Source organism: Spermophilus citellus (genome assembly GCF_964194105.1).
Source record: "Spermophilus citellus genome assembly, chromosome: 1".
Lineage (NCBI taxonomy): Eukaryota > Metazoa > Chordata > Mammalia > Rodentia > Sciuridae > Spermophilus > Spermophilus citellus.
The window spans coordinates 83,957,149-84,029,237 of record NC_138182.1 but is presented as its reverse complement, the minus strand read 5'-3'; the positions used below and the strand labels follow the sequence as shown (position 1 = coordinate 84,029,237).

Here is a 72,089-nt window from a genome sequence, read left to right as displayed (position 1 = left end):
TACTGTATTAAAGTTAACTTTGCCTACAATTCTGAGTGTAACAAATTAATCAATGTGTATTTATGCTGGAGATTTATTTGAGTCCCTTATTATAATGACCCACATAGAAAGTCATAATAGTACTAACAATACTTTCTTTGACTTTATACCGTGGGCACATTCATCTAAGAATAGAGGTTGTTTTATGAGATTTTCTATTGAATGATTGCCTCAAATTTTTAAAGACAAATTAAATTTGTTTTTAACTATGAAAATTTCTAGACATAGCTCCATCATACATATCTGGTAAATTTTTAGCTTTCTTAATAGCAATTAGAAAGGAGTGGTACTGTGAGAGAATAATTCATTGCTTTTATTCTAAAAATATCTAAACCTTAATTAGACTATTTAATAATGCCTTGCAAGTCACGCTCAAATGATTTTTGTCTTCAAGGATCAACCAGTCCAATTTTCCCAAAAGTCTCTAATGTGATAGACAAAAATCTTCTAGAAAGGTAAAACAGAGATTTGTTTTTGATGGATATAGATTTTTTTATGGGTTCAAATAGGAATTTTGCATCTATAATCTATGGTGCTGTGGGGATAAAATGCTTATGTTTGGGAGTCAAAGAAATTTGGCTTAAAACTCTGCTCTAATAAAGGGACCTGGCTTGGACATCCACATAACCTCTGTGAGGTCCACATCTTATTTGAGCTTTGGGAGAACTACACAGTGCAGCCCTTGGCATGTTGTAAACTGGTCAATATCTGCCACATCCACAATTCTTTATGTCTTCATATACTAATGGTTTTTAAGGGGCTTTTCAAATGGATGAGAGATGATGAGGGTAACTGGAATTCCCACCTGACAGGTGGCTTCCATTTCCTTAATGAAGTGGGAGCTTACCCAAGAATAGCTCATGGATTGAGCATGAAATGAAGGTTTACAACAGTGGTTGTGCCCCTGACCTCATGAGCTTGGTATCTTTATTATAAGAATATTGATATTCTAGCTTCTTTTGTTTAAATGCAAGACTAAGAAAACCACAGGCAAATAGTTGGTGAGATGAAATTAATAAAAGGAGAAGTCAGAGTAGAAAATATACTTTCTTTATGATTTATATTCTCACAAACACTTTTGGGAGAGATCACTGTACTGTTTTTCATTGTCTTCACATATTCATATTTTGCAAATATTTGTGGAGCATCTATCTTGGGATATTAATGTAAATAAGATAGTGCTTATACATGTAAAAATTAACAAATAATTTATCACTTGAGTTTTATAATTTTGTTTATTTTTAACATATGGAGGAGGAGAGACAGGAAAAGAAGAAGGGACAGAATTATGCAGTCTATGATATTTCATGGTATGCAGTCACGCTGATGTGTCTCTTAGATTTGTCTTCAAGATAAGACTGATGACAAAGATGGAATTTAGATGACAGCATCCAGTTGCAACAAATTCAGGATGTGTTACAGCATTTCAGCTGACCCTTCATCCTTAGTGGACAGCCCTCAACAAAGACTGAACACAGCAAGGGAGGTAGGGCCAGACCACTGCCCAGCGCTGAGCTCTTCTATGGCAGTCTGTGATGGAACACTGTTGGGCTGGCTGGGATTTGGCACTGCAGTTTAAGAGTCTGTGTACTCAGTCTTCCTTCCTTCACACTCTCTCCTCTTTCAGGCTTTAGACCTGCATCACAGTCTACAGCCCCTCCCCATTTCTCCTGCTCCTCTTGCCCTCTATCTTCTAGAGACTTGTTCTATAGTAAATCTTCCACTTCAATTCAGGCTTGGAACTTAACTGACACACAGGGTTCTAATGATAACATGGAAACCAAGCAAGAATATCTCACTCTGTTTGGGGAAGTTAAAAAAAATGACTGAAATAATTTTTGAAGTCCTGAAAGCAAGGTAAGAGCCATGTGGCAGACAAAGAGGAGATGGCAGTCCAGAGTTGGTTCAGCAAGGTAAAGGGCCAGATGCAGAGCATAGCATCCATTGGTAACTGCAGGTACTTCAGGGTATCAGGAAATGAGAGTGCCTTTGAAAGAGAGAGAGGGGAGAGTCAAAAGTTCACCAGATATATTTGATTGCATTATGTTTAGAAAGCAGCTGCTGATGAAGCCAAAAGGAAGCAGAAACTGGATTTGAAGAACTTTGTTAGCCGCAGAATTAGAACCTATTCTACCATGTGACAGAAGTCTTTCTGAGAAGACTTTTAAAATGCTTAATCCTTGACTACTCCTAGACATATGTTGTTTTCAATTTTTCACCATTTTTAATCCTGATGTACAGACCAATTTATGCATACTTTACATTATACTTTTCAAAATAAAATATTATTTAATTGTGGGAACTTTGTACAATACAGAGAAAAATAAAAATTATTTTTATCTCAGTAATATTATTAAATATTGGTCTATTTATCTTCACTTTAACATATTTTTATCCATGTCCTTTAAATTTATTTTTCTTTATTAATTTTCAAGAGTAATATACATATTATATTAATATGTAATATACATATATATCTATATACACACACACACATATATATATTTACTTATATATATATAGTGAATAGTATGAGAGAATGAGTCTGTTTTACATATTCCTCTAGTTTGCTTTTGCCTTTTACTTTTGTTTTTGTTTGGGCTACCCAAAATCTAAACTATTACTCAATCAAATCTTTCAATATTTTATTTTTAAAATTTAAACTTTAATTTTTATACTTAATTAACCCTTTCATAAATGTAACTATTCACTGACAAATCATTAATTTTTTCATTTTCTCCTGTTTGTAGCTTATTATACATCTTTCTAACTGCATCTGAGATTAATTTTGGTGACTTACATAAGTGAAGATGTAACTTAATTTTATGGCATTTTCATCCCTAAATATAGTCTTTCTTTCTTCTGAAAACAATTCATTGCATAATCTTGTTGAACCAAATTTTAAGGAAAATCAAGTGTGAGTTAGAAGAAATCTGGTAAAACAAAAGCAAGAAAGAGACAGACTAGAAGTGCAGAGGTTCTCTTCCCAGAAAAGAGACTGTTATGGTGTAGATATTAGGTATGCCCTAAAAGTTCATGTCTATGAGCCAGGAAGCCAGCCCTCACCAGATATTGAATCTGGCAGTGTCTTGATCTTAGCCTTTCCAGACTTGAAAATTGTGAGAAATAAATTTCTGTTGTTTCTATGTCACCCAGTTTATAGTATTTTGTTATAGCAGTCCAAATAAATGAAGATAGGAGCTGTAACTTATAGAATTTCTTGTCATGTGAAGAAATATCAACTGTATTAAGAGAAAAATGAAGCCAACAAGTAGACAAATGTAGAGAGAATTCAGGTGACTGAGTCTCATTGTTTCTAAGTCTTGGCTGTACCCCAAACCTTCTCACACTTTGGTGGTTCATTGCTTCCTTGGGTTGGAGTAAATCAATTCCTCTTTTGTGTAAGGCAAGTCAAGTTGAGTTTTCTTTCACTTGTAACTCAAATGATCTGATCACAACTAGATGCTTGTAGTTTTCTAATAAATGAAAGACAGATAGGGTGAAGAGCGTGTTTTATTTAAAAGGGAAAGGATTTCAGCATGTTTATGCTAAGAGGGAAAGCCAGTTGAGAGTTGAAATCCAGTTAGGGATAGAGTAGAATAATGTATGCAGGTGATGGGGAGGAGCCACTGAAGGCAAGAAGAGTAAAAATCTGAAATATAATAGATCTTTTGGAAAGAAGGAGAGACCCCTCTTCCATGCAGACAGACGTAATTTATGGAACAGGGAGTTAGGGAATAGGAACAAATGCTAATGACGTTTACAGGTGATGAGAAAGGAAGTTGATGGAGGTCTTACCTATTGATCTTCACTTTCTCAGGTGACACTGCTTCATGAGTGTAAAGATATGTGGTATAATTAGAAAACCTCAAAAGAATTCAAAATTTGGCATAGTTGGGGAGAGGAAAGTGAAGAGGAGGTGATCAGGGGTGTGTAGACACACTGGGTGCATAGTGGATATGAGATGGTAAGTGTCTAGAGGCTCTGTGGATGTGACAGCCCTCAGCTGCATTGATTTAGATTTGTTATATTTAATTAAAAATTTTTAAATTAATCAACTTGTATTTTTTTAGAGCAGTTTTAGGTTCAGAGAAAAATTGAGTAGAAAGTGCAGAACCTACCCATATGTCATCATATTCTACCTCTCTTTCCCAGGCTCCCTCACCACCAATGTTCCCCAATTGAGTGGAATGTCTGTAACAACTTATGAACTACATTGATATACATTATTGCCCCAAGTCCCTTAGTTCATCTTAGAGTTCACTCTTGATGTTACATTCTATGGGTTTGACATGTATCTGTAAGAGGCTGCTGCCATCAGCAGCAACTCCATCTTGCTTTATTCCTGTCCTCCTTCTCATTCTATAGATACTGCCTTTACTCTACATTCTGGGGCATCATGTTTTCAAGAATCAGCTGTCACTAAGAGATTATTATCTGTGGTCAAAATACCAGACTGCCTGACTTCAGCTCTTGGGAAATGCTGTTTTCTGCACGTATCCCCTAACTTCATCTCATATGAATATTTCCCTATCTTCCCAAAATCTGGAAGGAGTATACCTCCCTCCAGGTTTCTAGCATCCTCCATAAAGCCTACTTCCTTTTCCTCAACACTCATCTCTTGGGTTAACTTCTGAACCTGGATTTGATAACATGTCTACTATTGTACGATCACATAAGAGTAACTGCACTGTCCCCAAAGTCTTCTGTGCTTTGTCTGTTCATCCCTCTTTCTTTCTAAACCCCTGGCAACCATTAATCTTTTTACTGTCTCTGTAGTCTACATAGTTTTTTTGCCTTTTCCTGAAAGTCATATAGTATTTGGCCTTTGCAGATGATTGGCTTCTTTTAGTTAGGAATATGTATTTAAGGTTCCTTCATGTCTTTTCATGGCTTGATAGTTCATTTCTTTTTATCATAATATAGTATCCTTTGCGCCACAGTTTGTTTATCCATTTAGGAGATCTTTTAGTAATTATGAATAAAGTTGCTGTAAACATCCTTGTGTAGATTTTTGTGCCGATGCAAGTTTTCAACTCATTTGGGTAAATACCAAGAAGCAGGATACTTGTACTGTATGATTGGACATACAGTAAGATTATGCTTAATTTTGCAAGAAACCACCAAACTGTTTTCCAATATGGTTAAACCAATTTTGCATTCCCACCAGCAATGAATGAGAATTCCTGTTACTCTCTGTTCATGTCAGCAAGAGTTGATATTTGAGAAAGGTGTTGAGGGTAAGAGAGTATTTGAGGGGTGCCTCTGTAGATCACTGCTGGCAATGAAACCAGGAGAGAGTTTGTTGGAAGAAATGGGGCATTTGGTATTTGGATAAGGTGGAAAAGCAACTGAAAGAAAACACTGAGAACAAGCTTGTTGGGCACATGTCAAAGACTAAATTCTAGAAAAATCAGCATGAATGGGTGGACTGAGAAAGGAGTTTGAAGTAAAAAAGGTAAGAGGGGTACAAGAAGAGTAGTGTCAATGTTCTAATGTTCTCCCAAAAAGAATGGCTGAGAAATATTTACTAAATTGCTTTTAGAAGTCATTCTAGGGCTACATAAAGGTTTTCAAAGTATCCTACTCACAAAGATTCCAAAGTTTTTTTTCACAAATTTTGCTAGTTCTTTGTCTATTTTGGTAGCAGGCTCTCAAGAAAAAAGAAAAGGTGATAAAGCTCATATACAGAAAGCTAATTTAACTCAATAGAAATTAAGATACTGTAATGTTTAGGGGTTTTAGAATAAAATTATCTGGATGAAGAAAAAATTAATGGAGCTAGAGACTATAAGATAATGCAAGTGTGTTTTGAAAGTAGAAATCCAACTTTACCCTAAATCTTATAATGCTCTTGTCCTGAGGTGCTGTTTATCCTATCAAGGGGCCCTTGTATTGCTGTGTAGATTGATATTGTGCACCCTGCTACATCCAGATTTTCATGGATGTGCTATAGAGGCCTTGGCCCCAGGCAAGCTGCATTCCTTTGGGGTTGATACAAGCAGGCTTTATGGAAAGCATTGTACATGGGACAAAGGGCCCGAGTAAATGCTTACGGAGTCAGCCTGCTCGCCAGTTTTCAGGCAGCCTCATCCTCTGCAGGCATAGGCAACTCAAAAGAAAGAAGAACAACCATCTTATGTTTTTCAAAATCTTTTTCATTTGTTTGTCTTTACAGATACTTTGAAATAACCAAAAATTAAGCTCCTTGATACCCCTTAGCAACACTTCAAAGTGTAGAAGTTATTGAATTTGGTTTATATTTAATGCCAAGAACTAATTTTGAGAGAGCAAAGCAATTTATTATGTCCTTTCATTTAAATATTTAAATCACGAGCTTCTGAGTAATTGATCCTATTAAATTCGTCCAATGAAGTAAATACCACAGGCCTATTAAGATGAAAGACATGCATTATGATGCTGTATTTTTAAGATTTAGATATATAAACATAAAAATATATATACATATAAATGCAAATACATTTATTTTTTATCATTCTTTAATTTCAGTATCAACAAACAAACATTCAGGGAAATAAATCAATCTTATGTGCCTGTTGAAATAAAGATTAGTGTGGTGGTGGTAAAGGCATAGATTTTGAATGATGTTGAAGTGAGAGGCATTAGGTGGGACTTGATTGCAGGAATCTAGGGACCAAGTAATAGAGAATTGTATTTGAATGACTGTAAAAGGGAAGAGGGAAAGGAGGAGACAGACACAAAAATCAATTTGTAGGAAAAAAATTAGTTCTTTCCAAGTATCCTTTAAATTGGCATCAAGTCAAAAAGAAAAATATGGTATATTTCCTAACTTGCAGTGTGTGTGTGTGTGTGTGTGTAGTACTGGGGATTGAACTCAGTGCCTTGCACATGCTAGGCAAACAATCCGCCACTGAACCGCATTCCAAGCCCAACTGTAGTATATTTTAGACTTATTTTATGGGGAATTCCATAAATATACAAAAGAAGATTGACTACTACAATGAATCCAATATAGCCATTACTATAGTCAGTGTTGCCCATATCTGTAGCTATATCTAGTTCCTCATTATTTTAATATATCATTTATCACTCCAATATTGTGACTCTTTGTTTTATTTTATGATAACAAACTTAACATGGGATCTATCCTATTAAAAAATTTAAGAACATAACACTTTATTGTGAAACTATAGACACTAACTTGCACAACAGATCTCTGAAACTTATTCATCTTGTATAATTGTACCTTTATACACATTGAACAACAACTCCCCATGTCCATCTTCTCCCATTTCCTGCTAACCACCATTCTGTTATCTATTTCTATATCTTGACTATTTTAGATGCAATGTAAGAGGACTCCTGTAGTGTTTGACTTTCTATGACTGACATATTTCACTTAGAAGAATGTCTTCCAGATCTGTCCATGTTTTCACAATTGGTAGGATTTCCTTCTTTTTTAAAGATTGAAGAATATTCCATTGCACGAGTATACTCCATTTTTTTTTTTTCTATCCTTTTATCTACTGGGGACAGTTGGGCTATTTCTACATCTTGGTTATTATTTACGCTGGAATGAACATGGGAGAATAGATGTCTCTTCGAGATCCTGGCCTTCTTTCCTTTTCTTTTCTTTTCTTTTTTATCGACACCCAGCGGTGTAATTGCTAGGTCATATAGTAGTTCTAATTTTGATTTTTTGAGGAATCTCTGTACAGTTTTCCACAGTGACTGCACCATTTTACACGCCTACCCACATTGGACAAAGATTCTAATTTTCCACATCCTTGCCAATGCTTGTTATCTTCTGTTTTCTTGATAATATCCATGCTAACAGGAATAAGATGATATCTCATTGTGGTTTCAATTTGCATTTCTGGGATGATTAGTGAGGTTGAGCACTTTTTCATACACCTGTTGGCCTTTGCAAATATTTGGAGAAACATTAATTCAGTTTCTTTGCCCATTTTTAAGGTTGGTTCTTTTTTTTTTTTGGCTATTGAATTTTAGGAGATCTTTATATATTTTGGACATTGAACCCTTTAGACGATATAGGATATACAGGTATTTTCTCCCATTCTTTTTTGCTTTTTTATTTTGCCGATTGTTTCCCTTTGCTTTATGAGAGTTTTTAAAATTTAATGTAATCCCCACTTGTCTATTTGGCTTTTTTTTGCCTATTCTTTTGGTGTCATATTGACTATTTTTGTTTTGTCCTAGAAGTCAATGCCATGTACAAATGTATAAGTTCTTGTAGGCATGAAAATTCTATGAAGCCAGCAAGCAATACCATCACATAAACTTCCTAACCTTATTTTCCCTGTCTGTTATTTAGTGATGATAATAGTATCTATTCTGGAAGTTAGGTATGAGAGTTAAATTTTTAATGCACATGAAATTCTCAGAAAATATACAATGTTTGTTCAATAAATTTGAGTTGTTGTTTTCATTTGCTAGTGAATAATCCTGGTTGAAATGCCATGGATATAATATCATGGGTTTTGTGGTTGTTCTTTCATGCTTTTTTATATATTTGATGGGAGAAAACATATATTTTAGCAGCTTACATTAATTTAAGTAATTTTGAAGGCCTCAGATCACAATCTGGAATATCTGCTTAATAACAAGTAGAATGTTGGTCCTACAAAAAAGAAATCCTGTAGGAATATTATAAATCAATTCACACCAAGGTCACCATTTTGTTTTTCTGTGTTGTTAGGGCCTGTGACAAATTCTTTTATGAATTTTGAGGAGCAGACTCAATATTGGAAAAAAGTTAAGAGCCATGTGCCAGACATTCCATTGACTAGAGCAGTGACTGACATTTTGGACCAATGATAAAGTGTGAATGTGGAGTAATGGAGTCTTAACCCCTTACCATATATTAGAATCAGCTGAGACGTTTTGGAGACCACAATTGTGTAGGGTACCTATATGCCAGGGATGCATACTACAGTTGTTTGGGAGTAGAGATCAATATGTGTCTTTAAAAATACAGCTGATACTGATGGATAACACAGAGTGGGAACCACTGCTTTGTTAGTACGGTGAACTTGGAATCCTCAGACTGAAATATTGGCATCAGTAATTTTTAAAATCTCCCCAGGTTGTTTCAATATGCAGCCCACACTGAGAACTTTTGCTTTATGTTAATGAGACCAAAGCAGATCTGAAGAAGTCCTACAAAGGTTTTAGGAAACGAGCCAGCCTGAGGTGACTGCTGTGAGGGGAGAATGTCAAAATGAAGGTTCACATTCAAGTGCGTTTGCTAAGATACTACATCATCTTGCTTCTACTGCATCAGATCTGGGCTATTTGAGTTGGATGCTATATAGAATGTGGGTTTACAAGACTATTGAAAATTGCCTGGCCAATACATCATTCCCATGGTGGCATGGTATTTGGAGAGAAGGTGATAGTGGAGGGGAGGAAGGAGAGCACAATCTTCCACAGGTAGCTTGGATTACTGAGGTCATGGAGGGTTCAAAAAGAGTGTGCATAATAAAACTCCTATTCTTGGTGTCATTCTTTTCTGTCATCCTAATTAGGATCCCAGTGAGGGAGAAAGATGAGCATTTGATGTGACAGTACAGTTTGTGTCATTCTTTTCTGTCATCCTCATCACAGTTGGAAATAATACAGATTGTGCCTGGTGTTTTCCTAAATTTTGGTTCCTGGACTTGTTCTCATGAGTAGTAGAAGATAAAGGACTAAAATCAGACAGAAAAAAATAAGCACAAGAGAGAATTTAAAACTTGATGAGAAATAATCAAGTGCCACTACTTCTGATTAAATAATTCATAACCTTCTCTTGCCTTGTCTTAGACTTCTCTGAGAATTCAATGAGTGCTATTGGCCTTTCTTCAGAGAAACACACAAGTCTACATATACAAAAAAGGTTTGCATACCATTTTTTTTTAACAGATCTTCTGGAGTCATCACTTGACAAGTCAGTATTACACAAACAGAAATAACTGGCTATGTCTTTCCAATGTCACTCTGCTATAGTTGTAGCTGTGTGAAGTGTCAAGAGTCAAGAATATTTCTATTTTTAATTTTTGTGAAATGTAAGCATGATAGATAAGTATGAACATTAGGTTAAAAATACACTTTTTGGGGGGTATTTATTTAAATCAATCATTTCTTGAGGCAATTAGAGATGCCCAAGAATCCTGCCATTTTGGTATAGACAGAGTGATCAGAATTGAGAACAGGAGGAGAAAACAGTGAAATGTGAGAAGAAAGACATGGGAATCATTAAAGAATGGTTGTAACGAAGGGAAGCAAGGATTGGGCAGGAATAGGAAAGACAGTAAAGACAGATTGAATCTGACTTTACTTTCCTATGTACATATACAAATATACCACAGTGACTCTCCACATCATTTACAACCACAAGGGTGGGATCCTAATTAGAATAAGATGTACTCCATGTTTGTATAAAGATGTCAAAATATACTGTCATGTATAACTAAAAACAACAACTAAAAAATGAAAATAAATAAATAAAGAAAGAACTGGTTATAGGCTTAGTAAGTGTAATTCTGTTATTGTCTGGAACTCTCGAGATTCTCTGATCATTTTTGTTCACGTTGGAGGTTCTGGCAATCTAAGTTACATTAGTAAGGTGAATCTGAATTAAAATTTCCCTTCTTAAGCATCTTCTGTCCCTTTAGATCCTTCTGTGAAAAGTAGGAACAATAAAGAATAGTCAAATTTTTTCTTTTAGTTCAACGTTTATGTTCTTGAAAATAATGTGGCTGGAATTAGTAAACATGTAAGAAAAACATGAGGGGGGAAATAGGAGAATTTAAATACTGAAAATATAACAAAAAGAAAAGAAAGAAAGAAAGTAAGAAAGAAAAAGCCCCAACATCTATGGTCAAGCAAGTAATGGTATTTTTTGATTATTATGATTTTTCTACAGATCAGTAATAATCTACCCTTCAGGATATGGGATCATCCACCTTCCCCCAAGAGTCATTACAGTGGCATGTTCCCCTGTTCCCAGCAACACATTTATTACACAAACTGTCCTGTCACATCAAATGCTCATCTTTCTTCCTCACTATGTGTGAACTTCTCTGTGCTTCTCCCAGTGCTCAATAAATGCGTCTATTGAAGGAAATTGAATTTATCTGAACTAGATTTTAGAGGCAAATATGACGAGTTCTAACAAGCATTTCTCAGAATGTTATTATTCATAATGACTAAACTCAAGCAACAGAATGCTAATTTTAAATAAAAACGTGGGAGAAATGTCCAATGGATGTACTTTTGGATACTTTTTCTCATAGTCTCCTAAAAATAAAATTCGGAACTTCTTTTACTCAATTGGTCTTTCTAGATAACCAGGGATCTATCTGGGGTTGTTGTCAGAGTAAAATAATTTTTTTTCTCTCTCATATTTATGTGTTCTCTGAGAAAGTCTAAATGAAATGGTGACATTTGTGCAGTTTACTAGTTAGTAGTCGGCTACATATGTGTTGGAATAGTATTATGTAACCCTAAATAGTTTGAATTCCCAAAAGGACAGCAAGTATTTTTTTGGATGACATATCTTATTATTTAGGACTCTGAGGAAATCTTCTAAATAGTCTATTCACAAACAACTACGACTTAAAAATCTTAGTTTATATTTTATTTTATTTTTCCTTTCCAACAAAGTAATAATTTAAAATTTTAACATCCAAAATACAAAACCACCTAAGTGGAAATCATTCATGACAACATTTGCTGAAGTACCTGTTACTTTAGATAAGGGTCAATTGATGGATAAAAGAAACTAAATCTCTCTGTATAATCTCTTTTAGTGTCATTTTGGAGTCAGACACAATAAAAATATATGCAATCATGATGAAAAGAAATGTGGTAGATACTATAGATTGATTTATCCAAATTCCTCTCCTCAACCCATTTAAAAAAAAATTTTTTTTTATATCTCCTCTACAGAAGCTAAGTAAGTTTTCTTGTCTCTTGGGGCTAGAAGTGCGTGTGTTGGCCTATGAGCTGTAAGCAGAATCCTATGGCAGGTGGTGAACTTTCATTAGCATTATCCCTCTTCTTTCTTTAAACCTTGAATTCTCAAAAGAGGTGACACTTGTCTTATAAAACGCCAAGAGAAACAGCGATTGCCACCTGGACATTTCCAGCCACTACATTTTTGGCTGCCATCAACTGCCAGTAGATTTCTTTCCACAAATATGTTTCCTTATCATTAAAATCCTGCATATTCAATATCTCTGCTTGAATTTCAAATGGCTTCTGTTCCTTTTTTTTTTCAGTGTACGTTTAAAATTCTCTGCTAAAAGCTCATATTTTCTAGTTTTATGGTTTCTCAACCTTGCTTTGCTGTCCTCATTCAGGACATTCTTCCTGGATATTTACTCTTCCTCCGGAGTAATGCAGATGCCCACTTAATATAGCAATCTGTAGCATGTCATCCTTTAAGTGAGATGTTTCTGCCTAAAGGCACCCTCTCCTCTCTGTTTCACCTCTGATGCTTCCTCTCAGCCTCACTTGGGTGGTTCTTTCGGACTTTCCAACAACAAAGACAACCAAATTCATTTGTCATAAAATTGTGTAACCAAAAGAGTATATCATGCACAGCTTAAGTTCATTCCCTAAACTAATGAAGAATTGTGTCTGTACTCAGATAAAAGGTTGCCTGGTAAGTAGTATTATAGTAAATTAATTATTATCCAATGAAAATATAAAAATATAAAATTTTCTTCCATGTATTTACATATATAAATAAATTATTGTTTTTTTAAATGTGAAGATTAAGTTCATACGTTAGAAGCCTGTCTGACAACTCTGTAGGATAAGTTAACATTGAGATTATTTGTCGCTTTGTTAAGAGAAACAGTTGCTATTTTCTCTGGCATTGGAAGGCTTTTATGTTGAATAAATAATAAAAGCTCATCTTAATTCTCTTCTGTACTTACTTCATAAAATACTTAGAATATATGGTCTCATTTGGCATTTAAAAATTAATAAGCAGATGAGATTTCTTGCAACTCATAGTTGAGGGAAATAAGTTTAAACATTCATTCTTTCATTCATTCAACAGACACTTGCTGAATTTTTATTTTATATAAACACTAGGTCCTGGGAGATAGAAAGTTGAAGAAGACAGACACATTTTCTGTCTTTATATAATCTGTGTTTTCATGTGCGTTTAACAAATAAATAAGAAACTTAAATAGGTTTTTTAAAGTTCTGTGCAATAAGTAAAGGGAATACATGCAAGAGGATGAAAGGCATCAGAAAGTTTAAAATAGGCAATCAAGTCACATGGTGAATTAGTCACTGGTAAGTCAGACCATACCCATGTCTTCTGCCTTTTGAACTCATGCAGTGACATATCTCACTGGTCCCTAAAGTAGGAGAGTTTTGTTTCAGCCCTGTGGCCCCAGGATCTCTATCAGTTGTATAACAGCAACCCAATTAGGTCTTCTATGTCATCATCTCTCTTTTTAAAATATTATATCTCATTAAGCATTTTTCATATAACAAGAATATTTTTGAAGTGAGAATAAAAAAGTATTTATTTCAAAGGTTAATTCCATAGCAAGGTCTATGGTGGAACTGTAAAGTTTAAAAGCTAAATTTGCATGCCCAGAATTGCTGTTTGCAAAGTCTATTTTTTTCCCCAACAGATTAGGGAAAGCAGCTGAGCAAAATGAAATTCCAGTATTTCTAGAGGGTTGTTATAATGGCAGGAGTTTGGTACAATAATGTCTATTTACTGGTCCCGACACTTGGTTACCTCCCTGGTGACCCTGTGGAGCCTGAGGAAATGCATTCTGCATGGTAGTTCGGGTCTGAGAAGGTTCTAAGAACTTGCTGACAATTATGCATTGTGTTTCATTATTTATCACACTGGGGTAACGTGAATCTCTCTGATGTCCACTGCAGTCTGATCTGAGGCCCTGTTCACAAGGAAAGTCATGAGGAACCTTTATACTGCTTTCAAAGCCTTCCCCGCCCTCTCTTTTCATTTGATTCAGTAGGGCTAATGTGCTTATGATGGGAAAATTCCATCTTGTTTTCTAGAGCGGGACTCTGTTTTAACCTAGTGCCTTTGCTGTATATAACATAGCTCATGTTATCACAGATTTGGGATATTTGCTCCAGAAAACTAACATCTTCAAAGTGTAACTGAGCAGCCAGAAATGTTTCTACAAGGTCAGCTGCATTCCACCAACACCAGAAGCCTGCACATATCTGGTGGTGTAAATAAATGAGGCACATGACATTTTAAAAAAATGTGTTTTTTCTTGACCTGTGCAAAATTGATTGGAATGTTTCCCTAATATTCCAACTTGCCTTTCCAAACTGTAGATAAATGCGAAATTCCATGACTTTTTAGAAACTCTCGTCTTGATTTCCTAAGTGGTTTGTGTAACTTGTTAAGTTTACTTGATCAGGAGGCTTAAGAAAAAATATTTACTTTATTTATTACATTTCTAAGATCAACACTAGAACAAACTTATATTTATATGCATACTTACAGAGCTTAGGTTCTTTCAACCATAGAGCTTAAATTCTAGATCCACTGAAAAACAATGTTAAATGTAAGAAGTAAGGAAAGATTCTAGAATATTCCAGGGCCCTGGTGGCATTTTCTGGGTAAAAGCGGAGCTATAGAGTGTGTTCCTGTAGGTGGCAGCTGTTGGGTGTGTGGTTGCTCTCTACTAGCAGGAACTGTCTGAGCAGTCCCCTGTTGAGTAGAGGTGATAATAGTCTTTGTCTTCTTGTGATTGAATTTTAGGAGTTCCTTTTGTTTCTGTATATTAACCCTTTATCAGATCTGTGGTTTGCAAATATCTTCTCCTATTCTCTAGGTTTCCTTTTCACTCTGCCGATTGCTTGCTTGCTGTGCAGAAACCTTTCAGTTTGAAAAGTCCCACACTTTCCATTGTTCCTTTTGTTGCCCATGCTTTGGGTGTCATTTCAAAGAAATCATTGCCAAGATTAATGTCAAGAAGCTTTTCCCCTGTGTTTTCTTAGAGGAGTTCCCTGTTTTAGTTCTTCCGTTCACATCTTCATTCATTTTGAGTTAATTTCTGTGTATGGTGAAAGAGAAGATTCCAATTCAATTTTTCTGCATTACAGTATGCAGTTCCCAGCACCCCTGTTGTGTATTCTTGGAGCCCTTGGGGAAGATCAGTTGACTTCATACGTGAGGGTTTACTTCTGGGCTCTTTATTCTGTTCTGTTGGCTTGTCTATCTGTTTTTATGCTGGTTACATACTGTTTGATTACAGTAGTCTTGTAATATGGATTGAAATACGGAGTGACGATGCTCCAGCTTTGTTCTTGTTCAAGATTGCTTTGTCTATTTGGGTTGTCTTATAGCTCCCTATGAATTTTAGAATTGTTTTTCTCTAAAACAATATCTTTGGTATTTTTACAGGAATTAAACTGAACTCTGTACATTGTGCTGGGTGTTAGCAACATTAATCCTTTAAATTTAAAATCCTTTAAAACACAGAATGTCATTCTATTTGTTTCTGCTTTGATTCTTTCATCAGTATTTTATAGCTTTCACTATACCAGTCTTTTACTTCCTTGGTTAGATTTATCCCTAAGTTATTTATTTATTTATTCATTCATTCATTCATTCATTCATTTTGGGGGTGCATAAGTGGGATTTTCCACCCTGTAGTTTTCTTTTCAGGGAGTATATTATTGGTAGTTAAATCACTTTCTGAAATTGTGTTATGTGTGTATTAATGACACTCTTTCATAACTGTTTTCTTCAAATCTGTAGCCCTGGTTCCTAAAACAATACCTAGTACATGGTAGGCTCTTGATAAATGTTTGGTGATTTATTAAGGGAAGAACATCTGCTGAGATAAATGATAAAGAGAAGCAATATGGTAAATTCATTCAGGATGTTTGTAGCAAAGAGAATCATAAGAAATTAGATAAGCAATGAGATGTAGAACAGGAAGAACGGTTCAAGAAGTTAAATTTTGGAACTAAATCAGAATTCATTTTAGACTGGGCTAGAAATAGGAGATCAACAACAAATTGTAGTCCTTGTTGGTCAAGAGTAAGGAGATCCTGTCCGAGACTTGAACAATGCCTGGTCTAGTTGAATTTAATTTTTTTTCTAAAGTCTTTGCAATTTATCTACTTTTCCCACATGAAAATTCATTTGTTGTGTGCATTCTGAGGCAAAAATAAAAGGTGCCTTTTATTTATAATTGTGATAAAATTTGGAAAAGATCATATCTTTGGGTCTTTCTAATTTCTTGTGCAATTGCTTTTCTAAAAGGGGGTGGAGAGGAAAATGGGTTTCACTTTCTTCTAGTTAGTAAGGTAACTTTTAGAGACAGAAACAAGAAGCTGTGCATGCAAGGCTGAGAGAGGATATATGGAAATAAATAAATATATGGAATAAATAAGAATGTAGTAGAGACGTGAATGTGTCCATGACAACAGAAGATCAGTAAAGAGGTAACAAAGAAGCACACAAATTGGCAGCAAATTCTGAGGTCTGAAATGTTTCTTTTGAACAGAGGCCTGATAAAATGGAGTGACATAATAATAGATAAGGAAAAAAGTGACCAATAAGTAAACTTTTACTTACCAAGAATTTTTAAAAATTTTTTTAATTTGTTCTTTTTAGTTACACATGATGGTAGAATGTATTTTGACATATCATACATACATAGAGTATAACTTCCCATTTTTGTGGTTGTACATGATGTGGAGTTACACTGGCCGTTTATTCACATATGAACATAAGAAAGTTATGTCCAATTCATTCTACTGTCTTTCCCATTCCCATTCGCACCCCCCACCAAACTGGTGAACCTCCACTCTCCACTTCTACTATTGTGAGGCAGCATCCGAATTTCAGAGAGAATATTCAGCCTTTGTTTTTTGGGGATTGGCTTATTTCACTCAGCATTATAAGTCTCCAATTTATATACCAGAAAATGCCACAATTTCATTCTTCTTCATGACTGAGTAATAGTTCATTGTGTATATGTACCACATTTTCTTTATCCATTCATCTGTTGAAGGGCACCTAGGTCAGTTCCATAGTTTAGCTATTGTGAATTGAGCTGCTCTATAATATGCTGATTTTAAGTCCTTTGGGTATATGCTGGGGAATGGGATAACTGGGTCAGATGGTGGTTCTATTCCAAGTTTTCTGAGGAATCTCCATACTGCTTTCCAGAGTGTTTGTACCAATTTATAATGCCACCCGAAATGTACCTTTTCCCCCACGTGCTCTCCAACATTTACTGTTACTTGTATTCACTTACAAAGAATTTTAAACTATATTTTTCTTTAATTATATTTTCTTCAAAATGCAATGAAGTTTTTTTTTTTATAAGGTAATGTACATATAGAAATTGGTGAAAATACCAATTGAAACTGTTGAATGAAAATATATTAGAGTCTTTGGAACACTTTGGGGATTTAATTAATTTTAAATGAGTAAATAGAATAACTGTAGACATGAGGGTTCTTCCTTTAGTTTGTGCCACAGTTGGGAAACATGTCTCAGATGACTTTATCATGGGAAAAATTAATTGGTTAGCTCAAAATGAAAATCAGTAGTTGAAAGGATAAACACTTGGGAGATTTAAATGGCAAGTTACAAGTTAAAAGTCAGAAGAGGAAAATCCCATGTATTCTAGGTACTGGCGTATATTAGAAGCCGAGTGCGATTGAGGAACTGGTGTTTAAATAGCTTCTGTGAACTTTTAAAGCTATGAGCTTTGGGACATTCCCGGGATGACTCAGCATGGGAAACTGAAGTCAGTGTAAGCATGCAATGTGTTGTCTCTGAGAAGTTGGCCCACGACTGAGCTTCGTGGAAGAAAACGGGGATCGTGGAAGACACTTAGTGTCTGAACGGGAGGAAATAAGAAGGATATGGAAGAGAATTTCAGAGAAGAAGACCTTATCACAGGGAGCTATTTAGCTATAGGAAAAGTTTTAGATCATCAATGACATACATTGTTGATATCAATTACTGAAGTAGAATGTACACAGGTATCTACGACTACCTAATATGATCAGAATAGAAAACCAATTGTAAAATCAAGAGATTTGGGGGCAGGAAGCGCGAGTTCGAATCCCAGATCTACTTGCTTGTTTTTATTGAGGTATCCCTGCAAAAAGCTACATAAGGGACAGTGCAGTTCAGTGACGTTTCACAAGAGAGATATATACATGTAAGCAGCACTCACTGAAATTAAGAATCAGAATACTAGCACCATCTCAGAAAGTCCCCTTATAATCTTCCTGTTACTGGCCCCCATTCTCCAAATTTCCAACACTTCCAATTCATTTTGCCTGCCTTATTGTTATCTTATATAAGTAGAATCAATCAATATATATACTCTTTGGTATGTGGTTTCTTTTCCTCAAAATTATGTTTGTGTGATTCTTATAAGTTGTTGTGTCTAGCCACAATTTGATGGTTTTCTTTACCTAATTATGTCCATTGGATGAAATACCACGGTTTATACAATCTAAACTTGATGGGCATCTGGCTGTTTCCAAGTTTGGGTTAGTCTCAATAGTGTTACTAGGGAACATTCTTGTAGATTTTTTTTTTTTTTTAAACATCTGAGTATGTCTGCTAGGGAAGCCATAAGAAAATAGCAATGACAGACATGAACTATTCCAGAGTTCTGGAGGATGGAGTGGAGTCCCAGCTTAAGGAATCAGCAGGTTTCTCCAGAGACCTCTCTCCATGGAATGCAGATGGCTGCCTCCTCACGAGGTCCTCAGACATCCTCTGCATTCTGGAGTCTCTTCCTCCTTGTAAAATGACAACAGTCATATTGAATTAGGACTCCATCATTATTATTTCACTTAATCTTAATTACCTCTTTGAAAGCCCTTATCTTCAAATAAATACATTCTTATTGGGCATTAAGATTTCAACATGTGAACTTGGTAGGTACAAAATTCAGCCTGTAATAGCATTTCTGTGGATTCTGAATTTAGGAATAAATGCTAGGCTATTAGATTGGGTATATTCAGCTTTAGCAGACCCTGGCTGGTTTCCAAATTGATTAAACTGATTTGTAATTCCTAATAGCAGATGAGGTTTCTAGTTGCTTTGTGATCGAGTAAATATAGTATTGTCTTTTTCATTTTAGTCATTCTGGTAGCTACAGAAATGGTATATAATTATGTTTTAATTAGCATTTTCCTGATGATTATTGAAATTTAATACCTTTCATCTGTTATTAGTTACTTGGATATCTTCATTTATGAAATATCTGTTCAAGACTTTGGACCATTTTTAAATTTAATTATTTACCATTTTCTTATTGATTTGTAGATGTTCTCATGTGTCCTAGAAGTCAAATATTGTTTTGTTTTTTTTTTAAGTATTTTTGGAGGGCACTAGGGATTGAATCCAGGAGTGCTTAACCACTGAACAACATCCCCAGCCCTTTCTAAAATTTTTTTTTTTTGAGACAGTGTTTAGGGGCCTCACTAAATTGCTGAGGCTGGCTTTGAATTTGCCATCCTCCTGCCCCAGCCTCCAGAGCTGCTGAGATTACAGGCATGAGTCAACATACCTGGCTCAAATATTGTTTGTTGAATAGTGCGTGTATTGCCTTTTTAGTCCTTAATTATGTCTGATTAATATATATTCTTCATTTTAACAGAGGTTAATTTATAAACTTTTTTTTTTTAGATGGATAGTGCATTTTGTACCATCTTCGTTAAAGTCACTTTTGCTTGTCTTAAGATCATGAGGAATTTTTTGTTTTTTAAAAGGTTTTGTTGTTTTACTTTCATATTTAGGTCTCTTAAATGTGATCAAATAGTGCCTTCATTCATTCCTTATGTATTTTTTCATGAGTATTTATTGCATGCTTCTTGTTTGTCCATCAGGGCTAAATAACTTCATGCTCACAAAAACTAGGCAGAGTTTACTCCAGAGCAGCTGACAGTCCTGGGTAAACAAACAGGGTGACAAGCTGCAATAGAGGGAGTTGGGAAGTTCTACAGAAGCACTAAAGAAGTACATCTGCCCTGAATCCAAGAACAATGCTGAAGGATTATCAGGAGAATTGCAGAAACCATACTGGGAAGTCGTAGCAGAAATAGGACAATCATGAGAGGCCATAAAAACAAATTGGGACAGGATAGTGTGAGAGAGAATTTGTTAAAAATATCTTTGAACTTTCAGTTGTAGCAAATAAAAACTCAAAAGCTCCTCACAGAATCCCATCACCCCAAGTTGGTGTTACTTTAAACTCAAGAAGGTCGAGACTGGGAATACTGTGTGCTCTCCTTGGCCATGATTTAAGGAGTTTACAAGGACTAGGAGCCATAAACATGAGTAAACCATTGCTCTCCTGCAGGCTGGGGCCACAGAGGGGCCTGTTTAGGTCACCAACAGGAATTTGTCTGGAAGTACTGGGATAAGACCTGAGACCTAACCAACTCCATTATTTATTTACAAAGCTGCTGTTGGAAGTATGGATTCTTTTGTTTTCCAGAACTATAAACAAACTTCTGCTCTGTTTGTTGGCATAAAAGATAACATTGAATTTTTTTTTGTTTGTTTTTAGTAGACTGTTAGGAGTAAAATACGGTTTGATTTAGGATTTGTGTTCATATCATGCATTTTCTAAGGGGAGTGATGGTGACCATTTACATTGGGACAGTCAGGACATTTAAGCAAATGTTGAAAACTAAAGTAAGAAATCAAAACTACAAGGAATTGAACAGTGAAGAGGTTTATGTCTAATCCAAATGAGAGACAAATGGATATAGTAGAAGAAGTTTTAAGCAATGAGTCAGAATTGGGCTCAGTTCTCACAGGTATTAGCAGCATTATCTTTTAGGCTCTCAGGTTCTGATACAAAGTGTTCTTATATAAAGTATTTTTTTATTTATCTAGCAAATCATATAACCATTGCATTTTTAAAATATGATATAAGTGAATGAATTCATAGGAAATAGTAAGTTTTAGGGGTCTCTTGATAATTTTCTCACTCTATTTATTTTCCTTAAATAAACTTCAACTCTTCTGTGGGATAAATTTTATTACCGCTATTGACTCCCAAATCATAAGTGCATTCCAGATCATGCCTTTGAACTCTAGATATGAATATCTATATTTCCACTAGACATCACCAATTGTATACTCCGCATTTAAATCCGACATGCCTAATCTAAACTGATTGAATTTCTCTCTCTCCTAACTGCTTTTCCTCCTGCCTTCCTACTTGACTTAATGATGTTCAATGACTAACCCACTTACTCCACATCAAGTGGATCCCAGGTTCCTGGAGATGCTGTCTCCTAAAAACCTCTGAGAAGCATTCATTTCTTTCTCTGTCATTATTCCCATAGTCCTTGATTAGGAAGTCTAAAATGGCCTGAACAGCTCTAACAGCCTTTCAAATAGATGTCCCTGACTTCAGAATATTCCCTTTGACTCAATTGCATTGTTTCAGAAAAAAAAAAAAAAAGATCTTTATAAAATCTAACTGAAATCCCACCACTCTCTGCCTAAGATTTCACATTGTCCCAAGTATAACACACAAACCATTTAAGAAGGTTTAACATTTCCTTGAAGCTTTTGTTCTCCTTTCTAGTCTCCTTTCTCCCAGCAATTCTATCCCAAATTCTACCTCCAGCCAGACTGAGCTACTGTCCTTATGCTGCATGCCCTATTTGTCTGACCTTGAACCTGATGTTCTCCTTACCTAAATGATTCCTTTTTCCAAGTAGCACTGAGCTCTGTTGTTCACATCTTTGCTTCTTTGCCTGACAATATCCTAATCACCTACACAGGTTCAACTTAGAAATCATCTATTTGAAGACATCTTTTCTTTCTCCTCTAGGTCCTCTGTATGACTCAGCCACTCCCCATTCTTATTCTCTTGTAGTACATTTCTCCCCGTGCTGTGGTGCCCATTAATTGTCTGATTCCCCCACTAGATCAGAACATTTGGGGAGTACATGAATATCTACCTTCCTCATTCACATTCATTCTGTGTCTATTTGCCTCATTCAGAACCAGATTATTTATTGATAAACACATATAAAATAAAATTATTATGTTATAATATTAAAATGCTACAATAGAACTTTAAATGGAAAGTCATAGAGGCTGAGATGCTATAGAATTTAACTATGACTCTGGGGTGGAGAAAAAGGGACCGACGGGGACACTGAACGAGGGGAGTTCTTGTAAGACTTCAAAACAAAAAAAGCTGTTTTACTTTTGTATGGGATTTCAGGAATGAACCATAGCTCAGCCCTTTCACTACTGCTATGATACATACTCTAGGGACAATGATGAAAGTTGGGACGTGAAAAAGGAGACTTTTGGGAAAAGGTCTTAAAATTTGGTGTATTACACAAGAGGATATGACATATCTCTCCCAGTGAATAAAGTTCTACAAAAAACATCCAAAAAGAGACTGTATCTGCTTTAGCAGTTGAAGAGGTAAGTTTGACTTACCAATATTGGTGTGCATATTTCATTAGTGCTGGTGATAAAGACAGTATTATTTTGGTTTCTACAAGGAGAGAGTGTTCTTATCTTTTTTCTCTTCATTTTTTACTCCTCACAGTGGAAATTTTCCTATAATGCATTAATTCCTTCACTGCCTTTTAGATGATATAAATTTAAAAAATTGTCTTGAGAATCTGGTAATATTTGAAAAATGAGCATGCACTGCTGTAGTATATGGTAGTGAACTTGTATTGCTCTGCAGTTCTGGATCTTTCTGTTTCTGCTTCATGTTGCCTCACATGATTCTCAGTTTTGTGTCTCACCACCTATCTCCATCTGTCTCCTAACACCATTTTTCCAGTTTCCTAGCTAATCTACTTTGGGTAAATAGATTAGATAAAGTTAACACATTATGAGTGATAATATAAATAAGTATTAGCTAATATATCTGTGTGACTACAGGATTTACCAGATTTGGGCAAATTACTTGACCACTCTGCCCCTTATTTTTTTTTTTTTTTTTTACCAATAAAATAGATCTCATAGGAAAGAGTACCATGTCCTGTTGTAAAGAGAATTAAATAAGCCAAAGTAAATAATCTCTCAGAATTGGCCTGGTATACAGTGAATGCTAGGTAAGTGTCAAATTATTACTAATTTGACTCTGAAGCAAGAATTAGCAAAACAAGTGAGAAGTGTTATTGTGATGGGTATGCCAAAGTATTTGGGGTTCTCAGAGGGCTTCCAGAGTTGTTTTTGGGGCTGCATGAGAGGCCTGGGGTTGAGTTGCTGTAGTGTAGTTGCAGGAGAGATGGCTCCTCAGCCCAGAGTACCTCTGGATCTTCCTGTCTTTTGTGATCTTCTATATGAGACTGAGCTCATTAAATCTGAAGTGCTGAGTATGAAACATGTTACCACCACCTCAGGCTGGAATGGGAATTCTGTGCTTTGAGTAGAGGGACTGAGATGACTGCCTTCCTAGGGGATTTAGCAGAGGGAAAAATGGAGAAATCTTGCTATGGGCAGCCATTAGACCCTGGATGTTGGCCACCACAGTTCTTCAGTGTGACCTTAATTTGTTGTCCAGTTTTTATCAGCCTTCAGTTTCTATGCCATTGTGGGCAAACTGGACCCACAGTGACACCTGGTGAGCCAGTGCACTCTGCAGGTCACTGCCAAGGTTGTGGGCTTTATGAGATGCTGCAGGGCACAATACCTAGTCCAGGGTGCTCATGGGAAGAGGCATGCTTGGATCTGATCTGCATAAATACCAGTCAGAAGGCAACCAATCCTCCCACCTCTAATGCTTGGAGCACACGTGCTCACCCCACTTTCATAAAGACATTTATGGCCTTTTTGGGGAGCTTCTAGGGCAAGAGCTAAGGTGGTGGCAATGGTGGAGGCAGTCAACAACCTGGGAGGGAGGGAGTGATCATCTAGCTCTGACATCTCAAAGTCTTGCCAGAGACCCACACAGTAAGAAGTAAGTGTGTTTGTTTGTGCTGGGAGCAGAATCCCCCTTCTCACCCAGAGAAGCCATGAAAAGGAGTAGTTCTCCCTAATGCACTTCAGAAAATGAGATTGTATTACTTCTGAAAGTTTGCAGCATTTTAACTTTAAGCAGGTAAGCTTGAATATTATAAAATGCACTTTGACATTTTAATTAATTTAATTTTATCATGAAAAAAAACACATACCCATAAAGAATGCTTAATGGATTAAAAGACTGTATTTTTAGGGCTGTCTGAAATTAGAATACTATAACTCTGAAATATTATCTAGTTAGAAAATAAAAACTAATGGTTCTGCAGTTGGCCTTTGACTTTATTTTGGTTCTTTATTTTTGCTACATTTGAAAAATTGCCTAAAACATATCCCTTAGCCAGGTGCTGTGATGCACGCTCATAATCTCAGGCAGGAAGATATCAAGTTCAAAGCCAGCCTCAGGAACTTAGAAAGACCCTGTCTCAAAATAAAAAATAAAAATGTCTGGGAATGTGGCTCAGTGGTTAAGCACTGTAGGTCAATCTCTGGTACCAAAACCAGAACAAAACAGAATGAACAAAGCACCCCCCCCCCAAAAAAAAACCCCCAACATATCCCTTGTTTTTTTTTTTTTTTTTTGGTGGGGAGTTGAAGGGGTAATGGGAATTAAACTCTGGGGCACTCAATCATATTAGAGACAGGGTCTCCCTGAGTTGCTTAGTGTCTTGCCATTGCTGAGGCTGGCTTTGAATTCACGATCCTCCTGCCTCAGCCTCCCAAGCCACTGGGATTACAGGCATGCAGCACCTTGCCCTGCCATATCCCTTGATGATTAAATTCACTTGTATGTTATCACCATAGCTCCTGAATAAGAAATTTAATTTTCTCTCCTTAATTCAGTTTGGTGTTTTGACATATCCCTAGGTGGTCCTCTCCAGAGGCAGGCATTATTTGTCTATCTTTCCTATCCAGTGCTTATCACATACTTTTGCTTAATACATGTTTCTTAGTATTTACATATGATCAGATGCCTGGGTAGCATTCTCAAATATTGTTTCTCAATGTTAGTTTGGAGCACTGGGAAAAATAATAGCATTGGGAAAATAAATTTTAAAGTAAAAAATATTTAAAATGCATATAAACATCCCAAAATAAGGTTCTCAAGTACTCCTGCAACAGGATCTTTTTCCATCTCTATGGTTTGACTTTAGAGCCCACAGAAGCTACCACAATTATGCACCCACCCCCCCAGTGCCACACTTTTATTATACTCCTGAGAAGTTAATGAAGAATCTCTTCCTTTTAGAAACAGAAATAAGCATGCTACACGTTTGTATTTTTAAAAGCCAGCAAACTCCAATAATGTGCCATAGGTAGACGTACATGAGAGTAGAATTAGCAGACCTTCCCTCTGTGTCTACTGCAGCCATGCTCCATCTTTGCTCCATTATCACTAGTGTACTACAGCCCCTACCAAGACAGGACAGGGGGAGGTGTGGGCTGACTGGGTGCCAGTTCATCCCCTAGACATGAATGAGAATTTTTTCCCATCAGGAATTGATTGGGTGTGTTTAAGGCCACAGTGGACAGTGGCCTCTACTGTTGTTATGGCTACATGGTGCACACCCCCTCTCCAGTACTCTTCAGGAGACTCAGAACATGAGCAGAACAATTACAACAATGGATGCACACGACTGTGTCAAAACAGGTACATTTGAGGATTTCTCCATTTATTCTCTTTTAAGGTTATTTCATGTGACATGATGTCAAAACTGGCATCAATAGTTTAGAACAAGAGGCATGGAAGAGGGAATGGTGGAATTGAATGTTTTCAAATCTACTAAATGGGATAAATGCCAGAACATTTGTTTTGCAGTTGCTAAATAAAATGACTGCAGATTAGCTTGAAGGAAAAGAAAAACCTCTGAGACACACCTATTTTGCCTGAAAGGCCATTATCTATTTATATACTTGCAAAAGCTATTGTCTGCTAAATTTAAATAGCAAGAATGCCAGGAAAACTAGGTAGCATTCTAGCTATTGAAAATGGGAAATATTCGCAACATGTTCTTACATTCATAACATTAGAGCACAAACATAGTCTCCCACTTCCCTTGTCTTCCTTGACTTCGCAGCCACAGGAAATAATAATAACGTATAATTTTTATTGGAGTATGTGCTAACTTCAATGACATTATGCACAATTTAATGAGTAGAAAGTAACCAAAATACTACTAAAGTCATCTCTATAATCAAGAAATTAAGAAAAAATCCAGTTCTGTCCTGTACTCATCTTCCATGGTGGTCCAACTAGGTACTTGCCCATGGTGATTGTTGACGGAAAGTCCTTTCATTTTTTGGGAAACCACAGTCACTTGCTAATTTTAGCTGTAAGAACTGCTTTTCCACCCCTCATCAGAAAGCTTAGGCAGAGCTCCACAAACTGTATTTTTTCCTGCTTGTCACAGGTTTTTTAATCTACTTAGGGAATAGGAAATATGCAGGAGTCTACTTTGAGGATCAATCAAAAATTCATTTGAAACTCTGATTTGTACAGAATGAGTGCTGTCAGAAGAGAGAAACAAAATGGAAATGACAAGGATTGGGGGTTTTCCTCTCCTTCTTCAGCACAAAGCTTCTGGGCTTACAACCTTCAAAATTCCATTATAAAAGTAAGATGACCACATTATTAAAAAATGAAAATAATGCAAATATTAATTCATGTTCCAAAAAGATCACTCCATTACTTTGCTTTCAGGTTGCAAAATAGCAATTTAAAAAAATCATGTCCAATTGAGAAAAAACATAAGAGTCATAAAATAAGAGGAACACAGGATATGAACTTCACTGAAGCATTTTGAAAAAGAAAATTAACAACCACTGCTTTATAGCAAATATCAGATCTCATCAGCAAGGTAGAAAAGTAGGGAATTATCTTTGAAGAAGTCACAGGCAGACTGGCACAGTTAGTAAGAGCATGGATTTTCTAATCAAATTATCGGTTTTTGAAACCTGACTGTATCACAGAATTCTGATAAAACTGCATAAGATGGCTCTGTTTCCTTATCCATTAAATAGTAATACTCAAGGTACCTATTCCATCCATTATTTTTAGACCTTGATGAGGTAATATTGGGAAGCACTTAGAAAAGATTATAATAGTATTCAATACAATTAATTATTATTACTCTTATCCACTAATATTTTTAAAGAAATTCTAACCACAAAGAATAGTAATTGTATTTCTAGTCTTTGAAAGGCTCATTAAGTAATAATAAATAATACATTCCTTTTTGAAGTGGGAAACCAAATTAAGTAAATCTCTTAGAATCATTGTGAAAAAAATGTGTTTCGGAATTAAAACTCTTTCAAAAAAACAAACCTGTGCTTTTCTATGTTCTACACTATTACTTGAAAGGGGGTCACTGTTGTACCAGGAGTTGAAAACCACAATCACCAGTTGATTTACACTGACTGAAGATGTTATTGGTGAGAGGAAAATCCAAGTATATCTAATTTAACCACTAATAAATTTATGAGTGCTAATGGATCTGCTTTGGGTTTCAGTATAAGGAATGCTCTTAATGCAAAATGTTTTTGCTTAATTTTACAATTTCCAGCTTGAGGGCCATTCCTTATTCTTTGGAATTGATAAGGCAGCCAATTTCCTGCCCTAGAGATTTAGTCTTATTTTATCAAATACAACTCAAGACTCCTTTCAATTTAAGTCATGATGATAATTCTACCTCTGCAAATCATCTGTGATTATTTGTGGTAAAAAGTACAACTTGTTTCTCTGGCAAAATATTCCATTTTAGAATTATTTCCTCTTTCTTCCAGAAGAATATAAATAAACACTTCCTATGTGACTATTTGGTTTTCTTCAAAATATACTAGCATTCATTTGTTACGGCTACAGTCTCTCTTCAAGGAGAGAAGATGCTGTGTATCTCTTAATTTAGGAGCACTTTTTGTTCAGATTTACAGATAAGGCACAATACAGGTTTAAATATAAAGAGAGGAGGCTGTTTCTCACAGAGCATGCTAGTTTTCATAGGATGAGAAACTGGCCCCGTGGTGTTTGATAAAAAAGGAATTCCTAGCATGGAGATATTTTTAGCACATCTGGTGAAACATCAGTTCCATCCACATTTCCTCAGCATGTTGTGCGATGTTCTCCTTCCAACATTCCAGGATTGGTTTGTTACCCAAAGTGACAGGGACAAATCACTTAGGGTTTTTCTCTCATCACAACCCGAAAATGAAAAGCCATTATTATTATTACATTCACATGTGTTTTTCTGTTTTTATAGAAGTCACAACAGTATTTGACCTCTGCTACAAATTATTGCACATACAAAGAGATGAACCCACCCTTCTTGAATTTTTTTGAAATTTGTTTCATGACAGTAACATCTGTATGTTTAAATCACACTTATTTCTGTCTATTTCAGATACGGCTCCTAATTTCTAAAAATCAGAAGCTTGTGTTTGCTTTACTAATTCTATTTCTTTTCCTAACAATAAGTTTTGGAATTTTTTATTCACTGAGATCTTGGTTAAAAGACTATGAATGTTTTCTCTTGTTTGTTTGTTTTTAAATCTGTCAAACAAAATCTTAGTCAAAATATAAACTGCATGCCTACGTATACAAAGTTTTATTATATTATAATTTTTCTCACACATGATTTGTAACATCTCAAGTTCTCCCAAACATTCCATTTTTATTCCATGGCAGGTTGATAATCTCTAGGTCAAAATTAAAATTCTTCTTCATATATAGGGAGATATCAAATTTGTAGGTGAATAATGTAAATTGGATGAAATTATTTTAGGTAATTTTCTTTTGACTAGAACCCTTCTGTCACTGTTCAATTAAGTGCTTAATAAACTCTTGTCAGATTTTATTTCAAAGGCATTATTAATAATAAGACACTTTCAGAAAGAAAATCTGGGTTATAGATATGAGTAGTTGGAATATAAATGTGTATGTTTATACATATGTTTCATGCATGTTTATACATTATATAATAGAACTTGGAGATATGTTTGCCTGTGTGTATATGTATGTGTAATAGCATTTATGGTCACACTATAAAATACCTTTCTAAACTCAGGACTCTAAAAGTTGAATATCATACAAGAATACATCCTTTGAGTTACAAAAGAGTCCTTGAAGTTTGTAGATTTGAGATTTTAAGCTAAAAAATTTCAGTGGCATATTTAGAAAATTTTACAACAATTGCGCATCAGCTTTTAAAAAGGAGTATCATAATATTGCAAAAGTGAAATGACTCAAAACAAAACCTAGACAAAATAGAAATAAATGGAAAAAAATTAAATTTAGGTTTATTTCAAAAGCACATATCTTTTGCATTAAGGAGAAGGTGTAGCCCTAACAACCATCTTTGCCTCTCAAATATTCAGAGTACATTTTTAGGACATTGTGGCAAAACTTAAATGTCAGTGTCTCATTATTTTTGAAAGATCACCTCTTTTAAAGACATGACTGATACTAAAGAACAGATGCTGTTTTTTTCCTAGGGACTCAGACACGAAGTCTGTTTTTGGTTCATAGACTCAGACGAGTAAGATGTATAATGTTCTTCCATTGCTAGGAAGAGTTCAAATGTTCTTTTTGGAATTCTGGGAGGAATAGAAAATCAACTGCTATTTTTTTTCCTGCTTTAAATATTTTTCTTTCCTTTTTTTTTTATAATACACCAGCTCTTTCATTTATCTGAGCATTACTAAGTACTTCTCTTTCTGATTCATGGATCAAGAATTCATTTTGATATTAAAATGAGAACCGTGTTTTGTTCTCAATGAGAGTGAGCCCATCCCAGGCATATATTAACACCTTGTCAGATATGTTAAGCCAAAATGAGACACAGGGAGATAGTGTCCTTCCTTCTGAACAGCACTTTTATGTGTGGGTTCTTGCTGAGGGTCAGGAAACTGCCTTGGCATGTACTTTTGTACCTTGTTGGTTTCCTGAGCTAAGTCAGGGATTAGGATGAGAGGTGTGGTTGGAATCTCTTCCTGAAGTTCATGATTCTGGGCCACAGAGGAATCAAGACTGACGGTTCCCACAGTGTAGCCAGAAAAAAAAAATTAATTAGGCCTGCATCTCTGACATTTAGGCATTCCCTTGGGTATTATATGTTGGGCCTGCTATATTTTATCTTCCTAGTTTAGGCTGTAGCTGTTTAGAGCGTTGAACAAATATTTTGTTCTTACTAAATACATATTTTCTGAAATCTAATGATAGAGATTAGGAAAATAACCACATCATTTTGATCCATAGTCTACTGAGAATGTGCTTCCTCTCTCCTTGCTAGGTAATCTCCAAAGCCACACTTTTATACAATCTACTTTTAAAGAGATTACAAAGTGATAGATTTGTAGATTTTTTTTTTTCAAAATGAGGGTTTGTGCTAATGCTTTATTTAACCAAACCATTTGGGGGGATTTATTTATCATCATGGAAAGGTCAGAAAGAGCTTAAAATCAGGCAGAAGTTTATCTGTTCAATTCCACAAGATAAAGTGGCATCCATGATAAACAAGTCTGGATAGCAGCTGTTAGAAGTTTTAGAAATTTATTCTACTCTCTCATTTCTTCCTATAACTTGAATTTCAATGCATTTCAAAGTTTACAATGCCATACCCTTGAGGGAAATATAATGGGAGTTTTGGAAGCAGATGAATCTGACCTGACTCTACTACTAACAGTTGTACAACCTGAAACCAATATCCAGCCAGAGCCTAGGCATCTGTAAAAGAGTGTGGTCACCAGTGGCCTGCAGCGGGGCTGTGGTGAGAGTTATGGCAACATGCACCGGGCCCAGAAACCCATGTTGCTCCAGCAAGTGATAACTGACCTTATTTTCAAGCATTAAACAAGGCCATACCAATATGTGCCCTTCACAGTAGAAGGATCTCAAATTCTCTGTACAGTTAGAATAGCTAAAGAAGTCATCCTTTCTTGAAAATATAGTTAATACTCTAAGCAGAGCTGAGTGTTGACTAAAATAATCAAGCCTAGTAGTTATAATAGAAATTCTGATTATATCACTTGGTATTCATCATACTCAAGAGCAAGATCAATCCCAGACAGAAGTGAGAACTTACTTCAATCTCCTTTGCCATGTTCTCATCTCCCATTCAGGTGTCTCCAGGACTCACCCTAACTTGCCAGAGCCTCTTTTTCTGCCTTGACATGAGGGGTCTAATTTAGTAGGAAGCAAAGATTCCCTGATACTGTTTAGATCCCTGTCAGCTCATCAGCTTCTCTGCCTTTGAATAAGGGTTTTAAACCCAGCGGTGGTCAAACCCAGAATCACACTGTCTCCTGAGGAAGATGCTCCTCTGTAGCTACCTTCTCCCCTAGAGAGCTCGTCCATTCTTGTGACATTACCTTCCATTTCTTTCCTTATGATTCTTAAAAATATGGATCAAGGCTATAAGTGCTCCTCTCTCCCAGACTCTGGTTCTGCACCTTCTTAGTGGAATTTTCACTTACTCAGCAGGTGCTTGCGAGGCATCCCTTATGGGCCAGGCTAGGATCAATACCTGAAATGTATTTAAAATAGTGCATGTTTCCTGTGCCTGCTGAGAGGTCCTTTTACTCTTCTCCATGATCATTTTGTGCTCTGATTTTTTACTACTGTGATATGGATGTAGTTTGTCCCCCAAAGGTTCATGTGCTGGAAGCTTAGGGCCAGAGTGTTAAGGTGGTAGAACCGCTAAGAGGTTGGACCTAATGGAAGGTAATTAAGTCATGGCGAACTTATTCTCATGAATAGACTGATGCCCTCTGGAGGGACTGGGGACTGGGTCAGTTCTCCTGGGAAATGGGTTGTTCCCAGGCGAATTCGAATATCTCCCCAAGGTCTCTTGCACACTTGCCCAGGTATCTCATATACTTCCCCTTTCTGTACACAGCGGGTTCCCTTTCTATGTCTCTGCCATCTTGTGATGCAGCTGGGGATCCCTCACCAGGATATTTGTGCCATGCTATTTGGACCTTCCAGCCACCAGAATTGTGAGCCAAATAAACCTTTGTTTTATGCATTACTCAGCATCAGATACTCTGTCTTAGCAATGTAAATTGGACTACGGTGGTCACTAAGTCCTATCATTTGTTCCTTTAAATAATGGTCATCATCTTGTATTTGGGAGACACTCTAACTGGCTAACCCAGAAACAAGACTCTTCCAGCTCCAATGTGTTGCAAGCAGCACACACATGCTGATCACCTTCCTCTTCACCTCCTCCCTGGACCATAGGGGCTCTGGGCTTGGCCACTTTACAGCTCTTTGACTTTGAACAACTCATTCACTTTCCTCTTGGTTTATTCACCAGCAAAACACACAATTAACATCTGCTCTACCTTGTGGAATGGTTGTAATAATCAGTTGAAATGGTACCTAGGAAATCATGTTAGATATCATATAATATTTACATTTCACTAATATGAATAGTTTTGTTTTCTTCCTCATTTTGTCTGGAGTCAGATTTGAGTTCAGATCTCAAATACTCTCTTCTTAGTCACATGAACATTAGGCAACTTAACTTCTAAGAACCATCATTTTATCATTTATAAAATGGTAATATGAACCTCCCTACAGCTTAGTATAAGTTTAAATTGACAAAATAGCTGCGAAAGTCCCAAAGAATGTGCTCAGAGTCAACTTTCATGCCTTAATGTCAGCTTTCTTCCTGTTCTTATTGGCTCCATTTTAATTTTTATAAGTCTTTTTTTTTGATTCTCACTATACAATTTTATTTGTTTTTTGGACTAGCCTTCTATTCCATAGGCAGATTGATGAATGTATTTGTTTTCTGTGGCTGCCACACAAATGACTAAAAGCTTAAAGACATAAAACCATGCAAATTTATTTTCTTACAGTTCTAGAGGGCAAAGTCTAAGTTCAGTCTCCTTAGCTCAAGTGAATGTGCCTGTCCCTCCTAGAAGCTCAGGGGCAATCTATTTCCTTGCCTTCTTTGGTTGTCTTTGTATTTTCTTCCAGATAACCTCTTCTATGCATATATAGATTAAACTTTTTCTTAACAATTAATATCATGTTTTATGAGCATTATTGTGCTTGTTGGTTTCACCTTCCCAATTAAAGTCTTTTTAAAAGTCCTCAGTTGGGCTAATAAAATTTTAATGACTAAAAGGTAAACCAATTCATACTATTTGGCATATGAAATGTATTCATAGAAAAATACAGATTATCTCAAGTAGATTTTTAAAGATCATTTTTATTAAGAAGTAGTTTATATGGGATAAAATTTATGTATTTTAAGTGAAAATTTGAGGACTTTTAATTTTGTACCAGGGATTTAAATGTAATTGTTTACCGTTTTCTTTCTTTTTTTTTTTTTTTTACATTTTTTTATTGGTTGTTCACAACATTACAAAGCTCTTGACATATCATATTTCATACATTAGATTGAAGTGGGTTATGAACCCCCAATTTTACCCCAAATGCAGATTGCAGAATCACGTCGGTTACACATCCACAATTTTACATAATGCCCTATTAGTAATTGTTGTATTCTGCTACCTTTCCTATCCCCTACTATCCCCCCTCCCCTCCCCTCCCATCTTCTCTCTCTACCCCATCTACTGTAATTCATTTCTCTCCTTGTTTATTTTCCCATTCCCCTCACAACCTCTTATATGTAATTTTGTATAGCAATGAGGGTCTCCCTTCATTTCCATGCAATTTCCCTTTTCTCTCCCTTTCCCTCCCACTTTATGTCTCTGTTTAATGTTAATCTTTTCTTCCTACTCTTCCTCCCTGCTCTGTTCATAGTTGCTCTCATTATATCAAAGAAGACATTTGGTATTTGTTTTTTAGGGATTGGCTAGCTTCACTAAGCATAATCTGCTCTAGTGCCATCCATTTCCCTGCCAATTCTATGATTTTGTCGTTTTTTATTGCTGCATAGTACTCCATTGTGTATAGATGCCACATTTTTTTTTATCCATTCATCTATTGAAGGGCATCTGGGTTGGTTCCACAGTCTAGCTATTGTGAATTGTGCTGCTATGAACATCGATGTGGCAGTATCCCTGTAGCATGCTCTTTTAAGGTCTTCAGGGAATAGTCCGAGAAGGGCAATAGCAGGGTCAAATGGTGGTTCCATTCCCAGCTTTCCCAGGAATCTCCAAACTGCTTTCCAAATTGGCCGCACCAATTTGCAGTCCCACCAGCAATGTACAAGTGTACCCTTTTCTCCACATCCTCGCCAGCACTTGTTGTTTGACTTCATAGTGGCTGCCAATCTTACTGGAGTGAGATGATATCTTAGGGTGGCTTTGATTTGCATTTCTCTGACTGCTAGCGATGGTGAGCATTTTTTCATGTACTTGTTGATTGATTGTATGTCCTCCTCTGAGAAGTGTCTGTTCAGGTCCTTGGCCCATCTGTTGATGGGGTTATTTGTTATCTTATTGTCTCATTTTTTGAGTTCTTTGTATACTCTGGATATCAGGGCTCTATCTGAAGTGTGAGGAGTAAAAATTTGTTCCCAGGATGTAGGCTCTCTATTTACCTCTCTTATTGTTTCTCTTGTTGAGAAAAAACTTTTAAGTTTAATTAAGTCCCATTTGTTGATTCTTGTTATTAACTCTTGTTCTATGGGTGTCCTATTAAGGAATTTGGAGCCCGACCCCACAATATGTAGATCGGAGCCAACTTTTTCTTCTATCAGACGCAGAGTCTCTGATTTGATATCAAGCTCCTTGATCCATTTTGAGTTAACTTTTGTGCATGGCGAGAGAAAGGGATTCAGTTTCATTTTGTTGCATATGGATTTCCAGTTTTCCCAACACCATTTGTTGAAGATGCTATCCTTCCTCCATTGCATGCTTTTAGCCCCTTTATCAAATATTAAGATAGTTGTAACTTTGTGGATTAGTCTCTGTGTCCTCTATTCTATACCACTGGTCTACCCGCCTGTTTTGGTACCAGTACCATGCTGTTTTTGTCACTATTGCTCTGTAATATAGTTTGAAATCTGGTATCGCTATACCGCCTGATTCACACTTCCTGCTTAGAATTGCTTTTGCTATTCTGGGTCTTTTATTTTTCCATATGAATTTCATGATTGCTTTCTCTAGTTCTACAAGAAATGCCGTTGGGATTTTGATTGGCATTGCATTAAACCTATAGAGAACTTTTGGTAATATCGCCATTTTGATAATGTTATTTCTGCCTATCCATGAACAGGGTATATTTTTCCATCTTCTAAGATCTTCTTCTACTTCTCCCTTTAGGGTTCTGTAGTTTTCATTGTATAAATCTTTCACCTCTTTTGTTAGGTTGATTCCCAAGTATTTTATGTTTTTTTGAGGATATTGTGAATGGAGTGTTTTTCCTCATTTCTGTTTCAGAAGTTTTGTCGCTGATATACAGAAATGCCTTTGATTTATGCGTGTTGATTTTATATCCTGCCACTTTGCTGAATTCATTTATTAGTTCTATTGCTTACCGTTTTCTTATTGATTTGTAGAAGTTCTCATGTGTCCTGGAAATCAAATATTGGGATTTTTTATTATTATTTTTATTTATATATGACAGCAGAATGCATTACAATTCCTATTTCATATATAGAGCACAGCATATCTCTGGTTGTATACAAAGTATATTCACACCAATTTGTGTTTTCATACATGTACTTTGGATAACTATGTCCTTCACATTCCACCATCATTTCTAACCCCGTGTCCCATCCCTTCCCCTCACATTCCTCTGCCCTATCTAGAGTTCATCTATTCCTCCCATGTTCCCCTCCCTACTCCATTATGAATCACCCTCCTTATATCAAAGAAAACATTGAGCATTTGGTTTTTCGGGATTGGCTAACTTCACTTAGCATTATCTTCTCTAACTCCATCCATTTACCTGCAAATGCCATGATTTTAGTCTCTTTTATTGCGGAGTAATATTCCACTGTGTATATATGCCATATTTTTTAATCCATTCATCTACTGAATTGTGCTTCTATAAACATGATGTGGCTGTGTCCCTGTAGTATGCTGTTTTAAGTCCTTTGGGTATAGACTGAAGAGAGGAATAGCTGGGTCAAATGGTGGTTCCATTCCCAGTTTTCCAAGGAATCTCCATATTGCTTTCCATATTGGCTGCACCAATTTGTAGTCTCACCAGCAGTGTATGAGTGTACCTTTTCCCTCACATCCTCACCAACACTTACTGTTGTTTGTCTTCATAATAGCTGCCATTCTGAGTGGAGTGAGATGAAATCTTAGAGTAGTTCTGATTTTCATTTCTCTAATTGTTAGTGATAATGAACATTTTTTCATATATTTGTTGATTGATTGTATATACTCTTCTGAGAATTGTCTGTTCAGGTCCTTGGCCCATTTATTGATTTGGTTATTTGTTGTTTTTTTTTGGTATTTAAATTTTTGAGTTATTTATATACCCTAGAAATTAGTGCTATATCTGATGTGTGAAGAGTAAAAATTTGCTCCCAAGATGTAGGCTCTCTATTCACCTCACAGATTGTTTCTTTTGCTGAGAAGAAACTTTTTAGTTTGAATCCATCCCATTTATTGATTCTTGATTTTAATTCTTGTGCTATAGGAGTCTTATTAAGGAAGTTGGGGCCTAATCCCACATGATGGAGATTAGGGCCTACTTTTTTCTTCTGTTAGATGCAGGGTCTCTGGCTTTATTCCTAAATCCTTGATCCATTTTGAGTTGAGTTTTGTGCATGGTGAGAGATAGGGTTTTAATTTCATTCTGTTGCATATGGATTTCCAGTTTTCCCAGCACCATTTGTTGAAGGGGCTATCTTTTCTCCAATGCATGTTTTTGGCGCCTTTGTCTAATATATGATAATTTTAATTGTGTGGATTAGTTTCTGTGTCCTCTATTCTTTACCATTGGTCTACCAGTCTGTTTTGGTGCCAATACCGTGATTTTTTTGTTACTATTTCTCTGTAGTATAGTTTAAGGTCTGGTATAGTGATGCCACCTGCTTTAATCTTCCTGCTATTGAGTGCTTTAGCTATTCGGAGTCTCTTATTTTTCCAGATGAATTTCATGACTGCTTTATCTATTTCTGTGAGGAACGTCATTGGGTTTTTGATCAGAATTGCTTTAAATCTGTATAGTGCTTTTGAAAGTGTGGTCATTTTGATAATATTATTTCTGTCTATCCAAGAACAAGGTAGATCTTTCCATCTTCTAAGATCTTTTTTGATTTCTTTCTTTAGGGTTCTGTAGTTTTCATGATATAGATTTTTCACCTTTCTCTTTAAGTTGATTCCCTCCCAAAATTTTTGGAGAATACTAGGGATTGAATCAAAGGGTGCTTAACCATTGAGTCACATTCCTAGCCCTTGTTATTATTATTATTATTATTTTATTTAGAGACAGGGTCTCACTGAGTTGCTTAGGGCCTCATTAAGTTGCTGAGGCTGGCTTTGAACTTGCAATCCTCCTGTGTTACCCCCCTGAGCTGCTGGGATTACAGGAATGTGTCATCATTCCTGGTTCTCCAAAACTTTGAGGATTTTTAACAAATGGGCAGTCATAGTGAGCAGAGGAATTGGTTAGTGCAGTCGTGGAAGCTGAGGAGGACTATGATCCACAAGATGGAGAACCAGCAAAGTTGATGGTGTGTTTCAGTGGGCCTGTAGGCCTGAGACAGAGTGGCAGAAGGGGAAGGGATGGTGGCATGAGCTCAGACTCTCTGAGAAAGAAGAGTGCTGAGATTTGAGGGTAAGAGATGCATATTTCAACCAAAGAGAATGATTTTACCCTTTCTGTTTCTTGGGTTAGTTCAAGCCTTTAATGGATTAGATAGTACCCCCCTTCCTCACATTATGGAAAGTCTTCAACTTTACTCAGTTCACCAATTCATATGCTAATATCTTCTGAAAACACACTTACAGATGCATCCAGAAACACTGTTACCAGCCATCTGGGAATCTCTTAGCCAAGTCAAGTTGGCCCATAAAATTAACCATCACAGTATATTTAGATTTACTAAAATTAAGAATTAAATTAAAATTTAAAAATTAAATACTGCTTTAATTTCTTATTGAAGTATTCTGTTATGCATTTTAATAAGCCTTAATTGAAGCTTAAACTACATGAAGAACAGGGGTAAATAGGAAGCATGCATTTAAAAAATTACCACAGATAGGAAACAACAATGTAATCTCTATCTGGGTCAAGAAATTGCTGCCATGTTTTTTTCTATACACTTGACTTGTGAGGCACTGAACAAGGCATGCAATTATTATCACCTGACCATTGTTCAAAGATGAAGATTCCACTGGGCACTGTGGTGCATTCCTGTAATTACAGCTGCTTGGGAGGCTGAGGCAGGAGGATCACAAGTTCAAAGTCAGCCTCAGCAACTTAGCATGGCCCTAAGCAACTTAGTGAGACCTTGTCTCAAAATAAAAATTAAAAAGGGTTGGGGATGTGGTTCAATGGTTAAGCACCCTGGGTTCAATCCCTGTTACCAAAAAAAAAGAAAGAAAGAAAAAGAAAATTCCTGGGTCCCTCCCAGAAACTACTAATCAGAATCTCCATGGTAGACCCCAGCACCTGGGAAACATTGGAAACATTCTATCAAGTCACAGAATTTGGGACAGATGCTTCTCTCCAAGTTTTAACCATTCTGAGTTCTCTCTATCAAACATATTTTAGTGAAGTTGTGTTTCTTCAAATAATTTTCATCATTGCTTTTGCTGTCCTGAAATAAGATGTGTTATATCTTGACCATATTAAAATGCAAACTCTTCCCATTGTCCCCAAAGTTGTGATCCAAAAGGAGAGTTAAATCTAATAAATCCTCTTCTTGAATATTTAATGCCAACTGGTGCCCATAGAATATAGCTTAAATCCCTCAACATGATACCCAAACAATGTAATTATTTGGGCCTATTCTGCTTCCACCGAATCCTTCTCTCACCCTTTTCTTACTTGTCATTTTGCAAATACAGCTTCCTCAAATTCTTCAAAATGGTACATGAGGTCTTTGTCTCTTTGGGCCCATGTACTTCTGTTCATCATTACTTTGCCCCAATCACATAATAAAGCTTGTCATTCCTTAACAACTCACCCTTTCATTACTTGTGGTAGTCATTCCACCTGGAATGCTCTTCTCTTCTCTGCTAAACTTAACTTCACTATATTTTTGTGGGTGGGATACCTGGGATTGAACTCAGGGGGACTCAACCACTGAGCCACACCCCCAGCCCTATTTTGTATTTTATTTAGAGACAAGGTCTCACTGAGTTGCTTAACACCTTGCTTTTGCTGAGGCTGACTTTGAACTCGCAATCCTTCTGCTTCAGCCTCCCGAGCCTAAGGGATGACAGGTATGTGCCACCAGGCCCGACGACTAATTTCACTTTTTTTGAGTACTTCTCATTAAACACCACCTTTCCCATTTACCAATAGGGATTATAATTATACTTTCATCTGAGTTTCTGCTGTCAGACCTTGTTCACTTTCTAACATTGAATCTGCCTCTTACCATAGTTGTAGCTATCTAATTGTCACTAGAAGTTTTTTTGTCACTGAAGTTTCTAAGAGTGATGATCTGAATCTTGTTGAGGAAGAATGTCAGATAGTCTGTGGATTCGAGAACTCTTGTAATCCATTACAACCCAGTACTGGAAACTGGGTTTCAATCTTATTCTTAAACTTAGTTTTTGTTTGTGGAAATTAGATTCCAGTTTTGTTTCTAATATTCAAGGTCTTACTACCTGTCTCTACCTATGGGATCACTCCTTGATGTTGCCAGGCTCACCTTTACCTAAGAGAGCCATGGAGGCTCATTCCTAAATTCCATACCACAGGCTGGTTCTCTCATTTGAAGTCACCTCTGTGTTGCTTATGATTTCCTTTCCTAAGCAGGGAATATATTTGCTTTCTGGGAATTGGATCTCCCAACTGTGGTCAGCTTTTGTAGTCCTGCAACTGCACTCTGGGTTCTACTTTGACTGAAAGCAGTAACCTCCCAGAACTCATATTGAGCATTGTGAGGTATTTAAGAGCACTACATTTATTTTGATATTTTATAAAATGTAATTAATATGACACAAAGTGGAAATCATGTGAATGTTTTATTTTGCTCCTGAGTCAAAGCTGCATGCTATCTGAAGGCATGCCACACAGTTAATGCCAATTGTGATTTTGAGTGCTTTACATCTATAATCTCCAAGACTACTATCCCCATTTTATGTGTAGAGAAACAGAAGGATTAGTTATTCTCCAAGAGTCACAGACCTGGAGTTTAAACACAGAATCACCATCAGGAACAACATTTATGCCACCTCTTTGTGACCATCTTGTGACCATGGAAAAAGGACTATTTGAGGATAATTTGTATTTTTTATGAAGTGAACAGAAATAGGCCCTTTAATTAACACTATAAGGAAAGGAGACAGGAAAGAAAAATAGATTGAATTATATATTCATTGATTTTATCAGCAGTGGGCCAAGAGGCACAATCGAGGCAGTTTTGTAGATTCCTATGTAACCACTTAAAATATAACTACTTAAAAATGTAAAAGGCATTCTTGGCTTGTGGGCCATACATAAATGGGAAATGGGCCAGATGTGTCCTATACTCCCAGTTTACAGACTTGTATTAAATGAACAAATTAGCTTGATGCCCAACGTATAATGAGTAGTAGCTTATATGATTACCATTTTTACTTCAGGATCTTAACACTTAGGTAAAGCAAATCTTAAAAGTTAATTCAGAGGCTGGTTAAATTATGTATATAAAAATGATAAAGAAATTTAAAAAAATTTTTTTTTACCAATAGAACATCTTCCTATTCCCTGATTCCCTAAATCCTATGAAGGAATTTTCTTTGTTTTGAAGGAAGACTTTGATGAGGTCTGAGTCAGAAACCCCCAAGAGGCAGTCTTAAGAAACAATAGATGACATGCCTTTTAAAGTGGAAAGGAACAGCTAACTTCTGATTTCCTTTCCTTTCTTTTCCTTTCCTTTTTTAAACTTGTTGGAGTTTGCAAGCTCAGAGTCAAAGTCGAATTGCTCCGGACAACAGAAGAAATTACAGAGGTTGTGTGTGTTAGACAGACACAGAGCTAAGAAGTAGAGGAATTTGGATTGGAAAGGGTCCTTGAGGAAAGAAACGTGGTTTAAAAGGAAATTTTAAAAATACTTTCATGAAAAAATTGTCCTGCTTTATCATAAATATGTTACATGCTGATATTTTATTAAAGTAATCTCTTTTAGGATGAATCTTTAGGAAATATGAGAGGAGAGCATGATGGACACAGGACAAAACCAAGGTCAACCAGGAAGGACACCTGTCTGGGTTTCAAGCAGGTTAGTTCATTGTTTGAGAGCACAGGTGAGGAGTCAGACAGAAGTGATTCTAACATAAAACTCCTTTTTTTAAAAAATTAGCAGTAGAAGTTGGGGAAACTACTTGACTACAGTTTGAACAGTTTTATTTGTAATATAAATAAATTATAAACTAAATAAATGTAAACCAGTGGGTCTGATTGCTCCAGACATATTGCACTGGTCTGTTGACACTTGGGGCCAGCTAATTATTTGGGTAGGACTGGTTTTGTACATTAGAGAGTGTTTAGTGGTCTCAAGGGCTTCTATTCAGTGGGTGCTACTAGCACCCCTTTTCCCTCAGTTCTGAAACTGTTGTAAACAACATTGTCAATATCCCCAGGAGGCGAAAGTAACCCTGGTTTTGAACTATTGGTCTATGAGAGCAATTTTAATTTCTTCTGATGTCTTTCAAACCTGGACAAGGTGGAAAGATTGGACTTTGTGAAAAATCAGATGGACCAACAAGCTGGGAAATGAGTCATGCCCAGAAGGATGAAATGCCAAAGGACACACATGCACTGGCCAATTGTATATAGGGTTCCTTAGGGATGTGTGATTCCTGTTCTGTCTTAGCATACAATTGAAGATTCTGAACTGTAGACTTTGGCCCTAGAGCCTTTATATTGGATGTTCTTTTGCTGGAAGACTCCCTCCTGAGGACCAGTAGCCTACAGTTACCCTCTCTTGCTCCCCGATCTCCTTCCCCTTTCCTTGACCAACATCTTTACAATGTTCTTATCTCAGCCAAACATTATCTCTTGAGTATCTTCCTTAGATGGATACTGCTTCTTGGGTCCTGAGCCACTTAGTCATCTATTCCTTCCTCTAAACAAAAATTTCTTAAGAAATCTCATCTTGTTCATGCTTATATTCCCAGGACCTAGTATGGTATTTATCCCATAGTTAATAATCACAAGGTATATATTGAATAAACAATTGCTTAGCAGGAAATAACCAGACCTTGAGTAATCATATTTATATTTTGTTTAAAAATCTCTATACTTCAGCTACTACTTGGGATCAAATACCACATTATATATAGAGCACTCTTGAAGTCATGGCTGTTTCCTTATAACCAAAGAAAGTGATAACGGATTTGGAAGTAACCTGATTAGTGCAAAAGAATTGAGGAATTAAGCTAAAATCCACTATACAATGTGAAAATTAACAAGGATAAACCTCACTTTGAGTTGAATATTGTTCTGTTGTGCAGTTTTTCAGGTTTGTGCTTGGAAACAGTTTTCTCCATTTTAGTTCCTGATATTTATTGTTCTGCTCTGTGGGCTTTTTGGTTTGTTTGTTTGTTTGTTGTTGTTAGATCTATGTGTGCCCAGTTTGCCCTGAGGGAAAGAATGATACAGAATTCTCATCTGTCTCTGTTACTATGTATTACTACTCAGGATACATCAAGACAAATGCCATATAAATAAATAAAACACTCCAGAAGCTTCAACTCTCACTGTGTTAAGCAGCAGAAAAGAAAAAGCAAATGTTTAAGTTTTAAGAGAGAGACTTCATAAAATGCTGCCATTGTCCACAGTATAGAAGAAAAGGAGTATTCTTCTCAAGCATATGTGAATTGGCATTGAGGATTAATAAAACGTTATTGGGTCTTGCTTTGTTGTATGTCTGTAACAATGCTTATTTAGTTTTATTGTAGCTTGGAAGTTTCAGTTCTGTTGGGCTGAGTGCACATATTCAGCCGTGAAGCAATAAAATTAATCTACTGAAAGGAGTATAATCTTTATTAGGTGGGGGTAGGCAAAGCTGATTCATTTTCTATTGCCTCAAGGACTCGTTTTGGTTAATCTCTTTCTGGTTTCTCCAATCATATGTAGCATAAGTAAAATCCAGTCAAATTTACCTTCTAAACTCCACAAGAGGAAACCCATTCACTCTCACACACTAGATTTTGAATTTTAGATAATAGTCCTTTTGCCCCTCAAACCTCCAAGTCTAGCTCTTCACTTGCCCTGGCTATATCCCTGTCCCTAAGGTTTCAGAGATTGCATTGAATATTTATAATAGTTTTCCATTATTCCTAATTTACTAAGAGCAAGACTCTAACTCTTAACACCAAAAAGGCCTTATCTTAGGGATATTCTTTTTTCTTTCTTTCTTTTTCTTTTTTCTTTTGGTAACAGGGAATGAATTAAGGGCACTTAAGCACAGAGTCACATCCCCAGCCTTTTTTATTTTTCATTTGAGACAAGGTCTTGCTGAGTTGCTTAGGGCCTTGCTAAGTTGCTGAGGCTGGCCTCAAACTTGTGATCCTCCTGCCTTAGCCTCTGAGTCTTTCTAATTTGTAGCAAAGTGTAGATGCCAATTTTACCAGTAGCATTCCATTGGAGACATGAAGCTCTGATTAGATGAACACTTTGAAAGATAGGGCTCTTATCCTACTCTGTATTCATAGCTCATAGAGCAATGCATAATATAAAGTAAATATTCCATAAAATGTGTTTTAATTAAATGAACATGGAGGACTAAATGAAAATTTGGTATAACTGTGACATTCATTTGTGATTCCCCCAATTATTTATATTAGTGAATCACTTTTACTTGTTTACTTATTTATTTACATCTTTAGATACACAATACTTTATCTTGGTCTTGAGAAGAAGCATGCATTTTGGCAGATAAATGGTAGATAAGGATACTTAAGTGAAAATTACTAAATACTCTCTTGACCTTTGTTTAGGGCATGGCCAAACAGCTGCTGGACGACTTTTAATGTTTTAAGAAAGTCTGGTTATCAATTCTTCGTTTTGTGCTTCCTTTTTGCTTTTCATTTCTGCAATTTTTTTTTTCAGGTGACTGGATTGGAGGAACTTCAGTGATGCACAACTGACTCATTCCAACTGGACTATAATGTGTTGTTATGTAAATTAGACAGGAGGAGAGCTGGTGTTCTCATTAAACTTCTAACTTAAAGACAAGTGTGGAGTTCTAACAAAGAACATTATAGGCTACTGTCAAGTTCATGGTCTTTGAGTGTTTTCAGTTTCCATACACAGCTCAGTTGAAGTTTGATGTAAAATAAGCTGAATAGACTAGCTTTTCTTTCACCCAGATGAGAGGTCATATCTTCCACAGAGAATAGTCAGTAACAACTAGAGCTCCCCATGTCTGCAACAAAATCACCCCTTCTTTTAGCTCAATTGTCATGGTCCAGAGAATTGGTCCAATTTTCCTTTGATACAGATTCTCATTGAATAGTGCTATACTCATATAAATACTGACTTTTCTGTAGCTAGTTGTGGAAAAAATACTCCTTCCATAGGGAAGGAGTAGAAGGTAGACAAGGTCAGGGTGGAAAGACAGAATTGAACTTTATTTCCTGAAGTGTAAAATGTCATGAGACATTGATATTATCATCTACCTTGGTGCATTTGTTTGCTTTGACAAGTACTCAAGAAATGATGCATTAACATACTTTACCAATCTTGGAAAAGGTGAAAGATATCTTATGAGTTTTGAGTCATTTTGTCCAAGAAATTCACAAAGACAAAAAAAATTTAGAGCTAGAAGAAACTTTAATAGTTTTCAATAATTATTAATTTGTCATTAATATTAATATTTACTTCAATTCCATCTTACCCAAACATCTCACTTCATTTAATATGTGAGAAATAATGACTTCAAGATGAGTTAATATTAAAGTTAATTGAAAGTTAGTGGCTCTACTCAAACTTTCTGAGTATGTGACACTAATATTTCCTAGGTTTCTTTGAGGTTTGTTGACAGATGACAAGTATACAAAATATATTCATATATTTACTTGAATTTGTAACATCAAATGTTCTTGAATCTTAGCATTTGCACCTTTGGGGATTAGTTCATTGCTCTGAGATCAGTACATGAATTAATTGTTGTAATTGGCATATTCATCTATGTTAGACTCTTACTCTGGTCTCTAGAGATTTCTGTTGAAAAATAATTATGTAGGAGATTGTGAAAAAATTTCACTGGAAATTGAATAATGGATAAATAGACCATTCAGAATATGCTTTCCCTTTTAATATTTAATGTCATTAAAAATAAGTTTTAAAGATTTTTGGCTAAAGAAGTATACAAGGGGATATTTAGAAAAAAACATTTGGACTATAACATTTTATAAGGACATTAATTTCAAACACATGAACTGAACATTTATCTCAGACAAAATCTAGAATGGATATTTAGTTATTGAATACTTAAGGAATAATTACTAGAACATCCCATGGATTCCCCAGGATAATCAATTCAGACTACACTTGTCCATCTTTCATGGGCTTACCTGACTGAAGAACCAGGAATGTATAGCATTTAAATGGCAAATGTGTATAGGCATTAGCAAAACATTTGATTTTTTAAAAGAAGTTTTAATAAAAGAGACTAGCAAATTATGACTAGATTTAAAACACTAAATATATTTGATAAGAGTTGAATAACTTTATTCAGAGTCTTCATGTATAACAATCTAATATCTATCATGTATTAAGCACTTACTATGTACCACCATTGTCCTAAATACATGCATTATCTTACTTTATTTTTAATGTAACCTATAAGAAATATGTTGTCATTTTACATAGAAGTAAATTACAGATTAGAGATTAAATAAACTTTTCCAAAACACTCAAAAAGCAAAAAGAGATGCCAATATGTGAACAGAAGTTGTTTGACTCCAAGTTGTTTGACTCTCTGCCACTGAATTAATATAATGGAAACAGAAGATTGACTAATATTGCCCTTGACTTTGCTTTAGTTCAGATGACCTTCTTTCTAGATTGAAATATGGAGGGCATGCTTTAATGACATATAATTATATAATTTTTACTTAACCTATTGGTATGAAACTATGGATCATTTATATTACTGATAGTTTTGCTTATTATATTAAGAATTTTATTGGGCACTTAGCTTTAAATACCAGAACCATGCTGTAGAATAACATAAAATGGTATTATTAACTTGAAATGAACAAGATAAAATTTAAGGACAGTAAATGTAAGAACTAGCCTATGGAGCCAAGAAAACAAAGTAAAAACATGTGATAGAAACAATATATATGTCACAAATATTGAAAAAAACTTGGAGGCTTTAGCTCACAGTAAACTCCAAGATATATAACCTTTTGAAATTGGTGCTTAGGGAACGTTTGTGATCACAGGTTCATTCACAAAACCACAGAACAACAAAGGGCATGGTGCCTGCCTGTGCATAGATCAGAGCACTTGAATACTGTTTTAAGTTCTAGTTACCTTAAAGCAATCATAGCAGCAGATGTCCACTTGAGATTGCTAAAAGTGTTGAAATCATGTGATAGAAAAAAAAAAAAGAATGTGGGTACTGTGGAAGGAACTTTATAAATGGTTTTAATCACTAAAAATATTTTCAAGTTGAATACTTTCAAAGATTAGTATACAAAGTATAAAATTGGTGTGTATGAATGATTATTATAAAGTAAAGCATTTTGTTTTAAAATGGGAAAGATGCTTTTAATAGCCATAGCTGTTTCAAGATGTCAGGTGCCATGGCCACCTCCTTATGAAATGAATGTTTAGCCCTACAGATATTTAAGCAGATGAAGAACAAGCAAATGTCAAACATTTGGTTAAAAAAAAACCAAGTTATCTCATCCTTGAGAAAACCATTAATTTTATGGTAATCTACAACTTTGGATAGGGTGAATGGTGCTATATAATTTTGTAGACAATCTCAAAAGCAGCAAGAACAGACCAACTTCTATGTGTCTTTCTAAGCTGTTCAGCCTATTCAGTTTCTGGTGCAAAATATTTTGCATATTTAAAAATAGGGCTTTAGAAATAGTTGCCCAGAATAACAGTGCCCTACCCTAATGAAAAATTCCTAGACTTTATATAAATAGAGAAAACAGGTAACTTTGGAAAACATTTTGAAAAACATGGCCATGTCATATATCACCTAGTATCTTCTGATTTCCTTCTTTTTTACTTTATCTTTTTTCAATTTCTGTCTGAAATTAATCCGAACAACAACAACAACAACAACAAAAATCTGAAAGCGAATGTTGGGAACCATAGTTGTTTTCTTTCCATTTATATGTCAGATAGCCTTTGGTATATCAAGTCTATGAATATCCATGAGAGTGATGTCTTTATGGTATTCTGAATGAGTGGGTGCTCTCCAATGTGATCCAATTCTTTCTCCTCTTTGGGGAGCACACAGTACAAGCAAGCATTGGAGAAAAGTATCAAAAAGCGGTTTGTCTCTTGACTTTTTGACTTTTCCTTATTCCCTTGCAGCAACAATCATCTTCCTCCTACCAGACTCTAGGACTTGAATATGCAATTACAGCCTGTTGTCTGCAGAGTAATTATAGTCCAATTTGACTTGTTGCACAGCCCCATGACAAGAGTGCTGACTGTCAGGCAGGGTCAGAGATCAGCCATTACACCATGGATGACAGGCCATGGCCTCTCTGGGAGTCTGTGGAAGGTTCTTCTCAGCTGTGGGGCGAGGCTGCAGCTGTCTGTGCATCGCTTCATATGACTTTGGATGAAAACGTGGACTGTTTCATGACACAAGTTCCCAGCATGCAGTTTGACTTCTTATTTTCTTATCAAAAACATGAAAATCATTCTGAAGTGAATGGAGCTATTTCTTTTGTTTTCCATAAAGAGGAATATATATATAAGCCAACATAAAAATATTATATTAATTTTCTTTATAAAATTAAAATATAAAAATGCTACTTGAAAAACATTAATATTTTTCATTAGGATGGAAATTGATGTCTGTAAGATATGAGAATAATTTGGATACAAACAAATGAATTATATTCACAGACAGAAAATCCTTATATATACTATAAAGAAAGAATCATAAAACATTAAGTAAAAAAGCTCATTGTATGTCAGTTAACCAAATCCTAAAAACAGGAATATTTCTTATATAATTTTTCTTCTTTTTGACTAGTCTAGATTTAAATCTCTGATAAGATATCAATTCAGATGTATTTCTAGAGAAAGATTTGCTGTTATGGGAAGATTCTTCATTCCCATTTTCAAATATTGGAAATATTTAACATAATTGATCTTCTACAAACTTTGGGGGAGACTGCTGATGTAACCATTGGTAATTTGTTTTTTTCCTGGTAATTTAAATGAATGACACTAGGAGAAAGTATAATTGAGAAGCTGCTCTTCAAATTTGTAGATGTTACTAACTTAAGCAAGAGTGCCAATATTCTGGAAACCAGATGGTCCTGAGAAAGCTTGTTAATCTAAAAAGGATGACATTTAGTAAGGGCCAATATAAAGTAGAAGGGAATAAAAGAAGCTTAAAGGCAAATATAGTAGGGAATAATGACCTAAGAAATTTAGTAGTAGTTCACTTAATAGGTATTGTGACTAAAATGATGTTATTAAATATGCTGGTGCAATATCATGATCTATCCAAGAAGACAGACACCAAGAAGTGTTTCTAACTGCTGTATTCTACATAAGGAGAATGTTGTGCTTCATTTCCACCACTCTGTTTTGTTATTTCATTCATGTCAGAGAGCTGGAGTGCACTCAGAATTTAGGCTAGGATTTTAAACTCTAGAAAGCCAGGTGGTAATCAGAGAAAAGTCCTTTTCAGGGTACCAGGCTGAGGGAAAGACACTGAAACCAGGATGTAGCTTAATACTGAGCAAGCAAACAGGAAGTGGACAGTAAGAAGCATAGGCAGGCTGAGTTATGTTGCCATGGCAGAGTTGAGAAAGAGGAAATGAGACTCAAACCGTCAAACCAGAAAGGTCAGCACCTGGAGTGTGTCAGAAGCTCATAATCCAGTGCTTCGCCTGCAACAAGGGAATTTGAGACAGGAATATTTCAGAGTTCTGGTTGCATGCCCACCTTCACCTGATCCTGTATGTTAATGCTACACCATTTCCATCATTTTAAAAACGTACCTTTAATGAAGGTTTGCTATGTGCCAAGTCATGTTATAGGGTTTCATTCATTAATTTCTCCATTCATTCCTTTTTTTAATTGATTTTATTTTTTTAAACACTCTACAGTGGAATGCATTACAATTCTTATTACACATATTCCATTCATTCTTTTAATCTATAAATATATATTGAGTTTCAAATTTGCCAGTTACTGTGATAATTACTAGGACACAATAGTGAGTTAAAACAAACATGGTCTTAGCTTTGAAGATATTAATGATACATTGGTACAACTGAAATAAATATACATATAACTTAAAATGTGGCAAGTGCTATTAATAGAAAGGAGTGCAAAAATCATTAAGAATCGTTGGGTACACAAAGGCTCCAAAATACAAACTAAAGGGATGCACAGCCTTTTCAATGAAATATTAGAAAATGTTTCACATCTAAGGAATGAGTAGAAGTTCAAACACAAGAGGCATATAGAACTCCACATATCAGAATCTCAATAGATGCTCTTCAAGACACATTAAAATGAAAATGTCTAATATACAGAATAAGAGTAGAATTTTAAAAGCTGCAAGAGAAAGGTAGCTAGTCCCATTTAGATGTAAACCAACATTTAGATTTCAACTGATTTCTCAACCCATATCTGAAAAGCCAGGAAAGCTTAAGATAAATACATACCAAGCTCTGAAAGAAAATTAGTGCTAACAAAGTTTACTGTACCTAGCAATATTACCCTTCACAATTGAAGATGAAATGAACACCTTCCATGACAAACAGAAACCAGAATTAATAATCACAAAACCTATACTACAAAACATACTCAATAAAATATTTCATGAAGAAGAATTGAAAACCAGCATAGAGATGAATTACACTAGAAAGAATAGTCAATTAAAGGAAGTCCAAATGTGAACCAAACATGAGTAATAAAATGGCAGGAAATGAAAATTATCTCTCTATAATAACATACTGGAAAGCAGCATGGAGATTCATCAAGAACTAGGAATGGAACCACCATATGACTCAATTATCCCACACCTTGGTATATATCCCAAAGATTTAAAATCAGCACACTACAGTGATGCAGCCACATCATGTTGACAGCAGCACAATTCACAACAGCCAAGACTTGGAACCAACCTAGGTGTCCTCATCAGATGAATGGATAAAGAATATGTCGTACATATACATAAAGGAGAATTACTCAGCCATAAAGAAGATTGAAATTATGATATTTGCCAGTAAATGGATGAAAGTGGAGATTATCATGCTAATGAAATAAGCCAGACACAAAACGTCAAAGTTTGAATGTTTTCTCTGATAGCTAGTACAAAATAAAAAGAGAAAAAAAAGAGAGAGAGAAAGCAGGTAAGGAGGTGGGAATTTCATCAAAACAGAATAAAAATTGGTGGACAAGATGAGGGATATTAAGGTAGAGGGAGGAGGGACATGATAAGGGATGAACAGTGGAGTGAATCTGATCTAACATTCCTGTGTACATATATGCGTATACTATGGTGAATCTCATCATTGTGTAATTTAAAAAATACTCTAAATAAATAACAGTAGAGCAGAGGGAAGAGAACAGATGGAGGGAGAAAAGGCGAGAATGGAGAAATACTGGAGGCTAAATTAAAGCAATTATATTCCATGTTTTTATAATTATGCAAAAATGTGTCCTAATGTAATATATAACTAAAACGAACCAATAAAAAAGATGCTAGACACATAGGTTCCCCAACTTGGTCTGAAAAGTTCTGCAACAAGAAGGGTGAACTGGAAAGAACTGAGAGAAGAGGAGAAAATGGTACTCTGGACAGCGAACAGCTCTTGAAGGACCTGAGAGCCAGGGAGGTTTTAGAAAGAATCACACAAAAGGGGATGGAGATATGGAAAGAAATCAGATGGCACAGGACCTGGCAGGGTATCTTGAGGAGCAACAGGAAGCTGTTGAGGGTTTTCAAACACTGATATAACATCATCCAATCTTTCTGAAGATCCCTTTGGCCATCTTCTGAAGAATGGATTGGAATGAATGTTTGAACTAATTGAGAGACCAATTGCTTGGACTGTTTAATAGGCAAAGGATGGAATTTCATTTAAGGTTCACAATCTGGTAGGATCTTCATTTTACAGAGGAGTAGACTTGCAGAGGTAAATCCCCAAAGTCACATGCCTACCATATAAAAGATAAAACTCTTGTGTTACATCTCCCTAGTCACACACTCGGTGAAATAAGTCTCCTACAAATGTATTCCTGGAACACAAGGTTAGTTTCCATGTAGATCAACTTATTGATTTATGCAAATAATATTTGTTGAGTGGCAGTTCTAGGCATAGGGGATATAATATTGGAGACATAAGACAATGGATCTTTTCGAATAAAGTTTACATTTTGGTGGATGAAAATAGCAACAGATTAACAAGCTAGCTACATAAATATCAAGGATAAAATGATAGCAAACAAAACAAAACAAAACCAAAAAAACCCCAAACAAACAAAAAACACACCCAGGCGTGTGATAGGCAATGACTTAATGGCTCCTTTTGTTTGGTGGTACCCAGAAAAGCCTTCCTGAAACCAGAATAACACGAAGAAGCTGCTCTCCCAGGAAGCTGAGGGAAGAGTCTCTCAAGAAGAGGGGATGGCTGGGGCAAAAGCTCTAAGGTGGGGACTGCATGGCAGGTTTGAGGGACAGAAGAACCTCAGAGTGGTTAAGTATCAGGGACAGCAGCACAGGATGCATTTGGAGAAATCATTAGGACTAAATTATGAGGGACCTTGCAGGTCAGGGGTTTAGATTTTGTTCTGGTTGAATGAGAGTCCCTGGGAAAGTGATTAAAATCAACAAGGTGAAGAAGGCAGGCCGGGATTTCAGTTTTAGATGATCACTCTGACTGCTAGGAGGAGGGTGGGAGGGAAGGAATAAAGGGACCCCAGCAGAAGGCTCTCTCACCTGCCATTCAGGTAAGAGACGAAGGTGGCACTGAGGAGGTGGCAACAATGGAATTGGCAAAAAGTGAACGTTTTAAACAAGTTAATGTTTCTTAGCTGGGGATGTGGCTCAAGCCGTAGCGTGCACGCCTGGCATGCATGCGGCCCGGGTTCGATCCTCAGCACCACATACAAACAAAGATGTTGTGTCCGCCGAGAACTAAAAAATAAATATTAAAATTCTTTCTTTCTCTCTCTCTCTCTCTCTTAAAAAAAAAAAGTTAATGTTTCTTAGATTGGTCAGCTTTTCATCACTGTGACCAAATTACTTGACAACAATTTAGAGGAGGGAAGATTTATTTTGGCTCACAGATTTGGAGGGTTTAGTTGAGGGTTGGCCAACTCTGAGGTAGTAACATTGTAACATAAAGACATGACAGAAGAAAGATGCCGCGAGTAATTCGACCGTAACTAGAACCATATTGAACAGAAAGGTCAACCTGTCTCAGAAGACTTTTCCATATCTACCAGTATAAACTGGAGAGAAGGATGCCCCATATGCACCACAGAAGGAAAACATTTTGCTTACTTGGGGACAAGGAAAGCTAATACTCAGAAGGCCAAACAGGCACTTTGATGACTTGGCCATTAGGAGGAATTGCTTATTTTCAGCAAGGTGCTAATCTCCAGAAAGTTCTATAGTGGAAGGAATTAAAAACCCATTTTACTCTCATATGTAGAATTCTAACATGGCTCCCATGACTTTTGTCACCCAGTGTTACTCCTAGAATTATGCTATGTGACAAAGGGCACTTTGCAAATGTAAGTAATGTAGTGGATCTGTGGAGCTTCCTTAGAATAGGGAGCTCATCATTCGAGTTCTTGAAAAGCAGAGAGTTTTCTCCTGGTGGCTGAAAAGGAAGTCACAGATATTCTAAGAATGAGAAACATTTGATGCAGTGTTTCTGGCTTGAAGAAGGAGGGGACCACAGGGTGAAGAAGTGAAGAAGTCAGTCCTACAAGCATAGGAACTGAAGCTGACCAGTACTATGAATTGGTGTGGAAGTGTGTTCTCCCGAGTCTTCAGATAACAGAATGCCCTTGGTTTTGATCTTGTGACGCTCTAAGCAGAGAATCTGAACATACCTACCTGGACTTCATACCTATAAAACCAAGAGGCAATGAATGGGTAGTGATATAAGCCAGCAAGTTTGTGGGAATTCTATAACTCATTGTTAGAGAACTATACTCCTATGACATGCCAGGCACTGTAATAGCTGTTAGAAAGCATACAAGGAGAATTATTCATGGACCTTGCTTACAGGGTGAGGCCTTGAATGGCTCAATCATTCATCTATGTACAGGGAAGAGGTAGAACTGGGACTTGTCTTGAAGTTCAGCCAGAACTTTTCTTTTATGTAGCAACAGCCCCACTTCCTTCTTCCTCACTTCTCCTTTATGAAGCAACACATACCTGGAAGCTACATGACTGACAGACATGCAACCCTTAAATTCAATGTCTGTATCAATACAGAATCATTGATGACTTAAGCTGGAATGTTGTATGATGAAAAATGTCTAATATTTGCTCAAGTTCATTTAAAAAAATCCAAACTTTGCACAAATAAGTACAATATTATACAGATACAATAGCTCAGTGTTGTGTTCTTAATGTACAAATATAAGTATCAGCTGAGCAGATAGACCTGCTAGGGTCTTATTTAGTGTTTAATGGAGCATGGTACACCTGAGTTGTGGTAATGTTCTTGTGTGCACTTATTTTAAATCAGTGAATATGTCTACTTCGAAATTATTTTTTAAAAGTGCCAACACAGAGCAATGAACTTTCTTATTAACAGTATAATTTTGATAAGAAATATGTACATATGGGAGTTAGAGAAGCTTTTGTTGAAGGATGGATTCAAAATGAGCAAACTTGGTGGTGCACATTGACTAACTCTTGTCTCTGAGGAGTTGGTATTAGTCTAACACACTGAGTGAGGGGACTACTTGAAATACTTTCAAACTCTCTGTCTGGAGGAAGCACTATCATATCACCATCAAGAAGTGACATAGACTTTTAACTGGTAGAATCAAGCCCCATTTAAGGGAATGCATATGTTCATGTTCTCCCTCTCCTTCCAGCAGACATAGCAGCTATCTGCCAAATTTTTGTGCCTTTTCCAAACTTGTCACAAAGAGGCAGCTCTCTAGTCAAAGGTTACATTTCTTAGCCCTCCTTATATCCAACTGTGTCCATGTGACTTGTTCTCATCTGCACACAATGTGCCTCTGTTTTTTTTTTCTTCATCTTCTAACCATAAGTAGAGGATTCATATGCTTTAAGTGGACAGTGGAGCCACAAGATAGAGTCTGCATCCCCAGAGTACCCTGTGGAAGATGACAGGCTGACCAGAGGTACCTATGTGGGGCTATTGGGAAGTGTCAAGTAAATTCATAGTGTTAAACTAAGGTGTGTGTGTGTGTGTGTGTGTGTGTGTGTGTGTGTGGCATAAACTGCTAATAATTCTGAAAATTTGACTATAATGATCTTCATAATCAGAAAGTTTTATACATATAATCAAAATTCTTTTCTAGAAGCATCAAGATGTCACTAGTACTTCAAACCCATGCTACAAACAGGTAGTCTAATCAAAATTATATCCAATTTAGCATTTTTTAAAAAAGCCAAAAAATATATTTTAAAATATATTTTTTAGTTGTAGATGAACACAATACCTTTCTTTCTTTCTTTCTTTCTTTCTTTCTTTCTTTCTTTCTTTCTTTCTTTATTTTTATGTGGTGCTGAGGATTGAACCCAGTGCCTCACACATTCTAGGTAAGTACACTACCATTGAACCACAACCCCAGCTCAAATTAACTATTGAATAAAGAAGTCTGTTCTGATTTGACAATGATCATAAGAATAGTTTATAACAGCTGAAATATCAATAGCTGATTGGAAGGAAGAGAGGAGGCAGTTTACATTTTCAGTGTAGAAAAAAATTCTAATTGCTAAACATGTCTTGAAAAATTTCCAAAACAAAGTCAAGCCATATTTACTGTTCAGTGATTTTTTTAAAGGGATGAAAAGTGAGATTCAATGTATATACTGGTTACAACTAATACAACAGCTTGAAAAAATGATGAGACAGAGCATACATATAAAAATACATGATTTTCAAATTATAAAATCATATTATAGGAATCTAACTGTTACAAGTGGAAAAATACATTAAAGCCAGCAGTGCGTTACACCAGTTCAAAACAGAACTCATAAGGTGAACAACACTGATGCAAGTTGAGGAAAACTGATTTTAGGAAGCACATCCAGACAGATACAACCACAAAGAAATGCCAAGAGTGACTATGTGGTCCACTCTGGGAGTTGGCAATGCAACAAAGGTGGAGTGATGACTAGGTTAATGCTTAGGTTTTCTCCAGGGATTCCGTCAGCATGGTCTAGGCCTTGAGTGCCACGAACCCTTCAGGAGGCTTCTGGCCTTCTTGGGCAAATTTCTGCATTTGAGTTCTTGAAATGAATTCAAAGTCTTCATGGCATTCAGAGTGATAGTAGTCCATGCGCTGCTTCTTGTTGCAAACTGCAAGGAGGTTAGGCCAGGGGCCATTGTCAGCACTTTGGTGCCCTGGGTTGAACCATAAAGATCCTTCCCTGTTTCCGGATGAGGCATGCCAGCGGGGTCTCCTCCAACAATGTCCAACTCTGCTCCTGCAACCATCTGTGCTCTGCAATGCCACTGCACTTCAGTCAGCTCAGCATACATCTGGGAGATGGGAAGATGGCTCCCACTGTGCTTTCAGGATTCAGGACTCCTTCCTCCAGCACCGCAGCATACTGCTTTATGCACCACATCAAAGGAACATCATTGTCCTTTGTCTAGCCACCAAAGGGGTGAAGGAGGAGGATGGGGTGCCAGTAGTCCCTCTCTAGAAGTTGCTTATGAGTGTCTTGCATTGACAGAGCATGTCCATTGTGAACTGGGTGACTACACTGGTAAAAATGCAAAGACAGCATCAGGATTCATATCCCTAAACTTCTGTTTGAGCTCAGTAGGAGTAAGACAATATTGACCAAGACCATCATTCCAATAAATTCAGTCCAGGTTTTGAAGATCTCCCCCAATCAGCCAATCTCCTGGCTCCATAAAAATCTTAATGGAGGGGTGGCTTTTGGGTGTTGCTCCCCCCTTCCGGCACAGCACTCCTGTTTCCTGTGTTCAAAACACTCCGGATTGGGAAGAATTGCCACACCATGGTTCTCATACATCAGAGCAAGTGCTGTCCAGCTGTCCAGCCTCTCCTTCTATTCTTGAGTAGCTGTCAGAACTATAGGCACTGACAAGTTAATGACATCCCCACCCAGAAGACAATCAAAGTGAAGGTACTGTAAGTACTCTCTCATGAAGCCGTTCAGTGGGGTTGTGAAACCTTCAGCCAGAACCTGCACCCATTGCATATCCACTTTATTAGTTTTCAATGCTGGTAATATTTCTGCATCTGTTTTTGCCAGATGAAGTTTATTTTCTGGTACATATAGTTCTTTTACTCCACAAGAGGCATCCACAGGAACAATATCCTGTTCCTGTAGAAGTTCCACAACTTGCTGGACACAGTCATTTACATCACAGGAGTCTGTTTTCAACACCAATTCAGGGGCTTCCGGTTTTTCATATTCAGAATCGATCCCAGTAAAACCTTTAATTTTTCCTACCTGTGCTCTTTTTTTTGTAGAGTTCTTTGACATCCATCTGTTCATAGACATGCAGGAGAACATCAACAAATACTTCAAAAAAGAGTAAAATTGCACCCTCATGGATTAGCCTTGCATTGTTTTGATCCTTTGTATAGGGTGATATAAAACTTGTGATGCACACTAAGCCAGCATCTGCAAACAGCTTAGCAACTTCTGTAATGAGCTGAACATTCTCTTCTCTGGCTTTGAGACTAAAGTCAAGATTTTTAAGACCTTGACGAATATTGTCACCATCCCAAGTGTAGCATGGAATGCCAAGGCAAACCAAGTACTCCTCCAAAGTCAGGCTCACTGTGGTCTTCCCTGCTTCAGACAGCCTGTTAATTTCCCACTCCAACTCAGGAACCAGAACAGCAGCATATGTTTGCATTTTAATAGATCTGTTTGTTACAGTGTATGATTGTGCCTCATTCTTGTTAAGTACCAGGAGTTTAAAAGTTACTCAAAAATTTGTGCTAGCAGATCTCTTATCTGACTGATGAAATGTTTTGTGTCATTTTTTTTTCCTGCTCCTTTTTGCCTCACTGTGCTCCCCAAGATTCTACATAATGCCAACTGCATTTTAAAGCAATGACAGCAATGAAAAACACAAAACATCAGTCATTGTCAAATACTCTATAAATGGAGACAGAGGAGGGGTTCAGATCTCTGTGCAACAAGGACAGAGGAGAAAGGTCAGTGATATATCATGTGGTGTAGGACTTCCCCCTTGAGCGATTTGCTAAGACTTGCTCCTATTGTATAAGCTTTTGTCTGATTAGAGACTTTTAATTCTAAGACTGAGCCTAAAGTTAAGATTGCAAATATTCAAGTCTCTCTAGAGCCCTGGAGAGAGAGAGGAATGCATTGCAAGTGGATTTGGAGGAAAATTAATTTTTGCCATTCATGAAGACCAGGAACTAATATTAACAATTGTTTAACTTATGAAAAATTAATTAGATGACTTATAAATTATGTATGTGGGAAAAAGAAAATCTGTCAATGGGTGGTTTGAGGATTCAGAAGAGCACTTTAGTTGATAACAAAAGGTATTTTGTGCAGCAGGTCACGTCAGGGTGGGCTTTTGCTCTTCCTTTGTGCCCGACCATGGTGAATACAGAATTGTTCTTATGTAACTCCCTGGGGGTGGGAGAACCAGTCCTGTCCATAGAGTGTTTATCATTATGTGTTTGTCTGCTGTTTAGAAACATAAAAAGCAGTAGGCAAAAATTTAGTGGGAAAGAGAACTGAAAAGATGTTGAAAGAAAGATATCTGAATACTGAACCCATGTGCTTAGCAACACAGTACAATCTCATAACGAACCCTTCTTCCAGATCACTTGAGCAAACAATAAATAGCAACCCTGGATGTCTAAGCCATACAGGTAATGTAAAGCAAATAGCTTAAATCCCAAATCAAGGTTAGAATTGTTATTATTTTTTTAATCTTGAAACAAAACGAATGTTCTTACTGAGTCTGAGTTTTAAAGAAATATTTAATTAATGATGAAGAGAGAAATAAGCTATAATTCAGGAAATAGCTTCTCTGAGTTAATGATGTACTTATTTTTCGTTCCCATATTTTAAAGTATGATTGATATTCTTAGTATAAATTAAAACATTCTCCAATTAATATACAATACATGATTAAATATCGTATGAAATAAATAAAATTCCTGGTACTAGCTGATTGCTACAGCTTTTTTCCCTTTATTTCTTTCCTTAACATCTCTTGAGAAAAAGATATATTATTCTCTGTACTTAAAGAAGATAGTTTAATCAACACTAAACTGTTGTGTTTCAAGTTAAATTTTAAAAAATTAACAAGTTTGACTGGAAATTGCAGAGACTTTTTAAAGAAAGTACAAATGCACCTAAAGGATAGTCTAAAATCCAAAGAATAATTTCCTGTATGTATTTCAGTAACCAGGTAGGCATTTATAATCCCAGCTGAGGGTGTTTCTTTTATACTAGGGAAGACTGACCAGGGTTTTGCTGCAATAAGGGGTGTAGATAGTATGCCAGTAATTTTTACAGTAATGCAACCCTTGAGGTTTTATCTTATACTTATGTTCACACAGAAGGAAAAAAAGCATAAAAATTAATTTTAGCTTTATTACAAAGACACCAAATATTAACTCAAACTAAGTGACTGAAATGTGTCCCCTATATCCGAGGCATTTTCCGTGTCAAATCTATAGAGACAAGTGCACCCAGAATAACGATCAGACTACTATCAAACTGAAGTTTAATTATGTTCACTCACATTTTCAAATTATTCCCAACAAATTACCTTGGGTAGATGACACATCCATCAAGGCAAGTCTAATTTCATATTCACAGTAATGTACTTCTGTAAACTGCTCTAATAAGGTTTTAACTAAGTTTTGCTCTTGACCTCACTAAGCTGAAATATTGCAGGCTGTGTGTTTCGCAGTCTCTCCAATTAATTTCTGACCTTGGTGCTGCCTGGGCACAATGAGGCAAGTGAAGGGTGGAGATCAGATTTAATTTTGAATTTCCTGACTGCTACTGGTTTGTATCTCAACTTCAACAGTACTTAGACATGTTATTTTTGGTCAATGACTTTTTATGCAGCACACTGGGCAAATGTAATTAAGTAGGCTAAGTTTTGTTCTCAGCTGTCCTCCAAGTTCTTGCATGGGAACTTGGAGTTTCAACAGGAAACACCTGTATGGTAGTTGTATACCAAGCCTTCCCAGAGAATTAATATATAACATTGTTCCTGGTCCTCACTGCTCTTCCCCAAATAGAAAGGCTCAGCTGTATTTGCAGACTGTATTTTTAATTACTAGTGAAAATCCAAACTCTTAAAAGGGAGCCTTGTTTTTTAAGGTTTTTTTTAGGCTTAGCAATATCAAGGGTCAGATACATTATTCATATATTTCATCATTCAATATTAGACATATTTTTATTCAACTAACCTTCATTGAATGTCTACTCTGTGTAAGGATGGTGGAGGTACATAAAGAAATCAGACTTAGATCCAACTCCTAACAGATATTAGCAAGAAACACATTATAGTCTTGAATAAAACCCAATTAATTCCTACTTAGAGATGACCCACAGACATTTGGATAAGATGTTGGATTTGTGAAAATAAATTGAAAGTGTGCTGTTAAAATCCTCTATGACCTTATCATTTTAGCAAAATAGTGAGATATTAAACATTAAAAAAAAACTCAACAAAAAAAATCTGGAAATGAAAAACAAATGTAACAAAACTACCCTTTGAATTTCATAGCTGAGCTCCTGATGAAGTAGGAGAAATCCTCAGAGACAAACATACTCACAGGGTTGCTGCAACAGAAGTGGCAAGTCAAGCTGAACATGAGGCTGCAATTGCTCTGGTAAAACCTGCACATTTATTTTACTCAGAGATTTGGCTTCTAATAGCCTAGTGGCCTCAGGAAGTGAGCTAAAGTAAGACATGACATTGGAACCAGTGAACTGGAGGGATCTATTGTGCCCCACGGAGTATAGCAGAAGCAAATGCAATTCTTATCCATAGAGACATGTTCAACCTAAACCTCACAGTATCCCCATGGATAAAACATCAAGGTATAATAGAAGATTAGGACTTGCATTCAAAATATACAAAGAACTGTTAAAACTCAACAATAAGAAAACAATTAAGTTTAAAATTGAAAAAAAGCATCTTAAATACACACCTCAACAAAGAAAAAATACAGCTAGCAAAGAAGCTATGAAAAGATGCTTAATATTGTCTATCTTTAGGAACTTGCAAATTAAAACAATAACAAACTATTCATTCAAAGAAAGGTGAATGGATTAAAAAACCTATGTATGATAGAATAATACTGATAAAAAGAAATAACCCATAACTATGAAATGATATGAGAGAATCTTACATGCATATTACTAAATGGAGAAACCAATCTGAATCTATGATTCAAAATAAATGAGGTTTTGGAAAAGGCAAAAATAAAGAGATGGTTGTCAGAAGTTGGCATAGGAAGGGAAGAATAAGGGTAGAGCACAGGGGATTTTTAGAGCAATGGAACTATAAGATACCATTATGATTTAGATATTAGGTGTTCCCCAGAAGCTCATGTGTGAGACAATGCAAGATCGTTCAGAGGTGAAATGATTGGGTTATGAGAGTCTTAACCCAATCAGTGAATTAATCTCCTCATAGGGATTAACTGAGTGGTAACTAAAGGCAGGTGGGTGCAGCTGGAAGACATCAGTCTTTGGGGCCATGCCGTTGGGGTACATACTTTGTATCTGATGTATAAAGTCTCTCTCTGCTTCCTGATCTTTGTGTCTTGATCCACTTCCCTCCACCACAATTCTTCCACATTAATGTACAGCATTACCTCCATCCCTGAATTTTCAGGACTTTTGGTCACAGCAGCAAAAAACTGACTAAAACAGATAATGTAATGTTGGAATATGATATAACACATTTATCAAAATCCACATAACTGGCTAACACAGAGTGAACCCAAAAATCAATTATGGACTTTAGTTAATAATAATAATAATGTGTCAGCATTGGTTTATGGAGTGTAACAAATGTGTCACACTAATGTTCAACGTTAATAAGGAAAAAGTTTGGGAGTAGAGGGAGATAGGGGAAAGAAAATTGTACTTTCTGGTTAACTTTTCTGTAAGTCTAAACTTTGATAAAAAATAAGTATTGATTTTTAAAATTTATAAAATACATAAATAATCAATTAAAAGGAGGCTCAATTGGAGTCATTAAAAAGAAAGTCACAGGTTAGAAATGTCAAATAATTGGTATATTGCATATTAAATATAAAATTGGACCATTTGAAATATTTGAAGAGCCCACCATTTTAAAGTGAGCAAGAAATAAGAAAAATGAAAACAATAAAGAAGAAAACCCCAGAAATATTTGAAAATCAACCAAATAAATATTCTAGAAAAAAGATAATTGAAATTAAAAACTAAATAGGAACAGGATTTCTAGTGGCAGCCAAGATGGAGAAACAGGGACTACATTTACCTCTCTCCTAAAACACTTTAAAACACACACACACACACACACACACACACACACACACACACCAATGGTTTTTAAGACTCTAGATATCAGGTATCAAGGGACAATAATATCTGTGAGATGAGAAACAAGTATGGTGAGTTCTGTGATTTCCTGAGATCACTGTCTTGAGAGAGTTTATAAGCCTTGATGAGGGTAGGGAAACCCAGACAGAACTTAGCAGACTTCCTGAGTTGAGGACACAGAGCAGATAGTTGTGGGGAAAACAGGTGAAGAGAGATCACAGGACAGAGAACCTGAAAGGAAAGAGCTGCCCAATGAGAAAATTCTGGAGATCTGTAGGAGGTCACTGTTGAGTACTCCAGGTCACCCTGTGCTTTGTGGAAAATCAGTAGAGCCTGGAGCTCTTGACACTCAGAAATATCAGAAGTAATAGTGCCTGAAACTCATGGAGGCCTGAGAATGGAGTCTGTTCATACTAAAGAGACTGGAAAATTTCAAGATTTCCAAGGCCTTTGGTAAAGAGAACGGTCTCTTGCCTTGGAGTAGAGTAAATAGCTTTAGACCAAGCGCTGCTCCAGTCCCACTCAACAAATCCTTAAGGCAAAACCAAAGTACTGGGCTATTTTCTAGTAATCTAACTACGTCTTGAATAAAACTAACGAATATTTATAGGAATAAAAAAAACTAACACAACAAGGTTAAATAAAAAGTGCCTCAAATCCAACAAAATATTACCAGGCACACAAAGAAATAAAAAAAATCCAATCCAAATAAGAAGATAAAGTCATCAATTGAAGCTAACTCAGATTGGACACAGAGATCAGAATGAGAAGACAATAATTTAAAATCAAATATTATGGCTGTATTCCATATGTTCAAAAAGTTAAGAGGTACAAAAACAAACAAAAAAAGACCTAAATCAGCTTCTAGTGATGAATCTCAATTTGCTAAATTAAATATATGTACATTGGATACTATTAACAGGTGATTGGATGTTGCAGAAGAAAATGCCCATAAACTTAAACATAGAGCAATAAAAACTATTAATAATAGGACCCAGAAAGAAGATAATTTAAAAAAATAAATAAACAGTCTTAGGAGCCTCTGGTCAACTTGAAGTGACCTAGTATATTGTAGTATATAACTAGAATTCTTAAAGAAGAAGATAAAATGGAATATGGAAAAAATATACATTGAAAACTATAAAACATTGCTGAGAGAATTTAGAGACCTAATAAATAAAATGTATAGCTATATTGTGTTCTTAACTATAACTCGATAAGATGCAAATTGATTTCTAGATTGAACAGAATCCAAATAAAATTTCTTACAAACTCTTTTGAAGAAATGGACAAAGTGATCCTAAATTTACTATGGAAATGCAAAAGATTTATAGTAGCTTGAGTGACTTTGAAAAAGAACAAAGTTGGAGTACTAAGACTACCTGATTTTTAGACTCCTTATAAAGCTAAATAAATCAATACAATGTTGCATTAAGAGACAGCTGACCAATGGAAACTAACATGGAGTCCGGAAATAAAGCCACATGTATATGGACAATTGATTTTGGCATAGGTGATTCAATGGAAAAAGAATTTTTTTTCAACAAGTGTTATTACACCAACTCGATATTTATATGCAAAAAAAAAAAGGAAAGGAAAAGAAACTGGCTTTGTTCCATATCTCACACCATAAACAATACTTAAAATGGGTCTCAGATTAAATGTAAATGTAATTATAAAACTATTAGAAGAACACATAAGAAAAAGCCTTTATGACCCTGGCTTAATAAAAAAATTCTTAATTAAAACACCTAAAGCACACTCTATAAAAAAATAAATTGAACTTAATTAATATTGAAAATGTCTAATCATTGAAGGTACCATGAAGAAAATGAAAAAATAAGCTATCACCTGAAAAAAAAACTTTTGCAAATCATACCTTACAATAAATTTGTAACCAAAATATATCAAGAACTTTGAAAATTTATTTAAAAAATCATCCATTTAAAAATTTGACAAAACATTTGAAGGCACATTTCACCAAAGAATATGTACAAATGACAGATAAGCATGTATAAAGATGCCCACCATTAGTTCTCAGGTAAATGCAACTTAAACCACAGTAACATACTACTACATGCCTATTAAAAAGGCCAATTTTGTTTTAAAAACTAATCATATCAAAATTATATGCAAGGATGTATAGAAAAGAGAACATAACAATATTGAAAACATTTTGAGTCTCTTAAAATGATAAGCATATACAGATCATATTATCTGTGTTAGTCTGCTTTTCCTCACTGTGCAGAAGTACCTGACAAGGATGAATTAGAGGAGAAAAGTTTATTTGGGGCTTAAGGTTTCAGTTCCTGGTTGGCCTTATTGCTCTAGGTCCAAGGTGAGGCAAAGCATCACCATGGAAGAGTGTGGCAGAGGAAAGTAGCTCAGGAGAGGGTGGTCTGGAAGCATCTTGGGGAAAGGGGCTACAGGGAAGATGCATCCATCCAGAATGTGCTCCCAGTGGCCACCTCCACCAGCCATGCCCCATCTGCCTACACTTGCCATCCAGGCAGTCCAAAGTAGGATGAACTGACTGGATGACAGCTCCCATAATCCAATCATTTCACATTTGAATATTCCCACATTAACACAGGAGATTTGGGGTGACTTCTCATATCTAAACCATAACATCATCTACCCTTTGAAAGCTTATGTCCATATAAAACTTGCAGGTTAATTTGCATGACAGCTTTGCTTGCAATAGTTAAAAATTGGAAATAACCCATCCCACTTTGTGAATGGAAGAACAAACTGTTGGAATGGAATACTACTCAGAAATAAAAAGAAATAAACTATTGATATATGCTGCCACAGGGATTACCTTAAAAGTAATTATGGCAGGTGGGGGAAGCCAGACTATAAGAGTACATATATTAAGATTCTATGGATATAGAAAAATTGGTTAACATGAGGATAATCATAAGTCATCATAGGCAATCATAAGTAATTACCTGTTTTATAAAACAATATCAAGAACAATAAGCCAGGTGCAGTGGCGCATTCCTGTAATCCCAATGGCTCAGGAGGCTAAGGCAGGAGGATGGAGAGTTCAAAGCCAGCCTCACCAATTTAGTGAGGCTCTAAGCAACTTGGCAAGACCCTGTATCCAAATAAAATATACAAAGGGGCTGGAGATGTGACTTAGTTGTAAGAACCTCTGGGTTCAATCCCTGGTAGGAAAAAAAAAACAACAAAAACAAATAATAATACTAAAATGTCTAAATTGAAGAGTAAGAATTAAAATACTGGAAACGAATAACATACAAGAATGAATATAAGTTAATACCAATATTGTCAAGTTCTCTTCCCCAGTGTATTTAAAACATAATTATATATGGAGGAGGCAAAGAATTGGATTGAACTAAGTTTGAAGTTTTTCAAGAAAAGTATGTCCAAGAGTGAGAGGTGCAAGTGAGTGGGGGTGTATAATGGGAAGTTATAATTAGAGATCAAGAAATGTAAGTTGAAAACATGAAAATTAAGATTTAAGGGAAATAAATGTCATTGATCTTGTAGAGCATCTCAATTTAGTCAAAGAATAATTAAAACTTGGTGGCAGAGATAGTGAGGTGGGAAGATGGACAGTATTAGTCAAGGAGTTCAACAGTCACTCCTGAGACCATGGAAGATGTTCAGTTATTGGAATGTCAAGCTTTAGGATCGAACTTTGGAGGAGAGAAGACAAAGAACTGAGAGCTTAGGTGTTTGAAAAACCATTCATATTGATATTGAAATCACTAAGAATGAACACAATCATTTAGGACAGAGTGACAGTGATCTGCTAAAATAAACTTTTAACAAATGTCAGGAAGATCTCAGAGGCTTGTGGATATATGAGAAACAAATCTTATTGTATCAAGAGCTTAAAAAATGAAGCTTTTGAAAAATTTTAATTTCTTCTAATAAGTTATACATGATAGCAGAATATATTTTGATTCATTGTACATAAATGGAGCACAACTTTTCATTTCTCTGATTGTGCATGGTGTAGAGTCACACCACATGTGTACTCATACATGTACCTAGGTAATGATGTTTCATCTCATTCCACCATCTTTCCTACCCCCAGGTCCCTTCCTATCACTCCCTCCCCTTTTCCTAATCAAAGTCGTTCCATTCTCCCCATGCCCCCACATCTGATTATGGGTCAGCATCCACTTACAAGAGAGAATTTTTGGCTTTTGTTTTTTTGAAATTGGCTTACTTCACTTAGCATGATATTCTCCAACTTCATCCATTTACCTCAAATGCCATAATTTTATTCTCTTTTAATGCTGAGTAATATTCCATTGTGTATATGTACCATAGATTCTTTCTCCATTCATCTATTAAAAGGCATCTGGTTGCATCCATAGTTTAGCAATTGTAAATTGTTCTGCTATAAACATTGAAGTAGCTGCATTCATGTAGTATGCTGTTTTTAAGTCTTTAGGGTATAGACTGAGGAGTGGGATTGCTGGGTCAAATGGTGGATCCATTCCAAGTTTTCGAAGGAATCTCCATACTGCTTTCCATAGTGGTTGCACAAATTTGCAGTCCCACCAGCAATGTATGAGTGTACCTTTTTCCTCACATCCTTGCCAACACTTATTGTTGCTTATATTCTTGATAACTGCCATTCTGACTCTGGAGTGAGGTGAAATCTCAGTGTAGTTTTGATTTGTATTTCTCTAATTGCTAGAGATATTGAACCTTTTTTCACATAATTGTTGATCGATTGTGTTTCTTCTTCTGAGAAGTGTCTGTTCAGCTCCTTAGCCCATTTATTGATTGAATTGTTAGTTATTTTGGTGTTAAATTTTCTGAGACCTTTACAATGAAGACTACAGAACACTAAAGAAATAAATTGAAGAAGACCTTAGAAGATGGGAAGACCTCCCATGCTATTGGATAGGCAGAATAAATATTATCAAAATGGCCATTCTAACCAAAGCACTATACAGATTTAATCAATTCCAATTAAAATACCGACATCATTCCTTACAGAAATAGAAAAGGCAATCATGAAATTCATTTGGAAAACTAAGAGACCCAGAATAGCCAAAGCAATCCTTAGCAAGAAGAGTGAAGCAGGAAGTGTGACAATATCAGACCTTAAACTATAGTACAAAGTTATAGTAACAAAAACAGCATGGTATTGTCACTGAAATAGACTTGTAGACCAATGGTACAGAATAGAAGACATAGAGACAAACCCACATAGATACAGTTATCTCATACTAGACAATGCACCAAAAACATACATTGGAGAAAAGACAGCTTCTTCAGGGCTGGGGCTGTAACTCAGTGGTAGAGCACTTGTCTAGCCCATGTGAGGTATTGGGTTTGATCCTCAGCACCACATAAAAATAAATAAATACAATAAAAATATAACCTCTTTACAAATGGTGCTGGGAAAACTGGAAATCAATACACAGCAAAATAAAATTAAACCCCTATCTCTCACCCTGCACAAAACTCAAAGTGGATCAAGGACCTAGGAATTAGAACAGAGACCCTGCACCTAATAGAAGAAAAAGCAGGCCCAAATCTTCACCATGTTGGATTAGGTTCCAACTGTCTTAACAAGACTCCTAAAGTGCAAGAAATAAAATCAAGAATCAATAAGTGGGATGGATTCAAACTAAAAAGTTTCTTCTCTGCAAAAAAGACAATCAATGAGGTGAAGAAAAAGCCTATATTTTGGAAGCAAATTTTTGCTACACGCACATCAGATAGAGCACTCATCTCCAGGCCATACAAAAAAAATAAAGTTTTTAAGTAGTAAGGAAGGGCAAGCATTTGGAAATGGCAATGACCAGGAAGAGGTAATTCTCACCATTGGATCCAAAGGCAAGAGGATGATAGGAAGGAACAAAGCTCCGCCTGAGTGGGCTGCCAGGGAGGAGGATCTTGGGGGACAACCAGGTTTCCCCCAGAAAAGAAGGTGAAAGGAACATTCTGAAGAGAGGTTGACTACGTAGAGAATTTCAGTGGTGTCAGACTCTGAGTTCCAAGAAATGTTGACAAAATGGTTTAGGAAGAAATCTTGTTTATCTGTGGACTATGAATAGATTTTTGTTTTGTAAACTGTGTACTAAGGCAGATGTTTATGTGTAGATGGTGTTTGTAGTTGACTTCCTATTCAATAAAGAATTTCTTGTGGTAATATCACTGACAACATCACAGATCTCATTTTGTTCTTCTAGTATAATGTCTATGTGTATTAATAAATAGCTAGTATCTTTAGTCTGGCTAAGTCATAGGTCAAAAATATACCACTGGGTAGAAAACAGAAGTCTCACAACATAATTAGCACAGGTCAGTGGGGAACAGGCATTCATCATAACTGGCCAGAACACTCATTTCCCCAGTTTCCTGCTGGCCTGGTTAAAAAAGGATCTCTATATTGATATTTCTCAATCCTCGGAGTAGCCTATGTTCGTTAGGATTGGCTGCAAGGTGTAATTCTCTTTTCAGCAAATCCTGGTTCCCCATTGCCTCACTTGACACCATGCAGGGTGCCCTGCAGGTGCAGAGGAAGTGAAGGGGTGGCATTAGGATTGAGTCCACTCTGCCAGGTCACTGCTTCCTCCTCTTTTCCGGAGATTTGGAAGACAAAGGGAATTGCCAGTGCCAGGAGCTAGCTCTCGCATCAACAGCCCACCATTCATACAGGTGGCCTCCATAACGGAAGGCCAATTGAGCTCCAGCTGCAGCCCTGACTGGGTCACTCCTTCTCAGGCAGGCCGTGGAGGCAAACATCTTCTGTATTGTCTTTCCATGCAAGAATATTCATAAGGGATGATTTTTCTAGTTATGAATATAAGGATCACACTATCTTGTGTATGTGTGATCAGTAAACTCCTAAAATCTCTGCATTAAATAACTTAAACACTAGAGCTTATGCCATGTTCGAACTCAATATTATTTAACCTTTGTCCAAATAAAGGATGTAAAAATGCCAGTTATGATACACCCAAAATTTTGATGTGACTAGGTTAAGCCAGTATATGAAAAAAATTTAAGGATTCTTATTTCAATTATGTCCTTATGAAACTTTTAAATTTATAAGCAATACAGTTAAATTTTCACAGTGCTTCTTTTCTGTTTTTTTAGGCCTATGTAAGCAGTGCCTATCACTATGACCAGCTGTGTTATTCAAATTGATAAAACATGCTAATATTTTTCTTTTCCTAAGTATAATATTCATTTGTTGTTGTTTGTCAGCTTTCACCTTATGTCACTATGTGCTTCTTTTGGGAGGAAAAAAAATTGGTAAATTTTAGGAGGTTGATTTCCCTAAATCAAAGTTTTGTTCAAAAAGTATATAGTTACAAAATTTACGTTAGTGTTGCAGAAAGACTTTACCTAGTTTTCATAGTCAATGAATACAGTTGTTTACATCCAAAGCACTCAATAAATATGTTCCCCAGGAGTGCTCAAATATCCGACGCTCTGGTTTCCTCCTGATAATCCACATAGCATGGTCTAAATAATTGTGTCTGGATCACCAGTAGGTTACCACCTACTCAGTGAAAGAGGCAATGTTCTCCACAGTGCTGTATCAGGCCTTCCATGAGGGACAACCCCTGCCAATCCACTTGCTACTGGATCTCATCTTCTGGCTCTTCACCTGCTCGCCCTAGTCACAAGGACTGCCTTGCTTTTCCCAAACATGCTACACACTCAAATCCTTTGCCAATGCTGTCCTTGTGATCAGGGGTGCTCTTTCTCAGATATCCCAGGCTTCTCACTTCCTTTAAGCCTTTGTTTAAAGTCTCTCTTGCACAGGAAACCTTCTTAAACCACTCGGTGTATACTACTTCTCTTAAAACTCTCTTTCCTTCTTATTCTGCCTCGGTTTCTTTCATTCACTTGCCCCCACCAGATACACTGCACAAGTATTTGTGTATTTGTCTGTCTCATAGCACCAAGATGCAATATCCCTTATGTCAATACTGCAATATAATATTCACTGACTTCAAATGGAAAAGAACATCTATTAATACATGAACAGCAGGGAATCCTTTTTCTAAGTACACTGCTCATCCAAATTTGTTAAAAGTGGTTCAATATTCTTTTTCAATTGCTGTATCCTGGCAACATGGAAAGGATATTTAGTGTTATGAATAATCTATGAAGGGATAATTGCAAATATTCAAGGTTAAGTCAGTAAGGCATGGACTTAATTTTATTTAGTTTTTAATATACCATTCGATTTTTTGAAAGCAAAATGATGTCTTTTTGAAAAATAAAAACCATGTTAAATCTACAATATCTAAATAAAACATAAAGATATTTTAGGCTGTCATCAGGAAACTTCTCAGATTGTTTTTATATATATTGCCAGTATAATTTAAATACTGAGTTTGTTTATATGGAAGTTAATGCATGAATCCAAAAAACCAAATTACCAATTGGTGGAGTAGGAGTGAGAGACAGAGTTAATTAAAGTTTCATCTAATGGTATACAGCATTCATTAACTGAAGTCTAGATTGAAAATTCAAGTAAAGATTGCTGGAAATAAAGGGATAGTTTGTTAGTTTTGAGAGGCTTTTTTTGTTGTTGGTGGTAGTTGTCCAATAAGAGACAGAGTTAGAAGAATGTTCACTGTATACAATCTTAAAAGTATACTCTGGAAAAAAAATTAGAACAATCAGAATATAATATAGTCATTGAAAATACATGTATAAAAGTTAGTGAGGGTGTGTAAGTTAAGATAGGTAAACAACATTTTTATAAATTCTTAAACTCACTGAATTGTTTTAATTCCCTATGGCAATTTTTCTATCAGTGAAGCTAGATGTGTTTATTTTATTAATTTCATCAAGCAACTAACTTCTAATTTTCATTAATATCACATGCAATTTTTCTTCTATTTCTTTGGTTTCTACTCTTATTCTTTCATTATTTTTTCCTTTGGGTTAAAGTTGTTCTTTTTTCTGGTTTTTCCAATTGAATATTATAGAAAAAGAAAAGTGTGTTAGACTGCTGTTACTATAACAAATACCTGAGACAATCAACTTTTAAAGAGAAAAAATATTTATTTTGATGCATAGTTTTGGAGTTTTCAGTCCATGACTGGTTGGTCCTGTTGCTGTTGGTCCTGCAGCATTGACAGTGCATCATGGCAGAAGGTCCACGGTGGAGCAAAGCCACTTACACACTCATGGCCAGGATGCAAAAGAGAGAAAGAGGGGTCCCCCAATTTTTTTTATCCTTGGTCATGTGACACCTAGAAACACTCCATTGCAAGTCGCAAGACTGAACCTAATGTCTCTGGGTTGGAACACATTCTTAAGTCAGTACAAGATCTCTTGTCACAGGACATGGGTATAGGGAGAGAAGAAGAACCCACTGATTATACAGCAATCAATCAAAACCTCAGTACAACAACATGCAGATTGGTGGGGGAAAATAAAAGCTTGATGATACCAAGAAAATAAATCTAATATATGCTTAAATGAAGGACATTTTGTATCCAATTTAAAAAAATCACTGGACTTTATATATTGCTGTCATCCAAGTGTCCTTCTTCTTTCTGTTTTAGAAGTCCCCTTGAAACACACATCAGAAGTTTAATTTTACCTCTTGTAAAATTAGATGTTCATCACAAAGCCACATGTGTGAATTTGGTGGTGAAGAAAACACCATTAAATCACTATCTGTAATTGGATGTAGGGAACTAGTGGTTATTCCATTGTTAGAAATATCTTAGATTCTGTCTGATATTAATATTGATTATTTGGCTTTTGTTTCTTGATGCTTACCAGGTGGTAGGTACTCCTTTCTTTCTCTTTTTTTCTAACTTTTTAAGGCATTTCATTTTAGAAGTGTATTCATTTTTATAATCTGCTTCTTAATCATAAAATTTAATATACCAATTTTTATTGTACCTACTCATTTATTTAGAATTCTATCTACATAATCATTTTTTTTCATTTTCTCTTTCCCTTCTTTGTCCTTGTATGTTGATTCATTTGTTTTTTTTCCTTCCTTCTTTCTTGTTTTCTGTTAGATTGGTAATATTTTTCTTCTCTAGTCCTTCTACAATTTTAGAATT

The 72,089-nt window shown here is 36.0% G+C and overlaps 1 pseudogene across 1 annotated transcript; it reads right to left on the bottom strand.

The window, feature by feature from the left end:
• Window positions 1-55,676: 55,676 nt before the first annotated feature.
• On the bottom strand, window positions 55,677-57,358 carry LOC308641816 (bifunctional 3'-phosphoadenosine 5'-phosphosulfate synthase 1-like; annotated as a pseudogene). Its single transcript has one exon. The product of its transcript is annotated as a bifunctional 3'-phosphoadenosine 5'-phosphosulfate synthase 1-like (transcript).
• Between the last annotated feature and the right edge of the window lie 14,731 nt (window positions 57,359-72,089).